The 72,089-nt window shown below is 39.3% G+C and overlaps 1 long non-coding RNA gene across 1 annotated transcript; it reads right to left on the minus strand.

Moving 5' to 3' along the window:
- Positions 1–37,713: 37,713 nt before the first annotated feature.
- On the minus strand, positions 37,714–56,510 carry LOC134155905 (uncharacterized). Its single transcript, XR_009961768.1, has 4 exons — positions 54,568–56,510; positions 44,866–45,010; positions 40,370–40,478; positions 37,714–37,920 (listed from the first exon to the last, which is right to left on the minus strand). It is a non-coding gene; the product is annotated as an uncharacterized LOC134155905 (long non-coding RNA).
- Between the last annotated feature and the right edge of the window lie 15,579 nt (positions 56,511–72,089).

The following is a 72,089-nucleotide window of genomic DNA, read 5'->3' on the forward strand; positions in this document are numbered from 1 at the left end:
CGCAGGTGAAAGTGTCCATACAGGCCTTGGCACTATACTCTCAGTTTCACCGGGACAAAGGATGGTACAACAGAATTCCAAATTAGAGCCTTAATTAACCATACACATGTTTGATTTGGAATTTTGGGGGTGTCCAATTGTCAGTTTAGAAATGGTAAAATCTTTACTGCTAAAATAGCATTTCTCCCCCCCCCCCCATTGAGCCAATTTGAGAAGCCCCTCAAGTGAAAAATTACTGAAACCCTTTTATGAGCAGCATTCCAGAACCTTGCAAGAAAGGCCCAAATGGAGGACATGATTTGATCAACTCAGTCATTAAGGGTGTTACTGCCAGCAGGGATATTGCACCCTTGCCTGCCCTGAAAGAATCAATAGCCAAAACAAGCTCTAAGGGAGTCATCAATTAAACTCCTTATCTTCCTGAGGAGTCAGAAGCCTCAGGTCCTCACTGCTGCTTTGACTCCTAGTTTCCTCTGAGCTTCTCCTTTGGGTGGCTTTTAAGCTTCCATTTGCAGCACCAGCTGCAGGACCAGCGTGCTCAATAAACTGGCTGGTGAAGCAGCACTCCAGTGCTGCCACAGCAGAGGTGAGCCCAAAGGAGCCTGACCCTGCCTGACAGTGAACCCCAGGAGCACTCAGTGCCATAATAAATAATGCAGGGCAAGTATAGAGAAGGCATGAGAAGTGGGAAATGTGATATCTCAGTTCTGAAACCCAGGTGGACCAAGTTGGCAGTCTTGGATAGAAACAGAGTAAGTGTGAGAAATCACTCATCCTTAATAAATACTAGTTTCATAGGCCTTGCTTGTTGTGAGAAGCATTCAGCTTCAGCAAGTCATTGAAAACAAAATGTGCATTTTTTCACTTCAGAGGATTTAAGATTTGATTAACAACAAAAGGAGGGGAGCTCAGTGAGTAAAAGGACTAGACTCTCACTTCAGGGAATTCAGGTCGAGCCCTCTGTGAAACGAGTTCTTGTCTCAGCTCAGCATCTCCAGCACATACTAGCTCACATCACAAAACCACTGAAAAGGATCTGGCACAGTATGGCATGTCTGAGGATCTCTGCTCAGAAAGGGTGGAGAGGGGAGGCTTAGCCTGTGTTATTACAGGACTGTATTGTTCCTTAGCTGCAGAAGGCAAGCCTGGGGAGATCTGGGCAGGAAGGGCTCGATTATCTGTAGCCTGGAATCATACCTGCCAAGTGGAGAACATTTGAGTTTTATTTTAAGCTTGAAATCAAACCCTTTCCTTTCTCTCTGGAGATGGCAGCACTGAAGAGGAGCACTAGGGTGCCCTGTGCAGGACCCACTCTCAGAGAGGAAGAGAGAAGGTCTACACACAAGGGAAAACAATGTGGGTAAATCTGTAGCCACACTGACCTGTTGTGTCCAGCTAACCTCCTGCCAGTTGTGTCCAGGTTCTCCTGCTGTGGTGTGGCTCAGAGACATCTCTGCAGCTACCAAATGAGCTCCCCAGGGTCCATAAAACCTAGCCACAGCTGTATGCAGTACTTGGAAAAGGAAAGGCAAATCAACAAAGCCTAAATTAAAATATGAAATAATGTAATTCTTAAGTTCTCAGGAAGAACTAAAGCATAACAGGAAAAATGCCACTGTATTAGAGAGCGAGAATGCTTTCCTGACTTCTCTCAGCATCTCTATATAGATGAATTCTAGGTGTATTCATGGGTGACCTGGGCAAGCCTAGCTCCTCCCTTTCTCTCTCAAAGGCTGTTTTCTCTCTCTCAACCCATTTGCTCCACAGTGAAAATAAGCAAACATCAATTTTTTAATGCAATATGGTTTTTCTCAGACCGTACACCTTGGTCACCTTCAGGTTTTGATATACCATCTTAAGCTTTGCTCATTAATACATCTCAGTGTGTTCTTCTTTTGAGGACATGAAGCAGAGGGTTGTGTTTAGTAAGAAAAAAATTAAATTATATACAGCAGGCTCGGTACCTTCTAATTTAGCTGTAAATGCTCCACTCTTGCAGTTGTGAACGGGTTTACATTACAGTCGTGAGAATGTGTAGATGCCCTCTAGTGGTATATTTCCTTTAATTTTCTACTGCTGTGCCCTAAAAATGGGAGACTATTTGTCCTTATCTGCAGTGCAGTCAGAAAAGAGAGAGGATAGCATATAGAACTTCAACTTCGTAAAGCCAAGTTGAGGCATGACACTGAATCAGACAGCACTGTTTCAGGCTTCCTGACCTTTCAAACCAGTAGGCCTCATGATATTAAAAGCACCTCCAGCTCAACCAAATGCAATATTATCTCCAGATCTCAGAAAAGGATGCCTTTCCCCGTCAATCTCAATCTTCCTCGCAAACATTTACCCTCTTCACCTACCCATTCCCTTCCAGTATTGACCTCTTTCCCCAGATCGGTTCTCCTTAAGATACAATATCCAAAAGTTAGTTGCCAGCGTGCTGACTTTGCCAAGAACTGGGAACAAGGCATTCTGCCCTGTAGAAAAGACAGGTTTTGAGAGATCTTCATACAATGCAAACCAACCTAAACACCATCAGTGAAAAGATGGGAGCTTGATGGAAAATTCTCAAGAGGTCCTTGTTACAGGTCAGCCCCTGGGTGGTATTACTGTCTGGCCCTGTTTTTCTATAGAGCAGCTGGAAAATGGTATAACCATAGGCAATGTATTTATCTGCTCCAAGCAGTATAGGACAGACTGTAGTTTACTGTATTTACAGTTCTAGCTATAGAGGCATATATAAACCAATCTGATGTGTTCATCAAGAGTTTAACTTATTACCACTTCATAATAGTGGATAAAAGGCCTAAAATCCCACCTTCTTCACTTCTACTGCTGCAGGCAGGTGCCACTCACCAGTGCATGTTCAGGAAGCAGTTTTTCCTCCCTTCACAGGTGAGCTACTTTAGGTGCTTGGAACACATCAATTACTAGTTGTAGCAACCGCAGCTGAAAACCAAAGACAAAACCAGCCGTCTTTCTGTGGCTGTTTCTGATCCTGTCTTGTCTACCCCAGTGCCAGTGAGATGTTCTCTTGCAACTATAGCTGTAGCAGTTTCAGCAGTTACTGTGGATGGAGGTTCCTCTAATGAGCCTGGGTTTGCTGGCACTAGTTAGAAACAGAAGAGGAGTGTTAGATCAACTGCTTATTTAAATTCTGCAGAGGGTTTGAATGAAGACATGGGTTGGTGATGCCCTGTACCATATGGTATTATAAGGTAGCCTTGCAAGAGGACCCTTAACTGTGGCCTTAGACTTTAAACCTTATCAGTTCTTGGAAGATATAGTTAGATTGGCAGATTAGATTACATTTTTAGCTAAGCTTGGTTGTTCCCAATATATTTGAAATGGTTAGACACTGCAATTTTTTTCTCCCAGAACACAATCATTTCTGGAGCACTTACAGTAAAGAGAGCCAATAACACTCCAATCCTGGAATGAAGATCAGTGATTTGTCCAGCCTAGCATATTGTTACATTATCAGTCAATCAGCCAAACCATTTAAACTAGGAATGTAAAATCTTTTCTAGATAAGCCCTAAAGGTTTGTGCAGCACCTAGCACAATGACTGGGGCCACTAGAGTTATCAAACTATGAATAAGAATTATAGAAGAGGGGAGTCATGAGACTGTGTGACAGGCAGAGTGCATCTCTGAGGCATTTTTTTGAAGATTGGTGCTGCAGGATCAAAAAAAAACCCCAAACAATAGAAATACGTTGCAAACAATGTTTCCATTGAAAACAGCATCCAAGTCCTAACGAGATCTGAAGAAATGCTGTCCTCCAGATATCCTCAAGTCTTAAATGCCACATCCTTGGTGATTTGGTTACAGCATACCAAAAGAAGATGGATGACATGGGGAGGGAGTGAAACCTACATGGATTTAAGAGTTGCACCATGTCTTTCAAGGAATGAATCACTACTGATGACCAACACATGAAGGAGGGTGGCCAAGGGCCCCCGAGGTCATCTGACACTCAAGGAAGTGTTATGAAAGCAGACATCTTATAAATAATTATAAAAAATATCTGTTCCATTCTTTCCCACTGACCCCAGATGAGCAAGCCAGCCCCTGAAAGACGCTTTTTCTCTGCTCAATCAAAAATGGTAAGAAAATGAAGCATTTGACAAAGAATCTGTGTACATTTGCAAAATACATTTTTCAAGTCCAGCCCGAAGTAGCTGCTTGATAAAGTCTGTGTGTATCTAAGCTTCAAGACACTTGCCAGAAAATATTACTGTACAGAAAGGTCATTAGTTCTTCTTCTATATTTTGCCTTTTACAACTATTTCTGAAGAATCAATTTTTGAGAAAAGAGCAGAAGGGAAAACCCTATAGTGCTCATTACAGCAGGGCAAGAAACTTTGCTATTAACAGACTTTTAACATTAGTTGTGACTTTTGCCAAACAGGCTATGCCAGTCTACATCTAATTGGAGGATCCAACTTTCAGTGTTTTGGGTATAATTTAAAAAACCCCACATTTCCTACATCTCTGTCTTACTGCCAAAAAGAGACATCAAGGCTGCAAATTATGCAAAGGGATGCACATTCCTTTGGGGAAAATGAGTGTCCCAGTCATCTACTTTCTTGGTGTTAAAAACACCTACTACAATGTTTTATTTTGGTCTTTTGCCTAAAAAAAACTTTTCTAAACCTTTTTTCTCTTCTGCGTCTCTAATCTGACTTCCTCTCGCTACCTCTCGCACACCTCTTGTGCTCTTTCCGCATGTATCAGCCTTACTGAATGGAACTGCATCAAGGCTAAGAAATTCTTGCTTCTTCCTGGGTCCCATGCCACTACTCATAGGGCAGTGCTGCATAGCCTCTAACAAATAAAAATATAGGATTTGTAACAACAGTGTGCCCTATCTTGAAGCACAAATGAAGCACTGCTCGGCTCTAGCTCCAAGAGAGCAGTCTGCAGATGGTGGCCTCAAGGACACAAGTCAGGGCTGGTTAATAGCAAGTAGGATTTTCCCCTGCTGCAGAATAAGCTCTCAGGCCTTGAGAGAAGACACTGAACTTGCAGAAATGCAGACAAGTTATTTTAAGCAGTTCCTATCCTTTGGTCTCCCACTGGACTTAACTACAAGCAAAATGCTGGGTTATGTAGAGATAGCTGTGCTGCATTTAAACATGTTAACTCAGGCACCAGCAGCTGTGTAAGTGCAGCAGCACACAACTCAGTGCAGGGCTAATTTGCTGTCTGCTTGTTTAATGCCAGCTTGTATAATTCTACAGTGCTTTACAGTAGCTGTACCCAGTTTCCACATCAGTTACAGCTGGGCATAGCCTTCTCTCCAGTAACTGAGTTATATACTCTCTTTGTGCACTTGTAGCTTTAATGGCTCTGATCTATGGTAGTGGCTCAGGCTGGATGGGGAAGGGGATTAAAATTTGTGTTCTTGGGGCAGTCTAAAGACTGCCAATAAGGGAGAGATAAATTGTCAACATTAATTTAATTAGCAAATAAAACTGTTTTATGTCAGTTACTAAAGGGAAGGCCTGTGATTAATACTGTGCCAGTGTAGATCTATCTGCAGTATCCACCCCTGAGAAAAGAGGGGTTTAGATCTGCACTGTGCTGTGTACCACTTCCACACTGGATCAGCAGAAGTCAGGGCACTCAGCACCCACAGAGCATTTTCTTCCTCTGGCCTTGCTAGAGATTAAAGCCTCATCAGGAGTCAAATCCTTAAATCTTTCTTGCTTTACTTCCACAGAAAAACCCCAAACCATGCCTTCAACATCCGTATCTTTGTCCTGTGTGCAATTTCTCAAAGCTCCTCAGTTAAGAAGGAGCCATAAGAATTGTGCTTTAAGTTACAAAGTGAAGGAAAATACAAAGCAATTCTAACAGACAAGCTCAGGAACACAGCACTGGGAAAAAGCCGTGCCCCTCAGCAGGCTGAGTCTGCCGATTACAGTATTGCTCTTGCTGCATCCATCTGCAGGAACAGAAAAGGCTGGGAGGGAAGGACAATACGTCCTAAAGGGAATGGTCACTACAAAAACAATTAAGAAGTGCAAACTGATTGAAAAGTCAAAGTAAAGCAGCATTCAGAAGGACAGAGCTACCACAGAGCCCCATCAAGCAACTAACACAACCACATGTCAGAGCCAGAGGCAACTCCATGGCCACCAACGCAACTGACTGCCTCAGGACTCATACAAGGAGCCAGATGCTCTGTCTGGAAATCACTCTTCCACAGCTCGACATCAAGATCCCAGGACTGTCATCTCGAGAAGAGGAAGAGCAAGTATAACATGGTGACATAAAACAAAGGTTGGACAGGACTATATTAGGTTTTGGTTGGTTGATTTTTAATGCACTGTGTTATAAATGAAACACCTATTTCTGGCACACTTTTGCTTTGCTGCATGACTGGCTTTGCTTGTAAAAAGAAAAAGTCTATGTCTTCTTTATGAATATCAAGAATGGACCCCAATTACATGTTTCCTGGCACCATTGCCTTAGGCTTGGGAATCCAAGGAAACCATATACTCCTTTGCAAAACAAATACTTGGATCACAAGCTGATTAGGCAAACAAACCCCTCCCTGTCCTGCACAAGATAGGCCAAGGGAAGAAACATTTACCTCTCTCTCCACCCTGAACTTCACAGATAAGAGTCTGAGCCATTCTTGATCTCTGTAATCAAGAACTCAGCCAATGACAACTGCAAAATCTAACTCAAAGGCAATATCCATCCTTGGAGGCATATCCATCTGGGAAAAACAAACTTTGAAGTCAAGTAAAAAATGACATCTTTACCACCAAACAAAACCACAACAGAATGACCAAATCCAATTCCCCTACCCTGATATTTTAACAGAATTACAATTGGAATGAGAAAGCTTGGAAATCTTGCAAATACTGGTTTTTAATAAGTATGTCCCCACAACCTTTTCTGTCTGCCATTGGAAAGCGCACAACACCAGATGCACTCCCCAGGGTGAAGTCTGCATCAAAATTTAGGAAATTCAGGACATTGACAATTTAATCTATAGATATCTAAGGTCTGATATTGGGAAGCAGCTGCAGTGTGTTAGCTTCAGCTCTGTTGGGTCATTTTTGCCATGGTAGCTGTGTGCTGCTGTTGATGCTGCTCAGCATTCCAGCAGTGAGAAGAAGTGCAGGATATCTTGCAAGAATGCAGGAGACATCATGTGCCTGGCATTTGGGCAAAATTTATTCATATTCCACACCTGTGTTAAAAAGAGTGCTTCCTCAGTAAGGGAATGATCTGGCCAACCTTCTTTGTATGAAGTAAAATGTTGCTTTTCCGTAATTACACCCACTATTTTGTTGTTTTGTGGGAAGACATCTGGTGTATATATTTGTATTATACCAGACTGTAAGCAGAATTGCACAAAAAGGGATTTGGGGAGATGATACCCTCCAGCATCTCCATCCAGCAGGTGGTACAGCTGGCAGAGGTCTTTGCTTCAAATCCCAGAAGAGGGAAAGAGAGATCCTTTCTGTCCAAAACAGAAATATTCATCCTAGAAGCAAAAAGTGCTTTTGCTTTGGTAACCCCACAAGAATCCCCTCAAGTGACTCTGTAGCAGCAGGCTGAATCAGACTAGATCAGAGCTGATGTGGCAGAAGTGACAGCACTACCTGCTCAGTGACTCCCGGAGCTGACCTCCCAGGGCCAGCTGTGGCAGGATGCATGCTGCCAAGCTGGACTGGTGGCTGCATACTGAAATGGGGGCTGGCATGGTTGAATGTTTTGCACCCGAGCAGACAGACAGAAGGGAAACCTCCCTGACCACTGGATCTGTGGGTGTACCTGAAGGGAGTGCGGATTGACAGCTTTTCTAAACTATAACAATGACTAGATGCACAGACTGGTGTCTATGGAAGAGCTCATATTCTTAATAGAATGACAGGGTTTTGCTCAGCTTGCTTTTTGGTCATGTTTATCGATGTTGGTCTACTTTTCTCCCGTTTCCCTGAGGCTCCTGGGGTTCCACATTCTGAAGCACCTCCATTTGGGGGGTGCAATTTTCCTGAAGAAGAGGCTAAAACTCTATTAGCTTTGAATTTCCCCAAACCAGTTAGAGCATAGCTTTACATGCAAGCTCAAGACATTGTGCCACTTCACGTTATGAGAACTTACTTAGGGAAGGTTATACTCACCCACCTCCCACCCTGTATGTCTATCTGCCTTTATAGAGAAATAAAGGCTCTCATGTAGAAATGCCTATGACCACTTGGCCCTCTGCACAGACAAAGAAACAGAGACCTTTGCCCGCATTTCTAATGACAATAATTAATTGTACAACATAGTACTTTATAATGCTAATATATAGTATTAATAATAACCTGTATTATTAAATATTAGACAAAACTGACTATGTCATTGTCCCTGCTGTTATAATCAAAGTAGGTAAGAAGACAAGGTAAGCAGCAAGTGAACCTGGGATCAGCAAAAAGATAGGAAAGCTGAATGAAGAGAAAAATCCAGGTGAAAGTTTAGAATAGAAAATTAAGAGGGAATTCACTGATAGATGATTATTTTGTTGTCATTAGAAAGTGTAAAATGATGCAAACACAATGAGTTGAGGCAGGATGTGTGATCCATATTTCTGTATGCTGTATTATTTAGAGTAATTACCAGTGGAGTTAATCTTTGAAACTTTTATTCTGTGTGAATGCAGCTACTTTATACTCTTCAGCTGCAATTAAAAAATAATTCTGTTTTCTATAGGTTCAAAAATATTCATCAAATTCTTTACCTAAAGATTCAGGAAACTAAGAGATGATAGAACTGCCCTCCTTACTACAGAAAAAAGAACATCCTTTGGTGTGATAAGAATAACAAAATAAAAATAACAAGAGTTTTAAAAAGCAAAACCAAGAAAGCTCAAAACCAATTACAACAGTCAAGTTGAAAAATGTTGAAAAGGAAGCAATTACTGGCAAATGCTGTGTGTCAATACATCTCAACATGGAATCATTTTTATGACTATCACAATAAGAATCACATAGTTAGTTATTATCTTTTTTTGTTGATACCCCTTGCAATGTCCTTCAAACTAATAGATGCTACAGAACTCTTGGCATTGCAAACCCACACAATTTACCTCTCCACACAAAGATGTAGCAGGACCATTGTGAAGTGCATCTTAATATGAACCTTTAATGAACCACCTACACAACTCCTTCTGACACGCTGTATCCTGAAAATGAAACTGCATCACCAAATCTGGTTTAAATGTCAAATACAGCTTCAAAAACTCCAGGCAGGTGTTCTGACATTTAGGTTTTTTTTTTTCTTGTTTCACTCATAATTTTACCCACAGAAAATTTCTATAAAAACAATGGCATCTTTCAGTGCATTCACATCCCCTCATTAAGGTGATGCTCTCAGAATATCCATGCATGCTATCCATCGTGTAGGAAACACCATAGGTCCTAGAGGCATATTCTACGTATGCTTCTTACGTGTGCACTTAAAGAAATTTTAAGGTTTCTCATCCTGAGGTAACCTATCATACACAGATGAGAACAAATGTGTGTGCATTTCAAACCCATGATACTTTCAATACTGTTTTATGCAGCACCAATCAGGTTTAAAAGGGTAATTTTAGAACAGCAAGGCCGAGAAGAAATCACAGTAATAAACTCTCAATCCTGGAGTGTGGGAAGTGTCAACACACCTCCAGCAGAGGTTTGATAGTAGCAAAGTTAACTGCTTTAACTGTGCTACATTCACTATGTCAAGTAGTCATACCTAATGACTCAAATCAGCTTGATTTTTTTTTGTGTGAGTGTCCATAATCCATAGATGCAGAGAGTTTGCCTACAACAGCATCTTTTTTCCCCATTACGGACGTGTTGAATGACCTGTGTTTGGAGAGCCCTGAGGGAGGAAGAGTGCTCCATCTAAAGGGCGGAGGACCAAACAGTTTTGTCCCCATCTCCAGTGGGTCAGCTATTGCACCCCGTTGGCCACCTGCCTCTCCTGTCATTGGTCACAGCCCACCTTGAAATTTGCACTGCCACTTAAAATAGTGCTGTAATATTTATGTAATGCACCCTTGGTTTTGCTTTAGTTTAACACACCAGGGTGCAAATTGTGAGGAGCAAGCCCTGTTGTGGTCTGGGTCATAATTTCCAGTGGACAGATAGGAAGGCAAAGCTAAAAACACTTTTACTCATGACATCTGACTCACCTTGGGGACATCAATCTCAGCCTTTAGCCCTATACGAGGAGCCATTTACACCACAGGAGTTTTACTGATAATGACAGTCCATTCAGCTAAGTATCTATGTCACGTGGGGTAGCAGTTTATAAACTGCTTATCCTGGCCTTGCTTATATTTCTGTATACAAAGATTGACTAACTGGAGTTCCTGTAGCCTCAACACAGTTCAAATGAGTGGACACAAAGCAATACATAAGGTCTGGGGTACCCCTTATTAACTAAGTAGTGCACTCTCAGGTTATTGCTCAATGCTGATGAATACAGAAATACATCCTTTGTACCAAGGCTGCTAAAACATGGTTATATATCCATGCTGGAAGTAACTGCGCCACAAGCAGACATAGCTCCACTAAACAGCAGAGTATTCGGCAGCAGTGAAGCTGACAATATGCACTGAAGCAGATGCGTTTTCTTTGAGCTTTTATATGCAAGTGAGACTGAAGCTAGCATAATGCATACACTAACTCATTCTGCAATCACATCTCTATTTCCTTTGTAGGCATTTTTCCCAGTAAGCAAGAAGAACCTAAATTATTCCTTCAGGTTTTAAACACAGCTCTCCACTTTCAAGAGGTAAATGTTTCTAAGATGTTCTGGTAGTCGGGCACCTTTCATTAAGATGTTTGAAGACCACAACTTGCAGCTCTGAACCCTTCCTTTAATGATCAAGACTCTCAGATTCCCTCAAACACTTTCATATTGAATCCGTCACAAGATATATTTGAAATGTCAATGTGGAGTTCGGTCCTTCATCAGAAGGAACGTGCTTAGCTGAACAGCACAGCAAATACTTACTAAAAATTAACAGGACTGGGAACATAAAATTTGTTGTCAATTCATAAATGGTAAAAGGGCTAAATTTATGACAGTAAATTATTAGGAATAAGAAGTTAAGAATGATTTTCAGAAAGCCAGTTCTATGAAGTACAAATCATTCAGTAACTTTAAGCATCATTGTCAATTCAAAGATATATTAGAGTCTTCTTTTTACCCCCTGCTTTGTGTTCCCTTGGCACTTTACCAAAAGTAAATCTACTATTTTAACAATGTTCATTTGTACTACCTGTTACGGATTTAACACAAATCTCGCTGTACCTGGTGTTCCGTCTATACATTGAATTCCCAGTGTCAAGTGATCACCTGGGAACCCCAATGTTCTTTTATCTGGAAAAAAGAAAAGAAATAAAAAGAGAACATTTCCACCCTTCAACACTGTGACAAAAAAGTCTAAAACAGAAAACAAGTCTTGCCATTGCCCTAAAAAGTTCTCAAGATTTACTATTACTTGAAATCTAATGATGTGGGGACCTTCACCCATGTTTTTGAGTGCTGGGAACCATAAAAATGTACTTCATTATTTTTAACTTTTTAGATAGCCCAGAATAACTGATCCATCTCTGGATTCTCTTCTGCCTTTAGCATCATTCATGAAAGATCCATAACTTCCTCCTTGTTTTTCTTTACAGTTATTGTGTCTCTATTCTTGTTTCCTAGGTCAAGAAGATTACTTGTGTAGGTCTCCCAGTTAACCTCAGTGGAGGTAATCCTATAGGATTGTAATGGGCTGTGTTTAATACCCACTAGGTTTACTGTAGCCCCCAATAACTGCATTAGATTTCATTGACTTCTTTGGATCAGAATCACACTGAAACAAGCCAAATTATTTTCTCTAAAGACTTGGCAGTCAATGAGCATGTGACATAAAACTATTCATTATCTGGGCTGTTGTTCTTAATTAGCTCCCATTCCTGTACATCACTTTAAAAGGATGCTACAGCCACACCACTGAAGTGTTCAGCCTGGAGAACACGTATTTTTCACATCTTGAATATTCTTAACTCCTAAGAGTGAAAGATAGAAAATTTTCCTGTTATAACTGGGCTTAATTATGTTACTCATAGGCTGCATCCCTGACTTGTGCCAGGATATAACATAGCTCTCAAACCCAGACAAAGGTATTCAATTACATGTTGGAGGTAAGCAGAAGAGAGTTTAGAAAACAAACTTCGGAGAACAGAATATAGAATAAAGGACAAAGACGAGACAAGTATTTTGTGCAGGAGATGAACTGCCTCTAAACCATGGATTGGTGTTAAATCCTGAACTTTAGTGAGCAGGCGATGAGCTGGGTTCATCTAACACCAACAAACATGATATAGCTACAGGGCATTTCACCCTGGTTAAATACCAGATGAATTAAAGGCTATTGCCAGCAGCTGTGATGAATGTCACTGGGATGCCATCTGATTGCTCCCTGAGTTTTATGAGTGAAGTATGTTGGTTCCTTCTTTGTTAAGGTCAGCATGTATTTCTAATGGTTCATGTGCAGGGCTTTGCTGAAGGCACCAGTGAGAACACAGGTGCTGGAAAATGTCTCTTCAGTGCAGCACAGACTGGAAAAAGCAGGACTGAATAGTGTCAGGAGAAACTTTTGCATCAACATGTTTGCAGCGTGGAAACAGGACTTACAGATCAGGACACAAACTGTCAGGCATTTGTGGATGGGACTCCTGGCATTGTAGGTGGAACAAACTTACTGCCAAACTGGCATTTTTGTTTAACTTGCATAGACAAATCATTTTCCTTGAGTTATTTGCTTCTGAAGCTTAAAGCGATTTGCACAACTTTCATATAAAGATGCTTAAAAAAAAAATTCTCAGCCTGAGAAAGGACCAAGGTTCACCTGTTTTCACAGCTTGCAAGGTTTTAGCTATTGTGTTTTGAGACAGTAATTCAGAGAAGAGGTTATGAGCTTTGTAACCCTCCTCTACCATTCTGGATGCTTCTTTTCCTCTGTTCTTCTTTGTACAGGATAAAGTAAAGCCTGGCTTTCACAGCAATGTGAAATTCCGTGTCACTACTTTCCCACCCATTCTCAGCTCTTCCTCCTTCAGTCTGTCTCTACAGACTACTGGCAGAGGAATAATTCCTAAATTTTTGTTGTGGTCAACAGCTGTATAACAAAATAGGCACCCTACTGCGTCTTATTGTTCCTCAGTGAATAGCTAGATGTGCTCCTCCCCTGGGAACTTTCACTCACTTTTTAAAAAATTATTTCTTAAAGAACATCTGATCATTTTACCAGCAAGCCACATCATCTACCTGTCCCAATGCCAGAAAAACATGCTCCATTTCACTTCTCCAACCTCCTCACTAGCTGCATCCTAACCATCTCTTGAGATAAGAGGATAACTAAGATTTTGCCTGTACCGAAGAGTAACCCTAATCCTGGATGTTGATAACAAGTACTGAAGCTTGCATTGACGGGATGAACTCACACATACGTGCCAACATCTATCATAACCAGAGTGATGGGAATCTGACCACATCCAGCAGAGACCTACTATGCAAGCTGTTGATTAGCTTATTAAGACTAACACTTTTCTGGATTCACTTGGCCTTCCATGAATCAGCCTTGCTGCATGCATGCATGGACCCTGACACTCTCACACATACTTTCCATGCTTAGATCACTCTATTCCACATGTGCTGTGAATCTCCAGTGTCTGAGACATGTTGACAAGCCACAGATGTTTCTCTGCATGTATGCAGTGATAACTTCTCTGTCCAAGTGATCTAGCAACTGGCTACTGCCAGAAGTGGGCACTGACCTCTTACAAGATGGTTAATGTTGCCATTTTAACATTAGAAACGTCAACACAAGTCCCTTTACCTTCCTTTCATTTTAGCACTACGTTTCTCTTATGTCAGGAGATCAAAGGAGGACAGAATGGATGCTTATTTGGAGCCTCTTAAGGCATAGCAAGGTTGACAAAATGCCATTAACTCTTCCTGAGATGAAGAGAAGGTTGACTGTCAGACACTTGGACACTCTCACCCCCTTTAAAATAATCCAGAGAATTTCAGTGATATCTATAGGAGGACACACTCTTAGGGACTGGTTTTACGAGACAGGTATGTCTCTGTACCACCTATTCTGCACACCACATCAAGTCTGGTGTGAGCCAGTCTAAATCACTAACATGGAAAAAAAAAAAGAAATAGGGGAAAAAAAAAAAGGTCAGTTTTCTATCATTTCAGTGAATTAAATTGGCTCATGTGGGAGCTGATGACTGCTACATCTAGAATAAGGGAAAGAACATGGACTAAAAGAAGTAGTGAGGACAGAGCAAGGGAGATCTAACTACTTTATTGTGGCAGTTGTCTGTGGCTCCAGCATCACACTGAAAAGTACTGTAAAGAGTATGTGGCAGGAGATGACCAGTTCCAACCAAATCAGCACAGTCTGAAGTAACAATACAGAAGGTTGTTGCAAAACCTGTCTAGTCATCTTTCTACCCAACATTTACTCACTGAAAGAAAAGAAAAGAAAAGAAAAGAAAAGAAAAGAAAAGAAAAGAAAAGAAAAGAAAAGAAAAGAAAAGGAAAAGAAAAGAAAAGAAAAGAAAAGAAAAGAAAAGAAAAGAAAAGGAAAAGAAAAGAAAAAAGAAAAGAAGAGAAAAGAAAAGAAGAAAAAGAAAAGAAAAAAGAAAAAAGAAAAGAAAAGAAAAGAAAAGAAAAGAAAAGAAAAGAAAAGAAAAGAAAAGAAAAGAAAAGAAAAGAAAAAAGAAAAGAAAAGAAAAGAAAAGAAAAGAAAAGAAAAGAAAAGAAAAGAAAAGAAAAGAAAAGAAAAGAAAAGAAAAGAAAAGAAAAGAAAAGAAAAGAAAAGAGAAAAGAAAAGAAAAAGAAATGAAAAAGCTCCAATTATGAACACATTTTGTAAGCTCAAAGAAATGAGAAAAATGTGTAACGGAAGATATTCCACCCTAAGCAAATACCTAAGGAGGGAAACCTTACCACAAGTAGTTTCTCATACACAATGTCTCTGTAGGTCCCCTTTTTTGTCCCCTTTGTCCCCTTCTCTGTTCTACTTGACCACCATGAAATAAAGGTGAAATATTCACAGCCCTGCCACTTCATCACGCCTTGCATTGCAGTGAAAACAGAACTCAAGATAAAGATAGACAAGTCTTAATAAAAAAATTATTGACCTTAATCCTGCAAGATTCCCAAGTGACAAGTATCACCAGAGTCAATCAAAGCATACTGACATTTTTGTGGCGATGTGAAGCTTGGTGTGTTCCCCAAACAGGACTGTGCTCAAGAAGCTAGTTCCCACCTTCACAACTCCAGTAAAACTTCCACCAAAACTCAGTGAGCAGACAATGAACCATATGTCTCAGGAGGAGATAAAGCTCCTACCACTTGACTTGGTTTTGGATGCTGTCTTGCAAAACTGTTTCTGTGACAGTTTACAGTCCTGGTGAGACTCTGGCCGTGCATCTACAGCCATAAGGGCCAGAACCAGGACTGACAGTCACTGCAACAACTGCCCTGCTTCCCAATCACACCACTTGCTCCTTTCTATAAGGTTGGCAGTTATGGAATGCAACAGAAACCATCACCAACTTGTTTCCTTACCAGTATAGGTTGATAACACTCCAGTGGATCTGTGTGGGACTGACTCACCTATCTTTAAACCATATTGTGCTGAAGTGAAAGAATAACACTGTGTTGTATGACCTGGCCTTTCATTTAATTCTCTGTTAAACTGCTCATTTACACTTTGAAGAATATTGACACTGAATGCCGAAAGAAAATTACTAAGCACACATTTTTCTTCATCTTCACAGCACAAAATTGTTCTATTTCTTTTCTGAGAGAAGTAGGACAGTAATTTAAATTACTTTCCTTCACACCTCTCGCCTGTCTCTCAATCTCCCCCTATTCTTTCCCATTTGCTCTCTTACCAGAAGAGGTGGGCTGACACTCATCTGCTGAACTGAGGCCCAAGAGAGCTGATGTGCAAGCAAGAGCGCCTTTCTGTTACCTACAAATGGAGATACAAAATCAGCCAAAGAGCAAATTGGTGTTTGGGTCTATAGTATCTTAAATCACCTTAAATAAATCCATTACAGCCCACCTCTCAAAGGGTCCCAATCATTCCCCCATATCCTCTCTTCCTAATAGTTTCACTGCTTTCAAGATATGCTACTTTCAGTTTTTGTTCCTTAGCAAAGGCCATCACTAACAGAAAATGCAACCAATTTTTATCTTAAATGCTTGTCTGGTTATGATAAGCAAATCCCTTTAGTAGCTTCTGTGACTTGGTAAAGGTTTGATTTCTTTTTCAGTGTTTAAAATGTGTTTTTCCAGTTGTCTCTGACAGCTCACTGAAAAACACGGCGTTGTCAAGGTTCAAGTTTTCATAAGTGAGCTCTAATTTTTGATGCCTACGTTTTTGCATGCCCAGATGTGGAAACTGAGACTGGTTTCTCAAAGCTGCTCATGCACTGTAGCTCTGAGAAGAACCATGAGCTACAGAAATCCTGTAGTCTGGCATGCTCCACTTTCAGTCCTGACATTCACCCAAAATGAAGCCCTAAGCCTACACATGGATAATATGTTATTAATACACAAATTGATTCTACAAAACAACAAAACCTGCTTCTGATCCAAGAAGCCCTGTCCTTCAAACTCGTGCTGTGGCAAGCTAAGCAGATGCATGCATATTTTGCAATGCATTGCATTCTCAAAGCAGCGCTGTTAAGTGCCTGCTCTTCCTGTGCTTAAGCTGAGGGGACCCCCTAACTGTGAGTAGCACAAACAAAAGGAGAGCTCATGGGGCTAACTACAGAGGTACTATGGAGAACCTGAGATTATTTGGGAAGAGGGTATGTGTGGTTTGTGAGCTACCAGCCATTTTTTTAAAAATGATCCAGTATAAGAAACTCCAGGCTTGTTTTCCTCCTGTGAGCTCTATTTTCTACAGAAATATCCTTGCATTAAGAGCAAGCAAATGCTGCAGTGTAAAACCTGTGATCAATGTCCATCATGCTAGCTTTTTATTTATCTTTATTTCTTTGCCTTCAATGTGCAAAAAAGATGAAAAGGAGTTACAGAGGGGGAAAAAAAAACAAAAAGGGAAATGAGACAATGAACTACTACGCAAATATCTGCAAGTACCAAAGTTTTGAATTGAGTGACACCACAGTAAAGTCTAAAGTTAAAACATGTCAAAAACTCTTGAGAAAGAAACAGCTTTTTGCTTTCCTACAGGATGCCTCACTAGATTCTCTGGAATCAAATGGTGGAAGATTAAGCTTCTCTGAGTCAGGAATCTGTATAAGTTACTTTACCAGCGTTGCATCATGCCATAAATGAGGGCTAAAGCACAAACATGTAATGCAAAAACAGTGGCACTGCAAAGCAGTACAGTGCTGGTGCAAGAGAGGCTGGAAAAGCAAAATACATTCAGAGTGGTGAAAACAAGGAGAGGGATATTTCTTTCTGAGCTGAACACTCCCCTCACACTATAACAAGAAATCACTGTCTGATGGTCGTCTCTTCGTGCAAGCAGTCTGCAGCAATGGGGGTGGGAGGAGAAACACAGGAAAACAACAGTGAAAGTACAAAAGGATTGAATCCTGCAGTGTTCCCATTGTTGGTTCAATTTTGTCCCACTGAATCTAATTACAGATCTTCAGTAATTCAGAAGAGCAAAGCTGTAACCAGACTGCATGCTTTTGAAAATTTGATTATTAAAAGAAATTCAACTGCAGTAGCAATTCTTCAGGGCAGTAGGAATAACCAACCAAACAGCAAGGAAAACCACCCTCTGTTCTTATTGCCAGTGAGGAACTTCTGTTTCCTCTTTCTAAAGAGGAAGTAATGCTCTGAAGTAAGTAATGGCAGTGAATCAGCACATTTGCTAGACAAGGCAAAAAAACAGGTTCTTCACCTTTGCAGTCTGACTCTCTGAACTCTTGAGACAAGTACTGCAGTTTACTGTTAGTATAGAGAAAGTGTGGCTAGGAAGAAAAAGACTTCCTCTCCTGGGGAAACCTGTTCTGAGAAGCTCTGATAAATTGAATATGCATATTCAAGGAGAGGCACTTGCAAAGTGTTAAGTAAATCACCTAACAAGTAATAAGGGAGGTGGGAAGAAGAAGGATACAAGACAGACAAACTATAGGATAAATTAACACATACACAGAATGCCATAATGAATAGGTACAGCAATATTTAAACTATTTGATTTTTTCCACATTAGATGTTTTTTGTTCACAGTTTCCACAGGCAAGTGGTGATTTTGACTATTTTTCCCTCCTTACCTTTGAAATGAGAAAATGCTCTGTCAGCTTTAAATTTAGTTTCTATTTTAACATCAGATCACTTCATTTCCAATCCAAAATGTAAATTTCCCACTTTTTCACATTTGTGACTTTTCAGAATTTGATCCTTAAATTTCAGTATGTCATTCTGATTACCTTACATCCATGCAGAAGTCATTCTAAAATGACTTTTCAGTTAAATAAAAATCCAAGTTATTGAACAACTCAAATATCTTTCCAGTGACAACTGTGTTTGGTGCTCAGGACCCATGGAAAAGTAGAAATACGCAGAATACAGCCCAGGTTTATTGTATTATCATAAAAAAATTATGCATACATCTGTGGCTTTGTGACTGATAAGATCATATGTTGCAATAGAATTTGAGCAGAATTAAAATTAAAAAAGGTTGCTGAAAATATGGCCAAAACTCACGACTGAGATGCTCTAATAACTTGGCATCACCTGAAGGGGGACATCTGCTTCCCCCTTGCTCTACCACAACCAGTACATACCCACCCCATATCACCTGTTGCAGCCTTACCCTCCCACTTTGTGGCAGCAGATCTGGAGCTAATTTGATTCACAATTTCAGCATTAAAATATCAATTCCTTTGCTGCACAATGTTCTGTTGTTTCAGCATGTTGGTTCACTGCAGCATGGGATCAGAAGACCACCATTGCTGGTGCAGGGTGGAAAGGGTGGTGATGGGTCAACTTCAGTGGTGTTATATAACTTAAAAAAGTAGGTGCCCTTTCCAGGCTCTTGCTGTCTTTAATAAGGATCTTTAATCTATATTTTTTTACTGTCTTTTATTGTTAGGAGAGAACTCAGCCCTAGATGTATTTTTCTTTTTTTCAATATACTCCACACCTTCATTTCCCACTAGTCTCAATGGGAGCAGAGGGAATTCTGTCCTGGCAAGGCTGGGCTCTCCATCATCACGCATACAAAATGTCTGTCCTGACAGCTAATAGGCAAGCTACCAATGGAAGTACACTGCTCCATGCCTTCTAAGCTCACCTATGTGTTATTTGTCCCACAGTTTTAAGTGTCACATTTGCTTATTGTTTAAAAAAACAATATCTGTGCTCATCTCAAGCATAGATGTGATTTGTTTTTGTTGGTAACAAGTTTGCACTTTGCTAGGGGAACCTTAGCCCAACTGAGGCTTATTGCTGACTACCCTTGAGCATGGCAGGTAGGCCAAACTTTTCACACATAGCACCTATATTTAGCACCGAATTGACATGGAGGACTACATGACAGCAGGACTGCACTAGAAACTTTTTCTGGTAAAACAGTATGTAGCACAGAGTTGGTTAGAGGTGTGATTTTACTGCAGCATCGCTAATGTCAGCAAGAGTGCTAGCACACAGTTAAAAAATACTACTTGCCTGTAAAAGCTTATTTCATCCTGGGAACTGATGCAAAATGTAAATGTAGCAAAAAAAGAATGTTTTTCTGATAGAAGTTAGGGTGGACATCAATAGTGATCTAAACCAAGTGTGTGCATAGGTTTGATCACAACGTATCAGGCAGAAGTCTTGGGCTGGTTCTTAGCACAGGGGAAGGGACTGGAAGGACAAAGCATTGTTAGGCCCGCTGGCAAAGCTACTCCTGGTAAAAGTTGCATTTCCCAGGGGTAAGGCAGCAGTAGGACTACACCAGAACCAGGTTTACACAGGACATGGGCCTCTGGTTGACGTATTGCCATCACCAGAACTCCACAGAGCTCATGCAGTGGAGTATTTGAGAGAATTTTAGATGATAGAATTTGAATATTTTGTGGCAAGTTTTAGGCATCCAAGCCTGATAGATATGTTCTGAATAGCTGGAGTCCTAAGTCTGTCCACAGAGACAGTCTGAGACACTTAATGATATTCATGATATCTCAATAAGTATGATGAAGGCAGAACCCTGCTTTCTGTGTGTGCAAGACAGAGAGAAAGGAGAAAGAGATCCTTTTCCTCATAAGTGCGAAAGAAAGCTACCAACATACCACTTCACATAAACATCATGTTAAGCCCTATTGCTGTCAGGACTAATTGAAATTTATGGATTGGTACTTGCAATATTAACTCAGGAACTGTCAAGATTCATTATTTCCACTGGAGTCTGACAGTCTTGTCTTAGCATTATGAAATGTCAGTCTCTTTTTCCCTTGATGATAAAGAAAGAACATCTGCATTTCCCCACCCTATAAGGCTAAAAGGGTTTGAAAACTACTGTTGTGGCCAGTATTTCAGTGTTTTCAGGATCATGATGGTCCAGTCGCTGCTATTGTCACAAATAGAAAAGGAAAAAAAGTAACTTGTTTACTGTATAATTGCTATTTTTCCCTGTTGAGCCGAAGGAATACTACAATTTCTCCTTAGTAGAAACGGTGCTGCAGTTAACACTTCTGATTAAAGAGTATCTAGAAAAGTCCTTTCTTCCTTTGATTAAAACTGAGTGAAAGGACTGAGGTTAGGAAAAGGCAGACAGAGCAAAACATCATTTCATCTTCAGAGATACATGTTCAACTAAAAGCTTGAGCACAAAGTGGAGGCTGTTTAGAGTACAAGCCTTCTCTATTGTATCAGGTTCTGAAGAGCTGTCCATAGGGATGAGTTTAATGTCTTACAAATCAAAAAACCTCTATATTAACATGAGGTTAAAACTAATATGAAGTTCCCTCACAGATCTTTAAACAAACTGTTAAACCTATTACTGGTCTTTCCACCGGCATCACTGATGCCTCCAACTTGATGAGATGTTTATAGGTGCAGATGTTCCTTGGTAAAAAGGGGTGATGATATACCTATATAAGCAAAAAAAGGAAAAGAAAACCTAGGACTACTCATATTCAAGAACTTGCAAGTTAACTCTCTGACATTTTACTCAAAATTACACTGGCAGTTAGCAGTTCCAGATGGGCTGAGAAGGGACTTTGGGGCCAGTGTGGATGGACGTATTCATCTTCCCCAGAAAGAAATAATTGGAGGTAGCATTATATATGCAAACTACCTTTGTAGAAGTTACCACAAAATCCTGTTATAGCAGTCTAGGAAATTTATCTAAAATTACAGAAGTAGCAACTGTATTTTCTCAGTTCAAAGATTTGTGTTAAAATTTTGCTCATAAAACCCTTTCACAGATCTGACCCATAGGACAGCCTTTTGAAAGAAGCAAAATTCCACTTCTCACAGGTGAGGCTTGTTACAGAAAACCAGAGAGCGCAGCAGTATACAGAGTAATAGTCCAAACCTGTTAAGCCAAAATAAATTAAAACCTACCAAATCTGAACAAGTTGCCCTCTACAAACAGTCTGAGATTTGCAGTTTCATCACAGATGTTTCCTTCTCTCATTTTCAGTCATCTCAGCTCCTTTTCCCCTAATGTCAATTTGCAGTTGAGTGGGTGAAACTAAAAGCAGTTTAGGACTTTGATTCAGACTAATGGAGTCAGGAATGGTTTCAGCAAGCAAGGCTTATTTGTAACTGCACCATGACAAGGCAGTGCCAGATCCTCACATGAGAAGAGGGGGCCAAGGGACTCAGGCCTATTGCGCTGCTCTGCACAATAACTATTACAGAATGAACATCATTACCACCTACAGACTTAAAAAAACAAAGATGTGTACCTGCCTATACAGAGACGGTGGTAAAATACTGGCACAGGTTGCCCAGAGAGGTGGTCATGCACCTTCCCTGGAGACATTCAAGGCCAGGCTGGATATGGTTCTGGGCAACCTGACCTAATTGCTCATTGCAGGGGGGTTGGACCAGATGAACTTTGAAGATCCTTCCAACCCAAACTATTCTGTGATTCTGTGATACACGTGTGGAAAACATTATAAACCAGTGCATCAATTTACCGTTGTTCCATCAGATCACCTGAGATAGTTGTTAGCAGAGAGCTATTAATTTTTATTGTTACTATGCTCAGTGCTCCAAAGCCTAATTAAGGCCTTAATTTGAATGTACACAGACTAGCATCTATTCTCACATTCAATAGATGAGTGGCTAAAAGAATTAAAATCACTTATGTGATCATAAGTACAAGAGACCTCACATCTCTTTTTATAAACAATCAGAACTGGCATGTTTTCAAACACTCAAAACTTTCTGAACAAAAAATGGATAGAGGCTCAATGAGGACAAAAGGTTGTAAATAGTTTAATCAGGTTGAGAGAAAAAACGTATTTCTTGTTCCTCTCCCACCTCAGTTCTTTCAACTCAAATAAAAGCAGAAAAGCAAAGGTCAGTGATCACCATTCTCACTCCTATTGACCCAAACTCTCTGTAACTACAAGGCTAATTGATAAAATCCTAAATCTCTGTTTAAATCACAGAAACAACCATGACACACTCACCTAATCTGTTCACCCTCTTTACCTGTAGAGAGACAACATTCAGAAGTACAGGTAATCTATTTACATTATCTATTTGACATTCAAGTCCTTGTGACTGGAGGTATCAGGAAATTATAAAAATAAAAGTGGAAATATAATTAAAAAATGCACATTTCAGGGAAGTTCCACTCTGCAAGGAAAAGAAGAACACTCATTTACATAGGAAGATAGTAAAAATTAAGAATACTCAAGGGAATTTATTTTTCACACAAGGTCCAGCTGGACCTTGTCACAGGAAGCCAAAGAAGCAAGAACATAAGAAGGTGCAATAGGGGATTGGACTTTATTATACAGATATCAAAAAAATACAGATACATAATTTCAAAATTTCAAAAACCTTGAAGAGATGTTAAACTTGGTCCCCCAAAACTTTAAATGATTTTTAAGTCATTTAAATGGGGGTAAGAGATACCTTAGCGTCATCCAGTGTCAGACACAGGATGTTGTGCTCTCACTGTAGGTCTGTTCTAGTAAAGCAATTTTGTATTTCGTATTTGGCAGAAAGATTCAAGCTCATTCACACATTTTCTCATATGCGTATCCTTTCAATAGTCATAAAGTAATTTACAGCACTTGAAAACCATCCATTAGTCAGGCTTTACTGGCATACACCTAACACCACGTTTGGCATTTGTTGCAAGTATTTTTCAGGATATGAATGATTAATGGTATAATTACAGATTTCATATTGGCTAATAACTTTAATTCTGGACAGACATTAACACTGTAGATCTAGCAACATTTAGCAGTATTTAGCCTTGAAACAGACTGCAGTGTTCTAAGTGTTAGCAAATACTTAATAGCTGTTACATTCATTGTAAACTACAGCATTTAATAAACAGGAAAAAAAGAGAAGCAAAACCCGTGATCAAACAGTATTTCCTGAGTATCTTTGAGAATCTCTGTAATGCTTACTTATCAATTTTCTCTCCTATTTACATGACTTATACAGAGTTATATACCACAGTAAATGCTGAAATATCAGGAGCTTATAGAAAAAAAACCCACATGTTTAAGCTGACAATTTCATTTTGTGAAAAACAAGAAGTCCAGGCAGAGGATGAAGACTATTTACACTTGAAACAACAGAACAATTGATTTGGAAAACAGAGCTTAATGTGTGAGCTGGCAGCTGTCCAAGCATCCCAGAAAGATGTTCATTTTCTTTGCTCAGATGCTTTCCAATCTCTTCCTGAACTCCTGGTTTAGTGTGACAGCCGAAAGCTGCACAATCTAACCTCTCACCAGGTTTGGTGATCCTTTGAAGGAAACAATTTTCACCTGAAGGGCCAGAAATAAGGGAATGTTGTTTTGATTCCACAAAATATAATTCTTGATTTGGGGAATAATTTGGCTGTGAGATATATCTTCACAGACTGTTTTTTGTGTACTCCCTTTCCACTACCGTTCTCCATTTTCCTTTCATCCTGTTTTTTCCTCTCATTCCAATGCCCGCACTCCAATGTGTCCTTTTTCTCTGACACCTGGTAAGAATTTAAGCTAAAGACTGTGTTTTCCTTAGTAGTGAATCTGATGGATTTCCTAGTGACTGTTCCTATGATTTAGACTTTATTCAATTTGTATGTTAATGACATTCTGAAATACAACCATTTGTTATACATAAACTCATGCATTGTCTGTTCACACATCAACCTGCAATACCACACTGATTTTTGTTCTCTCCTGAAAGCCATGTATTAAGATGAAAAATTAAGAGACATCTTCATTCTTGTGCACTTCAACTCACAGGGAATCAGTTGCCAATAAAAGTAGAGAAAATAACTGCTTGAAAGTGTTAACAATGCTAATTGAATTCTAGTTAACTTGGCCTGGCTGCAAGCCAGCAAATCTAGTATGGCACTGACAGGGATCAAAGATCTATGCGCTACTTATGTACTGCATATGTTTTTCCTACTGAAAAAAAAAAATTACTAGCAGTAGCAATATGCACTAAGCATTTTTTTTCCAATTAAATCACTTTGCCTAAATCATTTTTATCATTCAATGATCATGATTTAAAAGGCAAGAATTAAGTAGAAAAGGATGCACAATAGGCAAGATTTTGTTGTAGCAGTGGAACTTAAGTACTACTTGCAGTTCCATATCTATAAAAGGCAGAGCCAAGTTAGAGAAAGTATGGAGAATAACAAAATAATCAAACTTTAAAATAATTAAAATTTGTGTGAGACTGAGTGGACTGTGACTCCTGAGGTTGGGCAGCAGATGGGTGAGGACTGAATGTCAGGTTTAGAAGCTCATGATGGCAATGGACAAGGTGAGCGTTTTTTCAGCAAGTCCCAGGTTATTCGAACTAGGGAACACACAACAAAAAGAGACCCATGTAAGAAGGATATTTTAAGCACTACTTTGTTTTTAAACAGGAATGAGCTTCTGGAATCTATTGACAGAGGAGATTTCAGAGGCAGAATGTATCAACAGGTTCAGAGAGGACTGGATAAATTTATGGACAACAGGTCCTTAAGCAGACATTAAAATAAATAGGCAGGGATGCCCTTGATGTCATCCCTTAACCAGCAGTTGTGGTTGGTGAGGAAATACAAGAGGAAAGGACTACAGACAGTAGCTAGGGTTGCATCCTGCTCCCAAATTGTGTCTGCTGTCACTGGGAATAATACCTTTGACAGGAAAAGGAGACCAAAAACTTCCACGTTGTATTAGATCATCACTAACACCATCACCACGTCCTATACGCTCCTATGTGTTTATCCTATATCCTGATTTCTATATGCTTGTATGATTCCCAGCATAACAGGGACCTCTCTGTGCCAAAGACTCAAGTAATCAAAAAAAAAAAACATTAAGAAGGTACACAGATCTGCAGAAGCTGCATAACGTGATGAAGGCATGATGTAATTTGTAATTATTTGGCAACATAATTTTTTCCAATTTCCTCCACTCTTAAGAAAGAAAAGAACATTACATCTATAACTTTGTATAATTTACGTATTCTACAAATAAGGAATGTCTAGTTAGGTGTGATTAGAGGTGATAATGCCCTATTAACCTCAGGTTAGACTTAAAAAGGCAAAGCAAATACATCACAACAGAAAATCAGTGTTCGTTTAATAACTTCCCTTTTTTTTTCTCTGCTGGAAATCAATACATTGCTATGATAATTCACCTATTTTATCTGCAAACTGTAATAGCTTATGGCTACAGATCCAAGGAAAGAAAATTACCCTCTATGTAAAAGTATAAAATTAGCAGCGCATGTCCTTACTATGATAATCAGAACTACTTAAACTTGACCTCAAAGCAAAAGTAATTGGGTCTCTGTTCTTTTGTGTCTCTTAATTATCTCTGGAGGGGATACAAAAAAATACAAAAATTGTCTTTTGTTTGTTTTCTGCATTAGAAATGCAGATGCCTTCTGCTTGGAAGACTTGAGACCTGAGAATTCACAAGAGTCAAAAACATGGAAGTGACTTGCAGAAAAAGGAAGGATTCTTATGTTTCTTTGTCCCTGAATCTCACATAAAACTAAATATACAGAGCAGTGAATAAATGGTCATGGGAAAAAATGGTATGCATGCTTACCACTATATATATCACATGCTTGATACCTACAAGCAACAGATGCATTTTGGATTGTTCAACCTAGAAATGGGTGAGTTGCATTTATATACATTTATCCTCAGGTAAGCCATGGATTTACCACTCACCTATGCACTCTAGAGAGCCCATAGAATTGTTCCAACTGACTTTGGTAGACTTGTCTCCTTAATTAATTCTGCTAATAATGTAAGTATTTTTATTGGCCTTTGTCACCAGATTATGGCATGTGCCACTAGAAGGCTTGCTGCTTGGTGTACGTTCACGTGCATGTGTATTTCTAATGAACACTCAGCATTCCTCAATGGAGGGAAGAAATGAAAGAAAACCATCTCACACTTTGGAGCAGAGTTGTGCTATAGGAGTGCTACAGATTAAAAAAGAAAAAGAGATGTGTATTTTCTGATAGAATTTGCATTTAACCCAGGAATAAATGGATGTCCCCTATGTTTTTTTTCTGTAGCATAGTCTGTAGTAGTAACAAGCTTGTTGTAGTTTCAATTGGTTGTTAGCTAGAAATTGCTGTTATTTTCTATTTTTTCTAATAGAAAAAAAGTGTCATTTTCTATTGTTTTCAATTCTCTTGCAAATAATCGCAACATGGCGACTACATTCTTACACCAGGGCACCATAATACCTTAATGCCATTCTTTCACTAGTGAACATTTCTTCATAAACACCTGTGGTTTGTAACAAAATCTGTTGAGAAACCTAAAGCTAGACTTATCGAATAAAATAATAGCCAGTATTCAGAAACCAGCTAATTTTTGCAGATAGTTCTTCCCAGGAAAAGCAAAATCCTTTCTTCTCATCCCAAAAACAAGGGAAGAATTAGATCTTTACTCAGCAAAGCATTTCCAGCACAAGCTTAACCTTAAGCATGAATAGCACCTTCTAAAACATACTCTTGAAATTTAACCAAGGAGTCGGTAAGAAATGTAGGCATACTGCTCCTGCACAATTCACATTTTAAAACAATCCTGCTCCTCTCCCAGCCTGCTTACATGTCATTTTTCAGTTCCTATATTAACCTCCAATGAAACACCAGATTACACTAAAACCAGTAACACCTCTAAACCCAATCCCTCTTCAGCAGAAGATTGTTGAAACATTCCCTGAAAGATCTACGGACACGATGTTCCCTGTCTGCCCAAACATAACACCACGCCAGCACTGCAGCCTTGCGCTAAGAAAAGCTCCCACCAAGCAACCGCAGAACAATACTTCTGTCCTATCAGGCAGGAGGCTCTGGGGTGACCGTTGAGTGCACTCTGATTTTACAAACTGTCATATGGCGAGATAGTGGTGGGTTTCAATGCCGTCACCTATTCAGTCAGCCCAGATGAACTAGAATCACCATTTCAGTTATATCATAGCTCAGGGGGAGAACATGTCACCCTCTTTATTTCCAGCTCAGAACAAGCTGCTTAGGCAGATGCTAACTGTGGTCCTCCCTGCCATGTTCTGTAGAGTGGCCTTTGTCTGGGTTAATTGAGCCCCCACTCCATTTAATAGGCTGTTGAAGTCTTATTGAAACAGAGCTAGTGCCGCAGGTTAAATACATTGCAGTGCTCTTGTTAATCCCCTCATTAATGGAGCTGTAAAGCTTGTTGAGAGCTGTGAGTTTGCATATATTATCAGAGAGTTCTCCACTCAAGTGCTATCAATAAAATGACAAAGCCAGTTTGCAAATAGTGAAATCAACAGTGACAGAAAGCTAGATACATTAAAAAAATAAACAAGTTAATAACTGATAAACCTGATTTTCACACTTGGAGCACAAAAAAAAAAATAATAATAAAAATCCCAGTTGAAGAATCCAATTTTTTACTGGATAAACTTAAAACATGAATTATACGAACACGACTGCTTTCCTTGAGCAGAGAGAACAAACAAGAAAAATACCACTTCTTCAACGGGGGCTTCTGGCTGAGGTTTGGCTGTAGCTGTTTAGAAGTAGCTTAATGATCCATGCACAGACTAAGCACTTAGCAAACCCAAAGAAAACAAATGAATTCATAATACAAAATAAGAAGTGAACTTAGATATAAAATACAATGGAGCATGTTGAGAAAGCCTCATATGGTCTCCAAAGGAAAAGAAAGCAGAAGTGGGTGGTTAAGAGGAACATTTAGTAAACCAAGGCTCTCTCACACCTGCCAGGAACAGGGAGCAGGAGAAAGGCCTCCTGCAACACATGCATAGTGGGATATGGCTGACTGTCAAACAGCAAAGAAATAGGAAGACAGGACTGCTGAATGATGTTCACCAGGACACAAAGAAGGAGTCTGAGCAGGAGAGGCAGCCACTAAGAGCAGATGAGAGCAGAGCTGTCTGGAGGCCCAAGTATCTGGTGCTGATGTCAAAGATCTCAAAGGGCATTTTGCAATGACCTGCTCAGATTAACCAGCAGCCTCTTGAGTTCATGTGTTTCCTAAAGCAGATCTGAAGCAGCAGTCTCCCTTGTAACAAGGAAGATAGAACTACATGAAAATCTCCTTTTGTGCATATTCATCTTTATCTGCATTGTATGTATGATCCTTGGCAGATCAGAATGCCATAAAGCAGCACATAAGTAAAACTAATGGCTAACACCATCAAAACTGAGCTGTTGTAGGTATGATGCTGATCTTGTGCTGATTTCAACTTCTCCCACTCTATCTGACCAATGAATGCACAGGGTTTAGAAAATCCCAGTAGGCAATTTCAGAAACATGACAACCACAGTCAAATACTTTACAGATACTCTCAATTCTTTTTCTAAAATGTAACATGAATGTTTCTGTCTGCTCCTTATTTTCCACCTCTATTTCAGTTCCTGGCCTGTAGGAAAATCTGCTTCACATTCTTTTCTTAACAGCCCTACCTATATAAGTAGCTATAATTCTGATCATGACCCTTTTTTAAACCCTGGAATAAGCATATGCAAAGTTTGCCCATCTATGTTAGACAGTGAGATAATTTTTACCAAGACCTGTAGTGGTAGGAAACGGGGCAACGGTTTTAAACTTAAAGAGGGTATGATAAGATTGGACATAAGAAAGAAGTGGTTTATGAGTGTGGTGAGGCACTGGCACAGGTTGCCCAGAGAAGCTGTGGCTGCCCCATCCCTGGCAGTGTTCAAGGCAGGTTGGACGGGGCTTTGAGCAACTGGGTCTAGTGAAAGGTGTCCCTGCCCATGGCAGGGGGATTGGACTAGATGATTTTTAAATGTCTCTTCCAACCCAAACCATTCTATGATTCGAGGGAAATGATACAAAATTGGCAAAGGTTGGTCTCTTTGTTTTACCTCAGATCTTATAAAAAGTCATTTTATTCAGTAATATTTTTACTTTAATCATAGTAGTGATAGAAATGGCAATTTTGTCCATCACAATTGGCTTTTCGTTGAAGTTTAACTGCTGTCATAAAGGTTTTTTTAATCTTAAAATTTAGCCTGTAAGTGTTGAGGGGCAACCTGAAGCAATTATTACACTTCTGAGAGCAATAATAGATATTATAAATATCTTATGTGTCCCCTGTTCAGCAAGACCTGGCACCTGACCAAGGTGTCATAAGCCACTTTTTAACATCAAATATATAGTGCTTATATCTTTCACTCCTTTTTTTCATGTAGGTTAAACGTAGTGGTAGGAGAAAAGGTATCAGGTATGGTCAGGAAGCTCAATAACAATGCTTGAGAGTTGGCAGGTCTGCAAGCGTATCTTGCAACAAATGATGTTAGGTTTGTGAGTCTATACAGTGTTTAAGTTCAAGGAAGCTTAAGGTCCTTTCCAACCCTAACCATTCTGTGATTCTATGATTCTATTTAACATGTAAACAGCAAGGGCTGAATTACTATTCACCTAACTGCAGGTAGTGCTAGTCACAGCTTCAGCTGTCTCACTCCAAGAACATGCTGCCTGCCTTGTCATGGAGATGCCTTTACTAAGCTCAAGGAGTAAGATGTTTGTATACCCATGTTCCTGCATTGACTATGGAAAAATCAGCAAACTGCTACTGCAAACTACATTAGTCACTTAATAATTTCTGTGAGCCTGCAGACAAGAGGATCACTTCACTACGTGGACAGCATACCCACAGTAACTCACAGAATCTCTGCGGTGTTTTCCACAGCAAAAGACATTCCCCTTATCCTCTTCTCTACCAAGTCAGCCTGGCTGACTGTTTTTCACCAGACCTAGCAAAGCACATTTTGAAATGCTGGCATCTTTCCCATAAATTTTCATTATTTATCTAAATTAAAATTTTCATATAACCTCCTCCTTGTTCTCTGTCATCTGTAAAACAAAAAATAAAGGAAGTGATGACCAAAGTGGAGAAAAAGGACCTTCACTGCCTGGCATAGTGGATGGGAGTTGCCAGTTTCCATTCCAACTTACAGAACTGCTGTCAGCAGAAGGAACTCCTCTCCTTCCTATGAATGAATACAATTTAATAGTATTTCTCTTAGTAATTAAAACCTTTGGGTAGCAACAAGTCACTTCCCAGAACACTTGCCAGAACTTGCAGTTCTTGATCAAAACGGGACTGTTAGTGGATGTAAGCCAGCAATTTTTAACAGAATTTCCTCTGCTTCCTCTTCCTACTTGCTTCTCATGAAAATACTCCACCAGAAACATTTTTCACTGGCTCTTTCAAATATTGAGCCTGTAGGCAGGCAGTGGCTGGATAAATATTCTGCTGCTAGCAAGGGTCCAATGAACGATTGTCCATCTGTACAAAGCTTGCTTTTCTCCCTATGGATCTAAAATGTCACCTGTTAAGCAACACACAGATGGGTTTTATGTTTGCCAATTGATCTAAATAGGGATAGTTGTATTATTGATGGTGGTCCTTGGCTGGCCATAATGTTAAAAAAAAAAGGAAATCTTGGCATAGGAACTCTGTTAATTTAGTTTTAAAAATATTTATTTAGCTAAATTTGAGTAAAATGGCTTTTTTTTTTTTTAATTTTTTGTTTCCTACCAGGCAAGAAAAACTGGGGGTTTATCTGAGGAAGCGAATATATAGCATTAATCAATAACTTAGCTTGTCAGTATTTCAGAAAAATCTCTTCTACCAGCAACCTCCCTCTGAGCCTACGACGATCAAAGAACATTGTCTGTTTGACTTTATCTAACCCATAATGTCTTTCTGTCTAGAGAAGCCCATGTGATATGATACCACTTCAGTGTTGTGTTTTCACTGTCATACACCAGTGCTTTATTGTTCAGAATCTACTCTCTCACTCAGTTAACATCCACTCTTCCATTGCACTTGGTTTCCATAATTTTGCAACATGCAAACATTGTTCTCTCAACTCAGTGCTATGCTTTAGCTAAGCAACAGGGATTTGAAGGCAAAGGTATCATGACCTCTTTTCCTTTCAGCCAGTCAAAAGGAGCCTGTACTAGGAAGAATTTGACTGTCAGAAGAATAAATTATTTATTTCACAGCTTTTTAGTGTCTTTATTTCTAAGTCTTTATGTCACTTACTGTGTAGTACCCCAACTGCTAGGAGTAAATTTTCATGGTTATAATGCAGGACATAAGTTTCATGAAATACCCCTGCTTCATAGTACCAACCCTTATCACTCGCTATCAAAATCTCTAGTAAATGCTAATATCCTTGCTTGCTTACAACTGTGTAAATTGCTTTCCGCACTTGGGATGAAGCATATGCTGAAGTGTGCTAACTGAAAAATAATCTTTGCAAAAGATAGATATTTTTGATAAGTTTTTCTTTTTGTTTTGAAATTGTTGTAGCTAAGACTTTTTTTTTTCTACACAGTTGGAAAAAAGAGCCACGTTAAAACATATAATCCAGGTAAGGATTATACAGTAATATTAAAGGTAATAAAGATTACCTTTCTGTGTAGCCTGGAGTTCCATTTGTGGATGTTCTCCTTCATAGCTCAAGGGGGTTTTGGTCATTTTTGAAGATCATGCAGTCAGGAGAGTGTTCCAAATTCTTTTTGTGTGCTCTCCAGGAATACTGCAAAAGCTGAGGTCATGTACATGAGCGTCAAACAGCTGCTTTTGTACATTAGAAAGATAAGAATTTGCAGGTTATAGTGAATTTACATCTATCACACATTCAAAAAAAAACCCAAAACATACACCAGAAAAAAAGAAAGAAAGAGCAGGCAAACAGCAATATTTATAGAAAATCACCATGGAATAATGTTCAAATGAACTAGGAAACACTTGCTAAAATAAAGCTATTTCAGCACCTTTGTCCCTGCAGAGGAAAAATAACTCAGTGAACTTTTCAGAACATTGGAACACCAAAGTCTCCCTTCTCTTTCCCTCAAGGAAAAAGTGTTCTGATGACATTGGCTGCATCTAGACTACAGTTTTTAAGAAAGTCTTAAGAGTGATTTAAACAGCTACTTCCCAGTACTTGGGTGTTGAATACCCTATGGGCACTTTGAAATTCCCAGGAATGATGATGGACAAATTTGCCTAGACAGTCCTCAGGATTAAGGGTTTTGCTTCCAAAAGCATTTATCTCAAATAACTGAGAAATGAACCACTGCTTCCTATATGATATGAAAAGCATATGCTTCTAAAAATGTGATTTTCTTTTAAAGTCTTTTTCCTCAAAAGCTTAAAGAGGGAAACTTATAAGATAGGATAGGAAAGCCTTTTTTGGCATAAACTCCTCAAGATCTTTCAGAAATGGAGAGGGGAAGCCTACAAGTAGAGTCAACCAGTCAACCACTAACACACTGTACACTTAGATGAAGGTGAGCCACATGCTAATATATTGTGCAAGCAAATCAAGAATCCTTTGCCAGTCAAAGTCAGCAATGAGATTTATTTGACTAAATATTTGACTAAATACTGAAAAAAGAACAGCTGGAAAAAGCATGAAGGAAAGTGAATTAATGAAGTACCAGGTCTTCACTTTTGATATACCTGTTGCTGGCTCTGTAATGAAATGTGTGTTGACCACTTGTACAGGAGAAGCTCACTGCAAGTCATTTGTCTTGTCATATACTGTGGGAGGCACAAAATGATCCATATTAGCTGCAGTGCATAAAAGTAGGGACAATAAACTGCTCCTAGCCAAGTACTGCCCCAGTAGGGCCCCAGCAGACCTTGTTGCATCAGCTCAACACAGAACATGACAAGGCCTTGACTCCTCATCTCTCCATTTCACTTGAGCTAATGTGTTAATAGATCTAATGCCATCTTGTTTTCTCACTTTGGTTCGGCAGAAGGTGACCAGACGAGTGTGAGGTCATTTTGGAAAAAGGACTGCTGAGGTAAGGGTCATTGAGGAGGCAAGGTGCAAGAGTTCAGGATCTTGCCTCCTGGGAAAACTAAAGTTTGCAGTCTGACTTCTACATTTTTACAAATTCCTTGTCATGACTTGTATCTCCACCTATTTAGTCCATTTATCTTCCTTGCTGGAGATCATCTCTCCCTAGTGTGGTGAACAGGGAGAAATGTCAAGAATTTGCAAAAGAATATGTTGTTGTGCTTAGAGAGATGCAGGTGGAACATGCCACCATTACTGCCCATAATTATTATATATAATTGCTTTGTCTTCTTCAAAGCGAAGTTAACTTTTTTCTTTGGAATAGGGAGGCTTAACGTGGCTGTAACTTGTGCTAACTGCTTACAGCAAAGGTGACCAATCCCGAGATGTCTGCAACAAAGTATTCCCCGTTTTACTACCTTGTTTTGCTTACTGCACGCTCCTGACATCTTTGCTCATTCTGAGCTCCAGTATATCTAGGGGTGTGCCCAGAATAGGAAACATCACAACCTCATTTCCAGATGCAATAGAAAAGTCAAGTTAGATTCTTTCACTTAATACTGATGAATACTTGCTTGATCTGAAAAAGGCAGATTGGATCAGTGTGCGTTACCTGAGCATCCAGGACACTGTTCTAAATGCAAACCGACCTTGCAGAAAAGAGAAGGTTTCTGAGTGCAGTCATCATTCTCCATGTGCAAATACCGTTCCTGGAGCAGCAGAGTAAGACTGGCCATTTTGTGAGAGTGCCAAAAAGACAGAAGGCCATCTGGTGCTATAGACTAACTAATCTAACAGCACTGAAGTCAGCACAGCCTGGTTGGTATACAGTATATCAAGCTCTCTTAGAGCCAGATTAGTCCCTGTACTTAAGATAGACTAGACATTACATTATCAGTGCTAGAGAATCTAACACTAACAAGCTGAAAGAGACAAGCAGGAAATGTGGACCTCAGAAAGAACAGAGAATAGGAAATGGGTCAGACAGATTTGTCTGGGGTTAAGAATTTTGGAAAACAAAGTGTATGAATGTATTGGACTCAGCTGCAAATTTGTATGTGTAAAATCTTACCTTGAATAACTTAAGACTTGTTATCATTTGTACAGGTAGTTTGCAAGAGTCTAAAGTTGTTATGAAGATAATATGGAAGGAAAGGGAGGAGACTGAGATTCAAATGGAAAGAGTAAAAGTTTAGTAACAACACATGCAATTACAGTATCATAACCTTATGTCTCAGTGGTCTGCTGTGTTCATTGCACTAAATGTGGTAGTACTGTGTGCTTATATGAACGTACAGTACTGAAAGACAGTACATTTATACAAACAACATGTCACTTTCCCGAGTGGGAGAGCAGGATCACTGTCATACTTGAGGGCTGAAGGATGGTCAGTATTTGCACAAGCAGTTATGTAAAAGTATATGCAGTCATCCTGTGAATTGCAGACCAATAGTTTCCATTCAATAGCAGGTAAATTATTTGCACTGGTGACTATAAAATACTTAGAACATAATGGGATCTATACACTATAAGGTCTGAAAGGAGCTAATCTGTTAAAATTCTTTGAGACAGTAGTATAGTAGATAAAAGTGAAGGCTGACATGATTTAGGGATGTCTCAAAATTCCTTTGTCCAAACACTTTATAAAGAGTAACTGAAGAAGCTAAGTAAGCAAAGAGGAGGAGACAAAGCAGTTGCACAGATCAAAAATGGTGAAGTAATAAGAAACAAAAAGAAAGAAAAATGGTTGCTATGGCATGAGGTTATTCATGGTGTGCCACAAGGTTCCATCCTTGGGCATCTGTTGTTTATCAACAATCTGGAAAGTGTTCTGCTGACATTCCAAAATTATTTAAGTTGATCAAGACCAGAGAAACTGTGAAAAACTTTGGAGGCCTTAAGCAAGTTGAGTGAATAGAAAATATGATGGCAGATGAAACCAAATGCTGGCAAATTTCTTTAGCACACTTTAAAGGAAATCACTGGAAGTGCTCACTGTCCTGGGTCCTAAACTGACTGTATCTCAGACAAAGACTCAACAAACACTGTACATAGATCAAAAAGACCATTACTCATGAAGAGGTGGTGGTAGAAAGAGTAAGCAGTTACTGGGCTATGCACAAAACATAATGGTAACAGAACAGAAATACATTAATATATGTCTATGCATTGTAATTCAGTTAATTTAATAGACCACTTGTCATCTGCAACACTGCACAATTTTAAGTGCCACTATCAAAAAAGGGATAGAAGAATAAACTGAAATAAAAATTAGTAGAAACACACTGAAAGGCTCTCCTGTGTTTGCCTTAGACAGAAAGCAAGCAAATGGGGACACAAGAAAAAAATCACAATAACAAATAACATGTTCTCAGTACAAGAATAAGGGAGCATTCACTGAAATTGAAATTTAGTGGCAATTTCAAAGTGGCAATTGGAAACTTTTTTTTACACAAAGCAAAATTATTTATAATGTCAAATATTAAGGATGGAGATTTCATAATTGGTCTAAGCCCCTGTTTCACTGTTTCCCACCCTCCCTATGATCTTATTGATAGCCTTCTAGAACATATGCTTCTTTAATCATCTTTCTGGTTCTTTACTGGATTTGCTCCTGCATGTCACAGAATCACAGCATGGCTGAGGTTGCAAGTGACTTCTGAAGATAACCTGATTCAACACTTCTGCTCAAGCAGGGTATCCTGGGTTCAGCAGTAGCAGTCATTTTTCTCCTTCTTGGTAGCTGGTGCAGTGCTGTGGTTTTGACTTTCAGCCTGGGAACAGTGCTGATAACACCGATGTTTCTAGTTGTTGCTCAGTAATGTTTGCTCTGCCAGGGAGGAGGGGAAGCCGGGAGGAAGCAGAGACAGGACACCTGACCCAAGCTAGCCAAAGAGGTATTCCATACCATAGCATGTCATGCCCAGTATATAAACTGGGGGCAACTACACAGAAGGGCTAAATCTCTGTTTGGGTTGGGCTGGATATCAGTTGGCGGGTGGTGAGCTGTTGTATTCTCTTCCATTGTTCTTTCCCTTATCGTTATTATTATTGGTGGCAGCAGCAGTGATTTGTGTTATACCTTAGTTACTGGACTGTTCTTATCTCAACCTGTGAGAATTACATTCTTTCGATTCTCCTCCTCATCCCTTCGGGAGGGCAGCAGAGGAAGGGGTGGGGAATGAGTGAGTGGCTGAGTGTTTCTGGGTTGCCAGCTGGCCTTAAACCATGACACAAGGCCACCTAGAGCTGGTTGCCCAGGACTACCTCCAGATAACGTTTGAATACCTGCAAGACTGGAGACACTGCAACCTCTCTGAATATCCTGTATCAGGACTCAGTCATACTCACAGCAAAAATAATGATTAGTAATATTCAGAGGGACTCTCATGTGTTTCCATGGGTGCCCATTGCCACTTGTCCTGTCACTGGCTAGCACTGGAAAGAGCCTGGTTCCATTCTTTTTGCACCTTCCCTTCAGGTACTTGTATACATTGGTAACATTCCCGATATGCATTGGTAAGATGCATATCATACCAAAATATAGCCCTGCCATATGTCAATATTTTTCTTGTACCACAGTGCCTCAAATAGGACATAGATTTCCAGAAACTATCACACAGAACTAAATAGTAAGGAACAATCATTTTCCTCAACCTGCTGTCCACAGTTTTACTAATGCAGTTATGTGGTTAGCCTTCACAGCATACTGTTGACTCATGGTTAATGACCAGAATGTCATATGAACACACACGTATATAGCCACTAAAGACACTCATAAGATGGTGATGACACCAAAATCTTCCTATTAGTCCACTAACACCTACTGAGAAATTCCCTGGAGCTGTCAGAAAGAACTAGTACATATGCAGAATATACATACATCACACATGCCAATGAATGCCAAATACAATACCTGCATTTTTTCTCTTCTTATGATTGCAGTGGATGACCTGCAAAAGTGACAATTGTGACTCACGACAAATTCTGGAAAAAGAACTTGAAAATGGTAGTGCTTTACAATGTGCTACGATGTATTTGAGAAAAACAAAACAAACCCTAACAACAACAAAATCCACAACCACAAATTGGCTGTGGATTAACAGACTAACCAGTGGTATCTTATTTCAGTACTGTGTGATGTTACATGTGCTTCCATGAATGAGATCCAATCAGTATCAGTCCTTGAGTGACATTCAGGGAGTTAGTTTAGAATGTACTTTGGTCCATAAAGAAGGAAGAAGCCAGCTCTGTTGATGGTGCCTTTTAGGAAATCTGCTACAGGTTGAGTGGAGAATCAGGCCTGTTAATTTGCAAGCTGAAGAAGGATAAGCTTGCTGAAGTCACAGAAGCAGAGAGACTGAAGCTAAGCCTGCAAGGGAAACAGGTGGTTCCTGTGTGGTTCCTGTGTCGTCATGCAGAAGGAGACGGTGCAAGACTTGTTGCTGCTGCAGGAGGAGATGTAAAGAGAGGAACATCTGCAAATATCCACAATATTTGGGTTTCAGAGCAGAGACTGCCAAAAAAACGATGTTCTTTCTGTGACATATTCATTAAATTGGCTTTATACGTAAATCTGCACCATGGCAGGAAGGGGGAATGGTGTGACAAAAAAGACACTACTAAAAAAAATATATACTGAGCAAATATATCCTATGCTATGTGCAAGTTTGAAGAGTTCTGCAAATCAGGCAAGAAGACAACATTTTCTTTAGGACATTCCAAATGGTGTGGCACTTTTTTTGCAAACATAAGCCCACAGATGTACACAAAAAATAGGGCATATCATCTCTGATGTTCTGCTATATTGTTTTAGCTATAAAGTCAACAGGTACATAACATGTCCTTCCAGTATGTGTTATAAACACTGGTTCTCAGTTTTCTTAATTCTTACCCAGAAACCGAAGTGCATACTTCATTATACCTGTGGTAACATCAACCGATGTATGTCTCTCTGTACCAAACACAAGTAATAGGAACAAATAAAAGAGAACAGCAGAAAACTCAGCAACCCAGTCAAAATGCTTATCCATATTATTAAGAATAAAACTTCTTCTGTAACTGCTAGCAAAAAATGGTCAGCAAGATGAGATCCACAAGTGATGAATGTTTCAATTTAAATTAATCTAATTTCATTTTAATTTCTTTTTTTATTTGTTTTTAATTGGATTTGCAGAAAATAAAAATAGAGGTATCCATGTGTTTCCTTCACAGATTTAATACAGTCCCAGTTCAGGTCACTTCAAATATGGTCAAAATTCAAGAAGTGAAAAAATGACACATTTAATTAGGACTACCAAGACATCAGTGGTGAGGTACACTCCTCTGAAGTTGTTGAGACAAAATTATATGCATTCCATACTTATTTAAAAAAGGCTATATTCTGAGCTAGACTGGTATGAACCACTGGTGTTACAATGGTGTAAGCCTGAAGAGGCTGAAATCCAGGTCTGTCCCAAAGCATGCCTTTCATTCTGTAAGTTTCTGGAGGGTAGGTTCCTGAGCATTATACACTGGGATAAACAAGAAAATAACTCCAAATCCATCAGTAGAGTTATTTGTGATATATTTCTACAGGACTGAAACCAGAATCCTGTCCTCAGAATTACAAATAGTCCTGCTGAGTCTCTTTTCTTGGAATGGAAACAGATGGTTGATGCATCAAGGCCAGATTTTAATCTCAGCTGCAATCATGTAAATCTGAAGTTGTTTTGCTTAAGTCTTTGCAGGGGCTTGTTTTCACAATAGAAAGTGGTCAGTAGTTTAAGATATTCCCTGTCCCTGTCTTGTTTTTACTGGTGTGCTGTCCCCTCAAGGATTTGGATTTAAAAAGACAATTAATAAAACATGACTTTTTCAAATTGGATCAATTCCCTGATTTAATCCACAAAACTGACTCCCAGCCACTTGTACCAGCACAACTTGGAAGGTGAAGTCCCATGACAAACACCAGGGCAACTGGGACTAGAATACCGTTTCATCAACAAACATGAAACTGCAGCCTCAGAAGGTTACCAGTGATCATCTGAGAACTAACACAGTGAGGTAAAGTTCTTACTCAAGCTAGGAAAGGGAAAGAACAAGTTAGAGGTTACTTTGGTAAGTTAGTGGTTTATAAATTGATGAAATTTAGGTTTCAAACCTGATGAAATTTACTATGGCCTAGAGCTCATAGGGAGCTGGATAAAGTAATTTGAAGGCATTAGCAAGTATTTTTTACATCCTCAAGTATATAAGAGGTTCTAAAAGACTGGAAACAGGTAACCACCATATTGGTTTGAGCAGGGAGAAAGAGAAGCTGATAATAATTTTAACCCCACATATATGTAGGTAGCCAGTGGGCAGGACAGTCATACTTTGTCCCACACATTTGGTCATTTCCCTGCTGTTAGCACAGGCACTTTTGCAACTGTGCAATAAGCCAGATCAAGGAACCAAAATCTCTCCCTATTTCCCTCTCCCAGATGTGTTAATTCTTCTGGATCAAATCCTTAATTTTACTTGTTGTGTGGCTTTATGGACACCAGTGCCACACAAGAAAAAGGAACAAGCAAATTATGTGCAAGGAGGAAAACAGCTCAGTCCAAGCTTATTTTGGTAAAACAACCACACAACCATACCCTGCAGCGGGCCAGCCTAACTCAGACTAACAAATAATCACTTAAGATATTTTTAAGCCCAGGATCTAATAAAGAGGAAAGCAACAGCAAGAATATTAAGATTAAATCAGGTCAGGTCAACCTAATTTCCACTTACGACAAGTAACAGATCTCTTAGCAAGGATAGAAGTAGCATCTGTAAAATAATTAAACATCGCTTACATTCTGCCACTGTTTTCTGTGACAGTTTTCTACATCAGGTAGAGTAACATGGCCTGGACAACTAAGTGCTAGACAGGCATGCTTAGATGCAAGTTCCCTGTGATCAAAGCTGGAACACAAAATGATGAATCTAATATGAAATATGAACAAAACCAAGTGAAAATGCCACCACACATAGCAGAGAGAACCATTTCAACATTATCATATGGGGACAATATTTCAATATAGTCAGGATCTAGAAACATTTTTTACGATCCTTTCATTTGTGACAGAGACATGATGACTAACAAACTGGTAAAGTTATAATTACTGTGTTTGTCCAATTAGTGTTTCTTTTTTCTTGGCTTATAATTCAACTGTCTTAGAACTGTGCCATTTCTAGTATTGGTTCCATGTGACTGGTATTGTATCAATCACATCCCAAAGGAATCCAATAGGAAAGAACCAAAAGGAACCACCAGAGAAGCAGGACTTCTGTTTCTTTAATTTTAACTTAACATTAACAATCAACTTAACTAACACATTAACTTAAACTTCAGGTTTTAAGCAATAACTGAACTGACATATGCACTGTAGTCTACTTCTTTTAAAAGCACCTAGGTACTTGGTTTTATAGAATAGTACCTACAGTTTATGGTTTAAATAAGACTTTTAAACTATTTGCTATTTTTAATTATTTCAACACATGTTGGGTTTTATACAAATAGGCCTTTTTTTTTCTATTTTAATTTAAAAGTGTCATTTTGTGATTGCTATATTGATATGGCTGATGGATTTCTCCACATGGAGATTTGGTTATTTTAATCACATTTCTAAAATATCTGAGGAAATTTGATATGAATAATAAGTAATATCATCCACTTAAGCCTAGAATTAACTTTAAGATTTTTCTAATCACTACATTAGAAACCTTTGTCTCTGGAAACGCAGAACATCTTCCAGAGTTGACATGTATATTCCAAATCTGTGAAAGAGTTTGATTACCCTCTGCTTTTTATATTTCTCAAAAGAATATCAAAGAATGTCTGTTCTTGTAGCACTTAATTTTCTTTCTCTCATATAATTTCCAGAGTGTTTCCATATCAGCATAGTTAAAGCACAGTTTATTTTTGTTTGTTTTCTTGTTAAATCTTCACTTAAATTCCCATTTCTTTAACTTGGGATTGGTCAATCAGTCATTTTTGTTCTATATCTTCTTATCTATCTTGAGTATTAGGTTGCATACAGGTCACATTTATCCTATATATAACCTCAGCACTATTTAAAGCTGTATAGTTATTTGATCTGAATAATTTGTGAGTTCACATACATTTAAGCATTTTGCATATGAAATACAGTTACATTTAAGGTTGGGGGTTTTAAACATAAATATCCCTAGAGTAACGGTTGAACATTCTAAGCCCCACCATTCATTAAAAACAAGAGAAGATGATCTAAAACTCCCCTGAATATCACACCTAGTTAAATCTGTCAGAAATTCAGTGTTCTAGCTACTTTCCTCCTTGGTTCCTCCAGTAAATGCAGTAACCTGCAAGGGTATTACCATGATGCAGAACAGTTGTAAGTACCGAGGCTAAGAAAAAGATCCTCACAAAGCTTCCTTAAACGGTATAAGGATGAGCAGATCTAATGTAAACTTACGTATTAACATCTGAATACACGTATCGCTGTACCACTGTGTTGGATTTGTGTTAGTCTTTAAAGTGGGACAAGCTACAAGATAACAAATGTAATTTAGCTGAAGAGATTTCCACCAGCTTTGTAAATGTGCTGCTAAGTATCTCTCAGATGCATAAAAGCTTTGCAAAATAACATGGGTTTACATTGCACACATGCTATACTTAGTAGAGAGACTGAGTGATAGTGTATCCCATTAGTCACATGAGATGTATTCAAACTGCTTTGTCTCTAAAATCAGTATGTCTCTGCCAGCTCAACATTTACCAAGCAGTCTTCCCACTGGGGTTGCTTTCTTAAGTCCAAGTCATTTGTTGTGGGCCAAGTTTTGCATATGAAAGTACCTCCAGTTTCAGAAAAAATGTCTCCAACGTGAATCCCGTAAGTAAGTAACATCTACCATTCCTTTCAAAATACTCAGTTGCTCACTTTCTACTGGTGCACACTTCTCTGTGGTGTGATATAAACCACATTAATACAAGGCCTGGCAATTCCACTGTGATTTTGTACTGTGAAATCGTACTCTTTTTTTGGTTATACCGGCTATATGAAAATAGTTTTTCTTTACTATTTGGTTTTGCTCTTGTGTGCAAAAAATCTTTTCTGAGCATCATTTCATATCACTTCTTTCTGTCCTGCACATACTCATGAGATGAAGCCTAAAAAAAACCTTTGGAGACCAGAGCAACTGCAGTAACAAAACTCTGTCTGTCCACAATGCACAGAGACCGCAACTCCTTCCCATGGCGCAGTTGTGAGTATGGTCTGCAAACCCCTTCCATTACCAAACCACACAGGAGACCTACAGGAGAGCAAGCTGTGACTTTCTCACAGCACATGAGCTCTGTCACAGACACACAGCAGGGAAACTGAAAGACTACGCGTGGAGCTGACACAAGATGTGTGTGGATTCCAGGTAAAAAGCACAGTTCTGCATTGATTGAATGTTCCCCAGCCAAAGCCACAACAAACCATGATTCTCACAAAGATGCCTAAATGCGGTCCCAGTGCATACTTTTAGAAGGGCAAACCTGGTGAAATTTAGCTCCTGATGAAGTCAGCTGGAGCTTTGGCACCAACTTCAGAGAATCAGCATTTCACCCTAATACATCACTGTTGCAGGTCAGCAAGGATGATCAGGAGCTTCAAGCTTCTGTCATCTCTCCAGACTTCATTCAGCAAGAAGTTAGACCCAACCTCATGAAGAACTGCAGCTGCAGCATGCAGCTGGCACTCACACACTGCAATTTCTCACCCCCTTCCACCGACACTCTAAAGAGACCAATTCAGTGAAACATTACTCACCAATTATACTGGTTTCTGAGGAATTTGCCTGGGAAATGCACAAACTGCACCACCACTCGGTCAAGCCACTGGCTCTTCTGCTCACGAAGCTCTTTTTCCTTTTACCAGTGTTGCCTCATTTTGTGTTGCATTAGTAAAATGAAAACAATCTTCTGAACAATTTTCTAACCATGAACCTGCCTTGCATCCTTTCACTTTAACTAATGCTTGCAGAACTGTTTTTTCTCATTTGCCAGGTAATATGAAGTTTACTGATAAACATTTTACTTTAATGTATCACATATCTCCCCTGAAATGGGTGTTTTAGCAGAGTTGTGTTTAAGAATGCCAAGATTTCTTCCCCACACTGTTTTTTGCCTTTTTACTAGCCTATACAATAGAGTATTTTTGCTTAATCGTGTGATTTTTGGTGTCTCCTGCAGATGCAGAGTGTGAACTGCACACTGCTGGTTTTATGCTGCCCAAAGCCACATCAAAATAATTAACAAATATGTTGTGCTCAGCAATTATACTACACAGTATATTTTTCAAGGGCTGTGCAAACATTAATTCAGGTTTCATGAATCTCACTTTTCACAACTTGAATAAGGTCATGCCTGGTTAGTACTCTGAATGGAGACATTCCCTCCTGCCCTCCTTCTGAAGGGAACTGTTTGAGAGATCCAATTGATGGTGTGATCTGGAAAGAGAAAAGAGTTTCAGAATGTGAATTTTCAGAAGATTAAAAGGAGTTTCAGTTTCATGGAGTTATACCGAGCCTGTTTTTGTCAATAACATTTTTAAAGGCTTCCCGAAACAGTAAGAAAACCATGTTTTTGTATAGAAAACCAATGACAAACATTAACAAACAAAACACAAATGATATTGATGAAAACACATGAAAAAGAACCACCCCCAAAAAATGCCAACATGGAGAGGGGGGAAGACAATATCCTTCACTGATTGTTTTGGTTTTCAATCTATAGTTATTCTTGTAACAATTCATGATGGCATCACTTCCTGAATGCTATGATCAAGTTGGAGATACCCTGATACCAGCACCACCAGGCGGTCTCTTTCATGTGAAGTACAAACCCAGCATCTGACCCAGTACTGATTTCCCTCTACATATTGAATGGTGTTATCAATGGAAACAGTAACATTAATTATCAGTGAATTTTGTTTTACACCTGAGTTCTTCTGCAATTGAAAACGATGCAAACACAAGATGGGAAAAATGCAGTGCTGCTCCTAAAAATCCACCTACAAACCCAAATCAATGGATATAAAATAAACATCTTTTAAAAGCTATCACAGGAATTCTCAGATTTTGTCTTAATTAGCAACTCAGATTGCTGATAATTTATCTCTCCAGTTGCTCAAGTGTACTGCATACAACAACCTATGCCAATCATCATAAACCTTATGTCATACACTTTGATCAAAAATGAAATGGTTAATGAAGTTGATAGTCAAGTTACTGGCGTTAGCTCTCCAATCTGATACTGCACTGAGATTAATGGGATACTTCTGACCTCTCAAAGATGTAATTGCAAGCTTGCAGAAAGGTGAAGGATCTTCATTACAACACTTGGTATTTGGTTACTGTTTGTGCCTCCATGTGACTCTACACAGCTCTAGAACTGCACAAATTTTAAACTGATGAGGATTACATACGAGCTGGAAGAGAAGGGGATGGAATTTCAGATTTTTTCTTTGTAACTATACAATCAGCTTCTCAGTTATTCCAAGGGGTTTTAATGTGAATGAGAATGAAATCCTTACAGCTGATTTTTGCTTTAATGAAAACCTGAATTCTGGAGCACAGATGGCAGTTGAAAAAAAAAGAAGAAAAAGAAACAGCATGACAACCTACTGTAAGGCAATTCACTCCAGTCCTCAGATGCAGTCATTTTCAGTCATTTTACAGTCATACAGTGTTTTCCAATACCACCATATTTTACTAACAGTTTCATTGTACCAGGAAATGTGATGAGACTAATAAACAGCTTTTATGTGAAGTGAATACTTTCAAACTGCCCTTTAGAATGAAGATTTCTATGAAGATGCTATTTGTTATAGTTTCTGGGGTATATTGTATAGCTCATTTAATTCCATCCATATAGTTTTATATTGTCATATATTCTATTTTATTAAAAACAAAGCTGAGTTAAAATACCAGGCACATTATTTTGCCTCTTTTGAAAATCTGAAATAAGAGGTGTGAAATTCTGCCATTCTGACTCAGTTGTTACACTTTAAAACTTTCAGAATCCAGCTTTTGCTTTGCTTCAAAAGCCAGACTTGTCTGAATCACTTGCAATCACAAAGTTTTCCAGACACACAGGTTGGAAAACTAAAGTGCTTTTAACAGCTGTGTCCCAAGTTCAGAATGTAGGTCTCTGCGTGCTTTGTTAGCCCTGAGGAGGGAAGCAGGGACTTCAACATTTTGGCTACGTCTTCCACTGTTTGCTTTTTACTGTCACAGCGGCTGCTGCTGCTGCTGCTAAAGATGACATCTGATGTTGACATCAGACATTTGGGAGATAGAAAAAACTTTCAATATCTGCACTCAGTCACTAGGAGAAAAAGCCCTCACAAGAGCCATCACAAAAGGATATAATCTCTTCTTCCTCTACCTTCCATCACCCTCTCCTGCAAATGCCAGAAAGTTTCAGAGGAAGGCAGGCTAATGAGTCACCGCTGAGCCCCACTTCAAATTCATTATGCTCTGCCTTAAGGGAGTCTCTTTGAAAGCACAACTGATAATGTAAATAAATAATTTCTATTTTGAAAAAAAGTCATATTTTTTGAAGTAATTCTAAATATTGTAAGCAAGCAACCACATACTGACATTTCTTGTTTGGTGACCAGAGACCAGCTTGTGGGTGATGTGATGGGTGGAGGCTGTCTTGGGCATAGCCATCAAGAAATGGTAAGAGTTTTCAATTCTCAGAGAAGTAAGGAGGGGGTTTATCAGAACTGCTACTTTGGACTTCCAGAGAGCACACTTCAGCCTATTTAGGAGACTAGTTGTATTTAAAGGACATGTAGATGTAGCACTTAGGGACATGATTTAGTGGTGGACTTGTCAGTGTTAGGTTAATGGTTGGACTCAGTGATCTTAAAGGTCTTTTCCAACATAAACAGTCCAATGATTCTGAGCGGCTTTCCAACATTTATCAGTACTCCTGGCTAATCTGTGAGGTCCCAGTGGACTGGAAGTTGGCAAATGCGATGCCCATCTACAAGAAGGGCTAAAAGGTGTATCCAGGGAACTACAAGCCTGTCAGCCTGTGCTGGGGAAGCTTATGGAGCAGATAATCTTGAGTGTCATCACATGGCACATACAGGACAACCAGATCTAGTCAGCATGGTTTTAAGAAAGGCAGGTCCTGCTTGACTAGTCTGATCTCCTTCTTTGAGAAAGTGACTGACTTATTGGATGAGAGAAAGTCTGCAGATGTTGTTTACCTGGAGTGTAGTAAAGCCTTTGACGTTGCTTCCCACATCATTCTCCTGGAGAAAATGGCTGCTCATGGCTTGGATGGGCATAATCTTCACTGGGTAAAAAAAAATGATTTGATGGCTGGGCCCAAATGGTGTTAAATCCAGTTGGGAGCCAGGCACAAGTCATGTATGGGGCCAGTTCTGTTTAATACCTTTATCGGTGATTTGGATGAGGGGATCATGGGCACCCTCAGTAAGTTTGCAGATGACACCAAGTTGGGTGAGAGTGTGTATCTGCTGGAGGATAGGAAGTCTCTAAGAGTGACCTGGACAGGCTGGATCGATGGGCCAAGGCCAATAGGATGAGGTTCAACAAGGGTCCTGCACTTAGGTCACAACAACCCTGTGCAACACTACAGGCTTGGGGAAGAGTGGCTGGAAAGCTGCTCGGTGGAAAAGGACCTGGAGATGTTGGTAGACATCCGGCTGAACATGAATTAGCTTGTGCTCAGGTGGCCAAGAGGGCCAATAGCATCATAGCCTGTGTCAGGAATAGTGTGGGAAGGACTATGGGAGGAATGATCCCACTGTATTTGTGGGGATGAAGTATTTGAGGCCACACCTCAAATACTGTGTTTAGTTCTGGACCTTCACTACAAGAAAGACATAGGGGTGCTGAAGCATGCCCAAAGAAGTGCAACAAAGCTGTTGAAGGGTCTAGAGAACAAGTCTTATGAAAAACAGCTGAGGGAAGTCGTATTGTTTAGCCTGGAGAGAAGGAGGCTCAGGGGAGACCTTGTTGCTTTCTGCAACTACCTGAAAGGAAGCCACAGTGAGGTGGGTGATGGTCTCTTTTCCTACGTAATGAGTGACAGAACAAGAGGTAATGGCCTCAAGTTGTGCCAGGGAGATTTAAATTGGATATTAGGAAATACTTCTTCATCAGAAGGGTTGTCAAATGTTGTAACAGGCTGCTTAGGAAAGTGGTTGAGTCACCATTTCTGAAGGTATTTGAAAGACTTGTAGATGTGGCATTTGCGGATGTGGTTTAGGGGTGGACTTGTCAGCGTTAGGTCAATGGTTGGACTCAGTGATCTTAAAGGTCTTTTCCAACCTACATTATTCAATGATTCTGTGATTCTCACTTTTTTTTTTACTGAAAAGTTGTCTACAGCAAAGAAAGAAAACATGAACAGAAAGACATAATGCTAGGCCAGCAACCCACTTCAAGTTTAACAAGTTAAAGGGAGAACTACCATACAATTATCTTTACTGCCCTACACTTAGTATGTGAAAATGCATTGAATACAGGACTTCCTGAGCCATAGAAATTTTCAGACAGCTTGAGATAATGCAATCCTTATGTCTGTAATACAGAATCTACCCACATGAGTTACCTACTTGCAATGGGTCAAGTAATTTGTGTCTGTGAGCATTGTTAAACAGAGGAGCTGCTAGAGTAGATCAAGCTGTAATTTCTTAATTATTAAACTTTATCACTAAAAAAGCAGCCACTGTAAAATGGCTGAATTTCCTAATGTTAATTCTTGTTTTAACACCATTCAGTGTTAATATGATACAAAGAGTTGGAAGGCTTCCTAATCCTTCTGTAAAATATGGAACATTAAAAACTTCAGCAACATAAAAATGATTGTTCTAGTAAGAATGAACTGAGTTAGGCACATGAAGGAGTATGAAAAAGGAGGTTTTGCAGCAGTGTAGTAAGCATATGCTCTATCCTCTCCAAAAAGCCATTTTGCAATCTATGTGGTTGGGCAGGCTGCTGGACTTGGTGTTGATAGCTCTAACAGATTTATTGTCCTTCAAATTTATGTCAGCTGCAGCAAAACAAAGAAGTATGTCAGTATTTAAAATTACCCATCTTTTTCCCATTCTCAAAAATTGGTTCCGCACTAGCCAAAGTTTAGTCATCTGAGAATTTCTAAACCTCTGAATTTATCTATCCCTCTTCACTACTACACAGGTATTCCAGTCAGGACAGGTATACAGTTCTGCTGTACATCATTCAGTCTAAAAATTCAACATTTGGTGATAAGCCAAAGAGATTTTTTCTTTCAGAGAGAACTCTGTAGTTTTCTTTTGAGAGAGAAGAGGAATGAAAGGGGAATCCCAGAAATTCCCCTCCCGTTAGCTCTGTGCTTGAAGTATTATTAACACTTTCACTTTCTCACTCCTACTCTCACCATTTGAATCTGGGTCATAACAGCATGCCTACCCTTCGGTACCTTGAGTGGGTGGTTGTTTTGGCTGGCACTAAGGCATACTTGCTTTGTGACACAGAGTGCCCTTATGGTGACACATACTTGTCCTTTTCAGCTGCCTTTTATACTTTCTTTTCTCAACTCATTTATTTCAAAAGATAGACTAGAGAGTGGAATTTGTGTTATTCTGTATTCATATTGTTTTAATAAAGTGCAAAAGGAAAGCCTACAAAATATTTTAGTCTGTTCTTTTCACAACACTGGATTATTCCCTATAGCCTCTTTTCTTCTCCCTTTACATATACATTTTCCTGATTAAAATACTGTAAAACATGACCTACTGTCAAATACTACAATGCATGCCTGAAGTCTCAGGCTGGGCTTCTAGTACCACTGTCTTCAAATCCCAAATGAAGAATTTGAAGAGCTAGTTCTAAATTATAGTAGAAATTAAATTAATTCAGTGCCAGGCTGCCTATCTAAAGAAAGTGTCAAACCCAGAAGAACCCCTGTAGAAAAAGAAAGAAGGGACCAAGCAAACATATAAAAGAAGTCTGATCTTCAAATTTGCCTATTAGCAGAACAACAAAATCAAGAGGCTGGTTCAAGAAAGGTTTACATGATGTGCAGCAGAATGCGAATAACACCTGTAGATTTATGTCTTTCCAAACAAGTGAAATCTCTTACTGACTTTTTACGTATCCAGTTGTGATGCTTCTTTCTATCTTCTTTGAGGGGTGGAAAGGGTCTGTGAGCAAATAATTCTGGACTTTTAGAAAAGGAGCAGAATGATGAGGTGCTACCCACAATAAAACATCCTAAACTTCCTTTCCACGCTAAAACTACCTTTCTGAGTACAATTCTAACCAAGATAAATAAGAGACATTACTCTATATGGTTATTACGAAATGGTCATTTACTAACTGACAAACCTCCTAAACAGCTACTATTTCTCTAAAATCAGCAAAAATGTCTCTATAATCAGTACCAACAACCTGTTCAGGGTAGTTCACAGATGGTTTTTTACCTAACGAACCAAGCAGAGATAAATTATTATACATTATTATTATATACAGTTATTATATGCAATATTAAAACATTATACTAAAATTATATAAATATATGTATACAGTTTGATTTTACCACTGTCATCACAAAATGAATGTAACATTTGCTACCTGGGTAATTAGCACCAGGGCTGTTCTTTCTAAATTGCAAGTGAGTACCTCTATGCCATCCTTTTTCTTTGCATCCAATTAAGGCTAATGCATACTGCCCTACAAGAATTTGCAAGCTGTACCGAGAAATAATGCAGTGTTAGCTTTGCAATTTAGTGCGCAGGGCACATTTGTGCTAAAGCGCAATAAACTGGGCCTGTGGTCAAAAGGAGCAATTAGCACTTTGTTAGTATGCAATGATGTACTAATCTACACAGTCCCCAAAAGCAATTGTCTGTTCCTCTTGCTCTCATGTACAAATTTTCTCCAGTATGCACCACTCTGCCCCTAAAATAGCCCACAACAGCACTGTTGCTATAAAACAGGTTTCCTATGATTAGAATCTAAGTACCAATTACAATTCATTTATTGGGAAAAAATCATGTAGTACCATCAATTCTTTTTCGTGTGCTGAGATAGCCACATTGTTCTCTGAAAGTGTTAAACAACTGTAACTACTCCATTAAAGAGTAAAAGGGGGGCAAATTTAGGTGACAGAATATTTCCGTCTGAGGCATCTAAAGGTTGCCTCTATCTAAAAACAGACTGTTGCAAGCCATGATCTCCAGGAAAAAAGGCTGGTGCTAAAAGTGGCCGGATGGTAAAAATCACAGAAGCTATCAATAGCACTGGCAAAACAGTGGACTAAAACCTATTATTCAGCGAGTATTCCACATCTCCCTCTTGTGGCTGGTATATAAAGGATGTGACTCTATCACAGGTACCAGATAGATCATTTTTTAATATAGACAGGCTTTGTGATAGTCACTGGAGATGGTCCACAGTAAGGGCTGAAAAAATCAAGGAGGAAAACAAGGCAGCATATTGTCAAGCATCTGAGAGTAACTAGTGCTTCTTGTTGAAGGCCTGGTTTCAAAGGCTATTTTCCAAAAATATGAGAGGCTCATTATAAGGTCTCTCAGCTGGGGCGCCAGTCAGCCAAAACCCCTTCAGCCACTAACCAGTTTGGAAAACCTTGGAGTGCAACATGTACCTACCCATTAAAGGGGTATACACTAAGCATACACTAAGCATCCTCCTCCCTGTACCAGTTGCCTAGAATCAAGCTAAGACTACAGTTTCATATCTACCCAACAAAACTTAAAAGGCTGACAGCGTCTAACACAGTGTTACAGTTTCTAAAAGGAGTATGGAAAAGTTGGATGTTAGCTTCCTCAGAAGAAAGCTAAGGCATATCAAGGAGGCATAGCACTTCTGTAATAGCAGAATGCTACAGAATTAGGATGAACTCAACATGACTATCCAGCTAGGTAATGTGGAAGTTCCATCCTCAAGTTAAAGGAGAAGATGAAAAAGAAAGCTCTATGAACTAACAGCATCGTCGGTAACTTAATCAGAATGATGCTTTGTGGGGACCTTTAAATATTCTTCACAGTCATTGCCCACGTATCTGTCTCTGATCTTGTGCAAAAGAGCTCTTCAGCTTTTCAAACTGGGAGAACAAGAGGCACACTGGGATTTGATGGAAAAAAGGGAAAAACAATTGAAAAGGAGGTTTATGGAGTTGTAGGAAACTGACAGTGCTTTTCTCTTTTCTCATTTCTTTGGGCTTCTGGTTTCCAGTTTCCCTTTTTTCCTTCCTTCTCTTCGTTTCCAGTGGGAAAGAAAGGAGGAAAAAAAGGAATGTGAATGAGGAAATGATAAATCAAAAATCTCACTGCAAAAAGAATTTCTACGTTTATTTTTCTGGGGGTAAAAAATTAAAATATTTACATTTCGTGAGAAATTTCTACTGATTCCCTCCTCAAATTCTTTGACGAGTTTAGATTGTCTATTCTCTCAATAAATTATATTCACTTAATGGGGACACAATCAACCATTCCATTTTTTCTGACAAGAGAACTTCACCTCCACAGAACTGGCTCCATGACATTCCTGATAAACTTGTCAATACCACCAAGTAGTCACAGTCATCTTTAGAATCATAGGGCATTAGGACAGTATTTCACAACACTTGGAAGTGTGCTTGTTTCTCCAAATCTGAAGGAAATTACTGAACACAAGAACAATGTCTGTGAGAGCTATATTTTTCTCTTAATTAGGGACCTAAATAATAGCTTCTCAGTATCTGTCATTTTGGTATCAAAGTAACTTGAAGAAGCATTAAAATATCATTACATACACTACTACACTGGATAAACTAACATATTCCTTCCAATCTTCACTCTCTTTAACAAGTTAGGAGTCACAGTACACCTCAAGGAGATGCAAGAAAGAAATCAGAGATCATGGTTAAGGAGATGGAGTCTTTTGTGTCTTGGGATGAGACTATTTAGATCAACTGTTAATGTATAGAATACTCTATCATATAATTTATTAATGGGTCTGTCATACAGCAATACGGATCTTCTCAGGTCATATCAACTACTTCTCCTCCTCATTCACTTCCTTCTGCAAGCAGCAGTACCTGATTCATTTAATTTCCTCCATCTGTCTTTCTGTTTACCCAGTTCATCTCTACAGGACACCACCTTTTGAAAAGAATGCTTTAAATTTGCTCTGGAAAGAAAATATAGTTGCTTGGATGATATTCAATGTGGCTAGGCATAGAGAAGACTTCAGAGGTTCTTTGCTTGGTTTGTATTTAAGCCTGTAGAAAGGTTTATGCAGCTGTCTGAAATATTTGTAACAGTACTGAATTAGTTTTCAGTTAGTTCATTTAGCTTTCATTGTCAATGAGTTTTGTACAGACCAGGGGTAGGTGAGGAGTAGATAATATGTTAACAAGAAGTCTGTTCTTGTCTCTACTTAATGTCAGCACCTGCCATATGGGATTCTCTCCAAAATTTGTGTTCTGTTTCTGAGAATACTGAAAAACAGTGAAGAGAGTTACTGAGAATTCTAGTTTTGCTGGTCTACACTTGCATTGCTGGACTTAGCAAATTCGGAAAGAAGGAGAAATGAGCATACAGAACTGTAAGTTTCCAGACATGTTACCCACAGTAGCCAGAAATAAGACCCTGCCAAAGATTTAGCATTTGAATAGATTGTTTAATATTCATGCAGGAAAATTTAAACTGATCGTATTCCAAAACCACTTTTTTTAAATATGACTTTGCTGAAAATTGTGAATTGCTCAGCTGTTTTTTTTTGTTTGTTTGTTTTTTTAAGACTAAAATAACATGTTTTAATATATGTTGCTCTCACGCTGTTATAAATATTGGAAATGATTATCACTGGAGGAGTATTAAAAATTAAACTGTTTCACCATCTGTGCTGTTTGTTTATTTTTCACATTTCATTCAACATGTTCAGTGAAAGTAGATCTGTTTGGTTTTCTCTTTCACTCTCATAGACTACCATAATGATTCAGTGTTTCTGCTATGAACAATGCAAGGGCATATTTATCTCCAGGCTGTCATATTCCAAACATGCTGGTTTCATAGAAAAACATACATATAAAACCAAACACAAATATCTTGACTTTATTAAAGTAACTACGTTTGATCCATTGTTTCAGTTTTTTAATGTTGACTCCTTCTCCCAACATACCACAGGCATACCTGGGCTTATATAGCTTATGTATCTTCCTGTCATACTTGACAAAAGCCTTTTGCAAAAAGAGTTGTCAGCTAACCAGGACAAAGGATGCCTGAAGTGTGATAGTAGGGTATGCTTGTCTTTGTTAATACATTCTGTTATTCTTATGTGATGAATAGAAGACAAGCGTGAATACGTTTCTGTAGGACCACCTTCATTCAGAATGTCTTGATCACCCGATTGTTCCAATTTAAAAGCACTAGACTCTTCAGCTGCAAAATCACTGAAGATGGAGCTAAGTTTCAAGATCCAGATTTGCCATGGAACAGAGTGGTTCCAGCTTTGCTATCCTGCTATAATTTTGCTGCTCAGTTGGAATATCTCAGGGGCATTCTTTTCCCATGTTGAAATGAAGGAAAATCTGAAACATCCAGAGTTGATGTTCCCCCTCACAAAGAAAGGTCACATCCCAAGGCCATTTAATCTCTCAGAATTTGACCAAGGAGAAATTCCCTGTGGAATCACTTAAATTACAGTATGAAAACCAAATATGTCTGATTAGCATTAACAGACACCTTCTTCATTACATGTTTTCAGGCACAACAGTTAGAGATAAGTGTCATCTGTAAACTGGAGTAGATTCTATGCATTGTTCATAAAGCATTTTCTGAATCATTCCACAATCCAATCTAAATTTAGCCCGCCACACTTTTATTGATTCCAAGGCTGGATTCAGTGGCAAAAATCTAAGCCTGAGATCTTTGTGTTTTCTCAAAGTAAAACAAAACAAAAGCAATTTCATACAATCAAAACCCTTCTCTTGAGAGTGTTAGCTTTCTCTCCTTACATTTTGGTTATACTTCTCCTGGACAACTTCCAGCAACCATTCCACTGTAATTCATTCATTAGCTGCAGCATTCTGAATTTCAAGTAAACTTTTCAAGTCTATACTGAAAGAGGTGGAAAAGCAGAGAAAAGTTATCATTAAAACCTCTTATAAATTAACCATGGTTTCCTTGACAATTTGCTTGGTGTGGACTGCACGGTGACCAGAACAAAATTCCCATTCCTCTGACCCCCAATAGCATCACAATGAATCAGGATAACAAGAAAGACTTAAGGAAGACAAGGAAAAAGAAAGAAAGAAAGAAAAAAGTGTGTCTTTGAAGGAACATTTAAAAACCTTTACAAATGACAACTTTATGAATGTGATACAGAAGTGAAGAACAAGTATAAACAAATTGGACTTGTCTAAACCAGAAACTTTACCAAATAGATTTGTTTTATCCTTTCACTTGCCCTTGAATGTTGACAGTAATTCCCTTGCATGCCAATTGCCTGGGATTTGAAAGGTCTGACACACAATATTCATGGTAGTCAGCTTCACTAATAGTTCTCCACTCTTGTTTTTCAAGAAAAAATATCACACTTTTTGCAGACATCATTTCCTTATTCATTTTCTCAGAGGGGATTAAAATATTAAGTCCTTTTGTCCTTACCTTTGATGAATCTGGAATGGATTGTGAATGTGATATTGCAAATTGGCAGAAAGATCTTATTTTGACTGAATTTCTGAATCAGCCTGTCTCTAAGAATCTAGTCAAACCTGTCACTCTTATGAAGACTGATGTGGCCAACAAGTGTGCTGCTGATCTGCAACCTGCCAGGCTTAGCAACTCCTGCCATAAATGCATTTGAAAATCTGGATTTTCTATTGATCCCAATTTGGTTTTGCTATACAATGTCTTCTGTAGCTGGACTGCATCGATATTTCTTTCAGAAAGGTTACACTGCATGTGTTGATCGTGTCCAATTTACAGAACACTGAAGTGACAATAATGGGGTTACTTGAACATTTATTGTTGAACAGCGAGAAACAATTTTATTTGCTGATGTCAAGGAAGACTCCACACATGCTCAGACACCAGCAAGTGTAGAAGCAATACATCTATACTTCCACAAGCCCTTTCTTTCAGAAACTGATATTCAGAAGTAAGCCATACTTTCCTACTGTGGAAATTCATACCACAAAATGAGTGAGTTTATTTAATTCCTCTCCATAAGGATGGCTCCCAAACACACCCCACCCTGTTCACTCCCTCCTCTTTGTAAATGTTGCACTTTTCCTGCTGCATTCAGCAGTATAGCTTCCACTCAGATAATAGCTGGTCATTTTAGGGCTCTTGGAAGGTTTTGGATCCTTCACCCAAAACTGAAGGTTATACTTTAAAAAAAAAAGATGAGAATTAGTTAAGCAGGTGCACTGAGTTCAGGGGCACTTGAACAGCCAACTTGCTTCACCCCCAGTACAAACACAAGACTGGAATTTGGGAGATTCTCATTGGGCACCACCCAGTAGGGAGTTTTGCCTCAACATGCGTGACAGGACTGGATCTTTACAATATCATCCTTTATCAAATCTGGATGGTATCAGACCTGTTCCAAGGCTTGTTTGCTGCATTATGTTTCCTGAATGTAAGTAAAAAGGAACAAAGAAGGCTACATAAGGTGGACAGAATAAATATGCTCAAAAACAGCAGTGGCTTAGCAAGCGTCTGTGGATATGAGAGCTATAATAACATTAAAAAACTAAATATTTTCAAATCAATACAGTCACATGCCTATTAAAAAAAAAAAAGAAAAAAAGAAAAGGAAAAGAAAAGAGAAGTAAAAAAATCATCCCTCTTTTTTTCCTCAGCTGTGGTGGTGCAGCACCTGCCATTAGCTGTGGTGGTTCCTGTTTTCATTTTGTCTGACAGTAGCAGTTGGACTGAGCCAGAGCCAGTGAGGCTGAGAGGCAGACTCCCTGCTTCCACAAAGCTGAATTTAATAAGATGAGAACAGTATGCCAAGATGGTGAACTCCCTCCCTAGCACTTATCATGACACTAGTCACTCAGCAGGGCCCTTATTGCAGCAGTAATCTGGGTGAGCCTGGCAGAGCGTCCTGCTTACAAGTTCAATATAATAGAACAGCAGGGCACTGGAGGCCTGGCAGAAAAGCTTAGCAAAGTTAAAGCCTATTACGCTATGCTTGAAAAAAATGGCTCTCAAAATATTATATGCTGAGCAAAAACCTGGACATCCCAAGTGCAGTGACTTACTAAGCCTCTTCCATAATGGTGTACTCATTAGTCTATAGACACAAGCAGCATGATTTAAAAGTCCATAACTTGAATAGAAATGGTTATGCAAATTTGTCCTTTTCTTCTGCTCAGCTTCTAATTAATAGGCAACATTACACCATGATATATACAGGTATTGAAAACAAAACTTGAATCTGCTGTGAGCTGCATTAAGATGCTGAAGTTAGAAAATCACTTCTTTGCGTTTTATTTACCTTATATATTCATAAATAACAAAAATCAGTTGGAAGTAATAACCCATCTCACTAGTATATATTGGTATGTAAACATGAAAGCACAACCTTGACAAGACCTGTGGCAGGGCAACCGTATCAGACACATCCTTAATATAGCGAGATACGACAGAAGCCCATCAGCATTTAAATTATAGCAGAATAAAGATTTTGTTGTGAGCTGTCCACAATAATTTCATCAGTCAGACTGGTTTTCAATGGATTATTACTTATTTGATTGAACATTTTAAAGTCTGTTTTACTCCTGTCCCTATTTTTAGCCTCAGTGGTGTCTGTTATAGCATGGACTTGAAATTCATCAAGAATGTGATGATCCAACCTTGAAATACGGTCCCTAGTTTGAATGGCATTTTGAAAAGAGAATTTTACTTGTTAGGAGTTACCAGAAAAGTGTTTCCATCTGGTCAAAAGACCATAATGATAAACTCCCCTGAAATTAATTTTAAATGATTAAACAGCTAAAAAGAGATGGGAAAAGAAGAGGTAGGCATATACCCCTCTGCATATACTTCACTTGTGATAGGAGGAACAGTGTGTCACCTGGCCACTTTGCAAAGTCAAGCAGGCTTTCATTTGCATTAACACAAGCCCTTAAAACCATATGACATACCCTTGTGTTTTTCTTGCAGTCCATATCCATCAGTCCAGAAGACCTAGAGTCTCTTGTGGTTTCTACACCATGTATGTCCCACATGCAGTAGAATTTCATATCATTCCAGCTGGAAGTAACCTCAAGAGGCCTCCAGTCCAACACCCTGCTCAAAGGAGGGTCAACATCACAATCAGTTGAGGTTGCTCTAGGCTTCGTCTAACTGAGTCATGAAAACCTTCAAGGATAGATTCTGTGTTTTCTTTGGACCCCGGTTCTCATGTTTAATTATCCTTACAGTGGAACATTTTCCCCCTTATTTGCAGCTATAACCTACCCTGTTTCAATTTATGGCTCTTGTTCTTCCACTGTGCTCCTTAGTAAAGAAACTGTCTCTATCTTCCTAGAAACCTCTTCTTAGGCATCAGAAAGCTGCTACTAGGTTCCCCACACTTCCTCTAAATAACCTTGCTCTCTAAAGAAGCACAGTTCCGTCAGGTTCTCCTGATGGGGCATGTGTTCAAGCCTTCTGACCATCCTGGTAGCTCTCTGCTAGACTTTCTCAATTTTACCAGCATCTTCCTTGTACTGGGGAACTCAAAACTGAAGGCAGTATTACAGATGCAGTCTCACAAGTGGCAAACACAGGGGAGTTATCACCCTTTGATCTATGAGCTGCACTCCTGCTTATAACTCCAGTATGCTCAGTCTACTGCCCACCAAGATCTTCAGAAACTTTTCAGCAGAATCTTCGAGTGCTAGGGTGGTAATCCATAAGAACCAAGGTCAGTGATCTGATTACTTCCTTGAGTTGCTTAAAGAAGACTTCATCCATTTCCTAATATTGACCACATGATTTGTAGTAGATTGCCACCACAACACTGCTCTTACCAGCCTCTTCTCTGATCATGACCCACAAGCCCTCAGTCACCCTATCTTCTGTTCCAAAAGAGTTCCATACATTGAGGCTGCTTCTTCACATAGCACCCAGCTTCCTTGAATTCCCTTCCTGTTCTTCCTAAAGAGCCTTTACACTCTTTACAACTCAGAGCTCCTGCCACATCTCAGTTGTTCTTATGATGTCTTAGCTCTGCACCCACGCATGATGCTCCTCCTCTTTGCTTCCCAGACTCTGTACATTTATGGCAACCCTTTTTTTAACTTGTTTTATCCTTCCCGAGGGCTCTCATGCTCCTGTCACCCTGTCCCATGTATTTACTGCCCCTATTTCTGTTCCCTCACTTATCTGCAAGCTGTCATCACCATCGGCTGACGTACCTGGTTTAAAGCCTGTTGGCAAAGATCATATGTGTGGATATCTTGGATACTCTAGGGCACCTCAAATGGAAAGTACCTACATTTAGACAGTTAAAACCCGCCTTTACTGTCTGAGTCCAAGGCTTAAAACTGTGTCTGTCTGGTCATGTCTATTTCTCATCCCATCCTTTCAATCTGTACCATTTTATTGATCATGAATGCGCCATCCCTGGTGGTGTTCAAGACTAGGTTGGACAGAGCCTTGGGTGACATGGTTTAGTGTGAGGTGTCTCTGCTCATGGCAAAGGGGTTGGAACTGGATGATCTTAAGGTCCTTTCCAACCCTAACTATTCTATGATTCTATGATTCAAACAAAGAAATAGACCATTATATTCCTAGGTGTTCTTTCTAAGTGCACAGAAAAAAAGTATTTTAGATACAGATTTTAGTTTTTTTTTTCTGAGGAAAAGCTTTCCTGTGTGAAAGAAACTAACTTCTTTAAATTATCATCCAACAGAACCTAACTAAGAAGCACTCAAGCTACAGCACAAACCTAACAAAGCCAGCTAAAATATTCCCACCCTAACACAAGGGTCAGCAGTATTTGCAGATGTGAAAAAAACAGCAGGTAGTAAAATTTTAGGTAGCACACAGCCCTTAGTCAGGGTGCACTAATAGTCAGAGTGCACTAATAGGCCTTAATGGCCCAACCTGCCTCAGCTGGGGTCTCCACCCATACCCACAGATGGAGCTTTACTTAAGCTCAACCCTGCACCTTCCCTTCTTGACTAAATTATTCTAGAGAAGTAGTGGCTTGCAGCTCAGCTGTGGTGCTATGCATTTGCCTGGCAATGTGTCCAGTTGACCCTGGTCTCTTATGGACTGCCTTCCCAGCTTGACCTGTGGTCTGCCTGGTAATTGGTTGAGCTGGTTCTGACCTGCAGACTGACTTTCTAGCTTGACCCCAGACCTGCTTCATCACCATGAACTTGCAAAGTGATTTTAGCTCCTGGTTAGATGTGGCTACTATCTCTGAACCTGCCCTGCTCAAGGTACTGTGGGGTGGCCCCCTGCCAATGAAGCTCTTAGGTTATTCCCCTTGGCTTCATGTGCCTTAGGGATCCTTTGGCCCTTGCTACACCCTGATGAAAACTGAAAATGGTTAATGCATGGTACTGGGAGTTAAGCATGTACTTGAAGTACTATGAATACAGCAGAGGCAGCACTTTGAATTTTGCTGCTAAACAGATTTTTAAAAAACATCACCTGTTTCCCATTCAAGTTTTTCCCTACTGTTCTAGACTGCTGACTAACTTCAATGTGTGCTGATCTATTACTTTAGAAAGCTCCTATTTAAGAGCTAGCTTTCTTGCCTTACACCCTCCCTGCAGTGCCCTGTTCTATTCTGCAATGTTGTTGTGTTAAGTGGTAGTCTTCCAATTGAAGAACTTGAATATTAGCAGACTTGATGGGTTTCCCCCTTGGAAAGGGATGCATTGTGGTTTTTGTGGAAAATGTTAATAGCTCACTTAACCTGGAAAAGGTATTTTGTAGAGTAAATTACAATCCATCATCATTCCTGTTTTGTGGCACTTCTGTGCTGGCAACAGAAAGAGACAGTAGTTAGATTTGTTCTGCATCCTGTCTCCCCAGTGAGCATGATGGGGAGCCGAGAACAAGCATAGTGTCTTATAACCTCTAAACAGCAAAGACCAAACATGGTGCATGCCCCTTCCATACCTTCAGTTCATTTGAAAGAACTCCAGGTTTAGCATAAGGTAAAAAACCAAAACCAAACCAAACAGCTTATGCAACCAGCAATCTCAACCCTGCCTTGCAGTATGTTTTGGGATAACTATTAGATTAAGGTTTTGGGAGTCTACAGCTATAAATTACATGGAGCTTATTTGTAAAACTACTGGAGTTTGGATTTACTCTTTAGATTCCTCACCTCAACATTTGGAAAGATACACAGTTCTGTTGCTCACTAGTAAGTACGCTTAAACTCCTGTATTATTCTTCTGCATCAGTAAAATCCATGGGAAGCTTTTATTGATTGATAATCCACATTAGCAGAAAATTTCCTGGCTAGGGTTGGATAACTTCACACAAATAAGCATAAGAGCCTCAGAGAACAGCAGTGTCTCTGAATACTTTTCAGGGTCTGTGGGCATAATGTGAATGGACCCGAGCAGCTAAGCCTTTAACTTCAACAATCTCTGAAAAGGCACTGTAAAAAGCCCTTGCTTTGCTTTGTGGTAATGCCTTTGGCATTAGAAAGAAAGGCTACCACTGATGTCTGCCTGTGCATACCCAACACTCTGAGCAAGATGCACCAAAACAGAGCACCGCTAAATCTTACCAGAGAAGAATTTGCTGCAGGTTTAAGTATCACTTTAGGTGATTTGATTTAGCTTTATCACTTATCATCTAGTGGTGAAATATTCTGAGGCAAACGGTGTGTTCAGGACAGAGAAATATTAAATGCTCTTGGTAGATTTCAGGTATCTTGTCAATATTAGGTTGGTATTCAACCATTTCAGTGTCATGCGAAGGATAGATACAGCAGTGCTATCTTCAAACCATTTTGTTGCTGAAGCCAAAATTGGGAACAGTAAACTTTCTAAATAATCTTTTATTATGAGACATCAGGAGTAGTGCAGAAACCATCAGCAATGCAGTTGTGTGGAAGAAAAGAAATTCCTTTGGGTATTCTAACTGATGGAACCAATGTACTTGTAGAGAAGGGAGTGAAAGGAACCCTGTAACAGAAAGCATAATGTAGGTAGTGTTATACAAAGGTGAGTGCGCTGCTTGGCTTCTGCTATAGCAGCCGTTATCTAAAACCATGCGGGAATTCCTGAAGGCAACTTTTATTCTGAACTTCTGTCTTAGCAGAGGCAAATACATAAGAATGAGCATGCGTACTCCTCATGAAATTCCAAGGCAAAGATGTCCCAACATTCTGAAAGCAAAATCTTAATGCGTTCATGTCTTGGTAATCTCTTAACTTAGATTCTTAAGACAAAGCAAATAAATGTTTTATTTTGTGGGACCAGATGGCTAAGGCCTCACAAGACAGAACGCCAGCTGCCAATTTGTTTGTTGGTGTTTGGCTTGAAGTTACTGCATGCACTGGGAGATAAAGAATAAACTTTTAATTTCTGTCACATTATTTCACAATATGAATTCTAGTTAAGCTCACTTTCAGTGGGGCAACAACCTGAGGCAAATCCTTGCTTTTTTTCTCTTGGGACAAATTGTCCTACATTTATTTATGCCACCATTTTAATGTGAAAGATGGGCAGTTATACTGAAAAGATGCAGTTCTTGAATTTCAAAGACCAATGTCAGATGAGAGCTGATTGTGATTTACTTTTGGTTATGGCTTCTGCTTTTCTTCTGTGGATGTCTATTTGCAGCAGCTATTCCAGTTATGTATGTAATACATTGGAATTATCTTCCATATTCCATCAGATAGCTTGGATGACATAAAAGGCCAAGATTCATTATTATTGATTTGTATTGCAATAGTCCAAAGATATATGATATAGCCTATGCAAACATCATGCTTGAAGAAATCTCAATGATTGTCTTGTCCTAGAGGAAGTTATACATATTCTGCTTGAAAAGAATGTTGAAGCAATAGGAGTGTGACCAGCAGGTCGAAGGAGGTGATCCTGCCCCTCTACTCTGCTCTCATGAGACCTCACCTGGAGTATTGTGTGCAGTTCTGGTGTCCTCAACATAAAAAGGACATGGAACTGTTGGAACAAGTCCAGAGAAGGGCCACGAGGATGATCAGGGGACTGGAGCACCTCCCGGATGAAGACAGGCTGAGGAAGCTGGAGCTGTTCAGCCTGGAGAAGAGAAGGCTGCGTGGAGACCTCATAGCAGCCTTCCAGTATCTGAAGGGGGCCTGTAGGGATGCTGGGGAGGGACTCTTCATTAGGGACTGTAGTGACAGGACAAGGGGTAACGGGTTAAAACTTAAACAGGGGAAGTTTAGATTGGATGTAAGGAGGAAATTCTTTCCTGTTAGGGTGGTGAGGCACTGGAATGGGTTGCCCAGGGAGGCTGTGAATGCTCCATCCCTGGCAATGTTCAAGGCCAGGTTGGACGAAGCCTTGGGTGAGATGGTTTAGTGTGAGGTGTCCCTGCCCATGGCAGGGGGGTTGGAACTAGATGATCTTAAGGTCCTTTCCAGCCCTAACGATTCTATTATGTAATGGACAGACTGGATGTAGTGCATACTAAGCCAACAAGTCCAACTCAATCCAAACCCCTTTTTTACCAGATCTTGGCATTGACAGTTTAAGGTATCATCATCTGTACTCAGAGATAATTTGGATATGGGGAATCAATTCATCCTGATGTAATAAATAATTGAAGTACTTTTTGCACAGCTTATATAAAAATTAGCTTTTTGGGATACCATATAATTAAAAGCTATTCCAAAGAAATTTTCATATTTTATAGTGTCAGATTAAAATAACTACAGAACTGGTTGCACAAAAAGAATAATCTATGCTAGAATAATAGTGTATAATACAATTCTATTAGGTCACCAATAGTGAAATCAGAATAGTCAAAGTCAAATATTATATATCCACAAACCAGATTCTGTTAATCAGACACAGAAATCCAGTTGTTTGAACTGAGTGTCAAATTTAGAAAACAAGGTGGGTATACCCCAAAAGGGATTTTTTAAAAAATTGTGACCATAGTATCTCTAAATTCCTTTTAAAAATGACAGTTCAGAAAAGAAATGACTTCACAATTGGAACATTAACAAACACAGGTTTTTTGGGTTTGTTTTTAAAGGAATTAATTAGATATTTGCAGGACAAAGGGGTACTTCATTCCTTTGTGGCTGGGACTGGTTGTGAATCTGTAACTGAGGCCTTTGTAGGACAAATCCAAATTGTAAACTAGCTACACACCAGAAGTCACATTAAATTCATTTTTTTTTCTTTTTTGTTTTAGCTTCAGTCACTATATTTACTTCAGTAATGAGAGCTAAGTCATTAGTGTTAACTTTTCTTTTTCCTCTTCTCTGGGAGACATCATAGAATCATAGAATCACTGCCATGGGCAGGGACACCTCACACTAAACCATGTCACCCAAGGCTCTGTCCAACCTGGACTTGAACACTGCCAGCGATGGAGCATTCACAACTTCCTTGGGCAACCCATTCCAGTGCCTCACCACCCTCACAGGAAAGAACTTCTCCATTATATGCAATCTAAACTTCCCCTGTTTAAGTTTGAACCTGTTACTGCTTGCCCTATCATTACAGCCCCTAATGAAGAGTCCCTCTCCAGCATCCCTATAGGCCCCCTTCAGATACTGGAAGGCTGCTATGAGGTCTCCACGCAGCCTTCTCTTCTCCAGCCTGAACAGCTCCAACTTTCTCAGCCTGGCTTCATACAGGAGGTGCTCCAGCTCCCTGATCATCCTCGTGGCCCTCCTCTGGACTTGTTCCAACAGTCCCATGTTCTTTTTATGTTGAGGACACCAGAACTGCACACAGTACTCCAGGTGAGGTCTCACGAGAGCAGAGTAGAGGGGCAGGATCACCTCCTTCAACCTGCTGGTCATGCTCCTTTTGATGCAGCCCAGGATATGGTTGGCTTTCTGGGCTGCGGCGCACACTGAAACTTAAACAGGGGAAGTTTAGATTGGATATAAGGAAGAAATTCTTTACTGTAAGGGTAAGTGTGGTGAGGCACTGGAATGGGTTGCCCAGAGAGGCTGTGAATGCTCCATCCCTGGCGGTGTTCAAGGCCAGGTTGGACAAAGCCTTGGGTGGCATGGTTTAGTGTGAGGTGTCCCTGCCCATGGCAGGGGGGTTGGAACTAGATGATCTTAAGGTCCTTTCCAACCCTAACTATTCTATGATTCTATAATATTCACAACAACACTGAGTATCATTTCTCATAGTAGACTAAAAGCAATGCTTATTTTTCAGAATTTAGAATGTACTGAATGTCATTACATGTTTTCCCTCTAGGAGGGTTCTCAACAAGAAGCTAGATCACTTCTCGTTCCATCTCCTGTTTTTCCTTTGGTTAGTTGGCTATTTTAAAGTCTTAATTCTGTCTTAGGACTTAAACTAGTCCCTAGGTAAAGGTTTTTCACTGAAGGAGCTACTTAATGTTTGTTTATTCTGTAAATAAAAGGATGGCACTAACTGTAAATGTGCATGTATATTGCTCCAGTGTTGCACAGAGCAGATGGGAAGCAAGAGAAGCAAGCAGTGCTCAAGCATACATATTCTGCTGTCAGGGGGTAGTGAGATGGATCTGGATGGACTTACACAGTTAGTATAAATTACAGCTGATCTGGCCTGCAGTCACTTCCATGCTTGTCTGTGCTTTGTGGTACTGATAAGAAGCTACTTTACTGTTGTAAGCCCTTGACCTTTCCCTTGTCTAAAGTGGTAAGTGTGAAATTTGTAACCAGTTATACTTTGATGCAGTTTCAGAGCACATCAAGATCATGGCAGGAGATGGACAAATTGAAGTAGATAGCGTAAGAGCCAATACTACAGACTGAAATTCTAATATAATATCTTTGGAGAGAGAGGTTCATCTTTATTTTATACAGTATTGATATTGCTTGCTACTATAATAAAATTATACTCATAAAGAGTATTCCACTTCCAAATATTGCTATTTTACTTTACAAAGAGAACTTGGCCAAAAGCCATTCACCAAATAAAAACAACATAGCAATTGATTCTCTCTACATCTTTGTGGTCAGGATGTTAAAATGAGTATGAACTTGTCAATGAGGGTTTGGCTTTATATATTTACAAAGATATTAAAGTCTCTGTTTATCTTTATTATTATTATTATTTTATTAAAACATCACATGGGGTTGCATCTGTATGCCAGTGTTTTTAGTAAGCAGCACTGCTTTCCCATTTCTTATGATCTAAGGGTCATTTCCCTGCCCTTAGTCTACTTCAGTCTCTTGTAACAGCACTATAAATTTCCTGCTTAGGCTGATGTTTGATCAGAAACACCTATTTTCATTTACTGTATCCTGAAACTTACCCATTTACTGGACATCATGCCTGTCCCTTACAGATTCCAGACTCCAATAATGCATCACTCACCCCTGCTCACTTCAGGCTTCCATTGTTGCTCTCCAGCTATCTTCAAAACTGTATGGTCTTCACCAGCCACTGTTCCCTAATAAATCTCCGGCTTTGTAAGCAGCAGCAACAAGACAGGACAAGTACTCCTCTACCCTGATGGTGTAGTTATCAGGGTAGATACAACAAGATAAATAGGTGAGAGGCCTGAGTAGCAAATGCAGTCTTGCTCAACAGACAGATATGGCTGACTAAGGGCTTAGGAGAACCTGCCTCCTGTATCTAGTTAGATTTCAGCTCATCTGAAACTGGAAGCTTCATAGTGACATGTGTGCATAGGTGCACTTTACCATGTCAGGGCACTAGTAGGACTTAATGGACCTGACTTCCCTCAGGTGGGACCTCCATTCTAACCTGTGGCCCAGGAGCCATCTTTAAGTTCATCCTGGGGCCTTCACTTGTTGCTTGAGCTTGCCCTCAGACCTGCCTTCTCAACATGAGCTTGTCTGGCAGTCTCAACTCTTAGTGGGACCTGGACATCATTTATGGATCTGCCCTGCTCCATTGCAGACAGCTCTAGGATATGCCCTTGGCTGATTAAGCCCTTGCTTTGCTGGCCTGCAGTGCCCTGGCCACAGCTGTAACCTGACAACTGGAACTTGATATCATCAGAGTTGTAGATCCGCAATCAGATTAATGAGTATTTAGTTATTCTAATAGAATTTTTGATTCATTGGATCAGTGGCAGGATTTCTTAAATTCTAAGAGCAGAAAATAAGTAGCCACTCCAGTGTTAAAGCTTCATTGAAGGCTTCTATTCATACACTTTGAATTTGGGAAATGAAATATGACAATGAGATAATTTGGGAGTTAACTGGGAACATTATTCTGTATCCTTAAATTACTCTGATAAACATTAAACCTTCAAAATAAATTGCCTATATCCCTGCAAAAGGTAATTTCTCATTCTAACTGGATAGTGTAATTCTCCAACATTGTATTGCAACATGTTGTATTCTGCAACAAATATAAGCGGAATTATGACCAAGTTATAGCCTTGTTTAGCAGTCTTTTGTTTCAAAGATAATTGGTATGCTACTGAATACTCCTAAAAGTGCCGCTAGTATGATATCTGAGAGATAATTAGGGGAAATCAGAAGAAAAATTTCCAACCTGATGAGTAATATCCTCACTGAAATTGGCAACTATGTACATAAATAAAGGGAAAATATGACTCAAAATTGGGAATCAATACTGTGCTGCTTCTGTAGTGTCCTAGTGTTACGATTCTGACTCAGCCAGTGCCTTAGAATAATGAATGTTCACGAGTATAATGGACTAATGCAACTGCTTGGACTAACATACCCATTTATTCACTCTTCTATATCATATAAAAAGAACACTTGCATGTAAGCTCAATATAGATGGAAAAGGTTACTTAATTTTCTTCCATATCAGCTCAGTTGTTTTATATACCAACAAGATTGATGAGTATGAAAAGCTTAGTTTTGACAACGTGGAAAAAAAACAAGGTTAAACGCAACCCCAAATAACGATTTAGCATGGAAATTTATTACAATTGTAAATAATATGCTTTTAAAAGGAAAAATACTGAATATTTAATACTGCGAATAAGTAGTATGTAGAATTATGCTTGAGGGCTCTTTTGCTATGTTGAGTGGACTTAATTTAATTTAGAAGGGCTGAAAAAAATAGTATACAGTCCACACTTCTCAGACCTACCAACTTTTTGTTATGGTTGTAGAAGATGGAAAAAAAGCTGTGTAACTAATTAAAAAAAGCCTCTCAAATAATTGAAATAGGAGCAGAGTTATACAATGTCAACTTGCAAACAGCATAACAGAGAAAACTGCTATACTGGTCATAAAAGGTAATTCACTCACACATCTCTTATGTAAGCAAAAAACCCATTATCATCAAGCCTGCTCTTAGAATCACAGATTCATATAAAGTTTTGGGTTGGAAGATACCTTAAAGAGTGAGACCATCCAGCCAATTCCTTATCCACTGAGCTGTCCATCCATCAAATCTATATCTCTAGTTCAGAGACAAAGATGTCATACAGGAAAGTGTCAAATACCTTGCACAAGTCCCAGTATAAAATGTCAGTCACTTTTCCCTGACCCACCAATTGGGCTGTAACCCTATCATAGACAGCTCTAGGTGGCCCTGTGTCATGGTTTAAGCCCAGCCAGCAACCCAGAACCACTCAGCCGCTTGCTCATTCCCCACCCCTTCCTCTGCTGCCCTCCCGGAGGGATGGGGAGAAGAATCGAAAGAATGTAATTCCTGCGGGTTGAGATAAGAGCAGTCCAGTAACTAAGGTATAACACAAATCACTGCTGCTGCCACCAATAATAATAATGATAAGGGAAATAACAACGGAAGAGAATACAACCACTCACTACCTGCCGACTGGTACCCAGCCTGACCCCAGCAGAGATTTAGCCCTTCTGGGCAATTGCCTGCAGTTTATATACTGGGCATGACGTGCTGTGGTATGGAATACCTCTTTGGCTAGCTTGGGTGAGGTGTCCTGTCTCTGCTTCCTTGTGACTTCCCCTCCTCCCTGGCAGGGCATGAGACTCAGAAAGTCCTTGGTCAGTGTAAACATGACTTAGCAACAACTAAAAACATCGGTGTTATCAGCGCTGTTCCCAGGCTGAAAGTCAAAACCACAGCACTACACCGGCTACTAAGAAGGAGAAAAATGACTGCTACTGCTGAACCCAGGACACCCTGCTTGAGCAGAAGTGTTGAATCAGGTGATCTTCAGAAGTCACTTGCAACCTCAGCCATGCTGTGATTCTGTGACATGCAGGAGCAAATCCAGTAAAGAACCAGAAAGATGATTAAAGAAGCATATGTTCTAAAAGGCTATCAATAAGATCATAGGGAGGGTGGGTGCACAAGCTACTAAGAAGGAGAAAAATGACTGCTACTGCTGAACCCACGACAGCACTGAAATGAGACTATAGTTCCCCTGGTCTTCCTTTTATTTTTGCCATCACAACCAGAAAAGGAAGGGTATTGGTTGCTTTCTTTTTTTTTTTTTTTTTTTAATCCCAGAATTCTTATCAAGGTAATAGAAGCTTTTTTTTTTTCCAGCATGCTTTGAAAATCAATTTTTTTAACACTTCATAAGTTCTAAAATACCTATTATTACAAAAGTATTAATTAGTTCATTTCTTCATCACATCTAACTAGCTATTTGTACTATTACAGACCAACATCTAAGTCTTGATTCATAAATAAAAGGATTAATGCATGCATTAAAGCAGTGATATGCTGCGTGTACCCTCCTCAGGGCATTTTCCTTTATATTCACAGTCAGGTTTTGTTGCAGAAGTGAACTGCATATATGATTCAAATGGGCTCCAGGCAGCTGCTCAGACTTGTCCTGAAAACATATAAAGGCTTCAGGGAAACATCTTCCATTGTTGATCGTAAAAGCACCACTTACATGTTTTTATATGGAATATCCTTAGAACCTTGTTCACAAACACAGAGAGAACTGAGGAGCAAAGCTGAGTGGTTCTGGCACCCTAAGGATTTCTGAGATGATAACCATGAGGAGAAGGTTCTTGTGTACATAGCAGTGCATTACAAGTAATGTGAGATATCTTACTATTCTTGATTGTTTGGCAGTGCTCTGCTCTGGGGTTTTACTCCGCTCTGTTATAAAACCAGGTATTAATTTTGGACTTGTTTGACATTTCCACAATTCAGAATCATCTGTAATTATAAGTTATAAATGTTTTGGGCTAAAAGCTTCTGTTTAAAAACAAAATTCTTCATATTTATTCATAAACTAACAGTAATAGTAGGTGTAATGGATAGTAACAATTCCTAATTTGAAACAGCTTGTGATTTCATAGCTGCTTTATGGAAGAAATGCTGCACTTGGTGAAATTATACTAACAAGTTGATCTTATCATCACATCATAATCATTGCTAAATAAAAAGCTGGTTTATGTTTATCTAAATTTTCATTTAGATAATAGTGATGGTAGGCTAAGGGTGGGAGAAAGTACTTTTTAAATTAGTATCTAAACCCATTGGTTAATGGAGACACATTCAAGTATTTTCCATCTAGATCCAGGTTCACTGTAACTGGAAGTGATACATTTCTTTGTTTTGCTGAAGTTCAATTGTATTTTATTTATTTGTAACTTTGCAGGGTGTCTCCTATGTAATTTGGTTATATTCAGTCATCTCTTTCTGTCCATCCCCTGGCTTGTTATTTCTTCCAGGGTGGTCTGCATTTCAGACTTTGTGATGGGATGTTATTTTGGTTTCCTTATGTTTGTTTTTTCTCCCTCACTGCTTCTATTCTCTTCAGAGGCAACTCCAGGCTACTTTCATGTATTCATGTACAAGGTGCTTTACCTTTCAAATTCTAGTTTAGAGCCTTAATTCAAGTCTTCATTGAGTTTTCTATCATGCTTGTCCCTATGTAGCAAAGCAATTTCCATGCCTGTAAATACATTCTAGTACCTGCATCCACCACAATGCTCAGGACAGCCCTACTCTTGGAATATTACTGCTTTTAAAAATGGACTTTGTCAGATCTCTTACGTGTGTTGGTTATCATGCCTTTTCTATTACTCCTAACTGGATTGCGACACAAGTTCTGTCTTCTGATATTTCTCTCTTAACCTTTTCTGTAGGTGTGTTACATATTCAATCCTTAATATTATTTCCCCTTGTCTACCCATCTGCTTATTTTAGCTGCTTCTTCCTCTCTGCTGGATTCTGTGCAGACTTCCCATCCCCCGTCCGCTCCTTTAAACTCTCCCCCATAGCTCTGTCTATCCTCTCAGTCGGTGCATTTGTGACCCTTCTGTTCAGATGGAACCCGTCCCACCTATATAGGCTCCATCTGTTCAAAAATGTCCCACAAACCTAAGAGGGGACAGAGGAAGTTCTCCTCTATAGAATTGACGTCACTAGGTGGAATTCTCCTGGGGTTCTGGCCCCGGAGCATCAGTAGCATTTACGAACAATAAAAAGGCTTCTTGCTGAAAGGAATTCCTGCAAACAATATTACCACAATACCTACCTATTTGTGTGTATACTTCTCAGGATCTGATCCAAAGCCTAAGTCACTGGGGATTTTCCACTCATCTCAGTGGATTTTGGATCAACCCTTCATTTCACAAATACGTGCGTTCAAAGAACAGCTTTAAAAAATAGCAACTTCTGCCAAGACAAGGGTGTTTAATAACTCCGAAGTAATTCTCTTTACTAAAAGAAAAAATCTGGCAACAGAGAAAATAAAATATTACAGAGATACTTCTTTGGGAAACCATTACTAACAATAACTCTGTATATACTGGGACATAGTGAAATTAAATCTTGTAGATGTGATGCAACCTCCTGTCAGTGAAGTGATTTTTTTGGTCATTCTCCAAATGTTGCTCAGTATCTGCAGTATGTAAAGTATTAAAATCTTCTTGTGATCTGCTTCAAGGGACAGGAAAAGCTGGAAGCAGATAAAAGCAAAAAAAAACCCTCACTAAAATGTAACCTGCTTTCAGCACTGGTAAAATCTTTAGTGATTTTTTCTTTATAGCCTAAGGAGAAAAGTTATATTAGTCTATTGAGGGAAGCAAATCTTTCACTGACTGAAATCTGAAATTTACATTTAAACATCCCGCTGAATAAATGTAAAAATGGGGACGCTGAGAGTCATTCTTAGCAATTATTACTCAGTTGCTGAGATGCACTTTAAGATTGCTAAAAGACAAGAACCAGAGCTGCTCTATACTTTATTTTTGAATACGGTTCCTTGCAATGATGGTCTCCCCACTTTTTGCAAGGTACAGTAGCTGCAGCTTTGTTTATCTGGCCCCTACACAATATTGTCAGGATGCATTTCCATTTTCCAAGTGACTGCTGCCACTGTGCCACAATCTGTGCTCATTTCTCGAGCAGCTAAACCCTTTGACACTGTGGTTTTTAATTAAAATTACATTAAACTTAATCAGCCAGAAAGAGGCTGCTGTAGAAGGCAGGTT

The sequence above is a fragment of the Pezoporus occidentalis genome, unplaced genomic scaffold, assembly GCF_034315485.1.
Source record: "Pezoporus occidentalis ecotype Australia unplaced genomic scaffold, CSIRO_AGI_Poc_V1 ctg80, whole genome shotgun sequence".
NCBI lineage: Eukaryota > Metazoa > Chordata > Aves > Psittaciformes > Psittacidae > Pezoporus > Pezoporus occidentalis.